Raw genomic sequence first — 72,089 nt, 5'->3', positions numbered from 1 at the left:
TGGCTTTTCCGCTTCAGATTTAGCTTTTCTTTTGACAAAGCATAATAACTCTAGTGTCAAACAGGAACCTGTTTGAAGAAATAAACACAGCTTCCATAATAGAAGCCCCTGGTAATTGCTGGATCTACCAGTCAGTCAGGGCACCAGGTTGGAACACCCATTTGCATAGTCATTAACTGTTTGAGATCACAGGCTGAGTTTGGGTTCCCTTCAACCATTCTTATCCTCCTTCCCCCTTCCAGATATTCCTCCTCTACCCTGAACTTACCTTCAAAGGGAACTGAGTGGAAATCAACTAGTAATTAACGTCTATTTGTTTATAGCCCTCTCCCTCCCCAACCCACCCACCCACCCACACATACATACGCAGTGTAGCCACCGGTGTGGTCTCCGACAAGGAACTAACGTTCCACTTCTCTCCCTCTGGGCTGGCTCATTCACCCCAACCTGACCTCACCCCAGCAGGTCTGGAGGTTTTCCCAGTGTAACAAGCGCCACAGCCATAAATGACACTGACTCTCTACTCTACTCTCAGGGTACAGGGGAAGGAGGAGGGGTAATCCTGGTTTGGGGGCTGGGGGGGAGGGGGGAGGGAGTGGAATAAACTACTACTTGCCCCGCTATCTCCTGAGCCACCTTTCCGATGTGCTTAACATAAAACGTGATAAAGCACAAGCAATTATAGAGATTTATTTAATTGAAAATCAGAGTATTTGCTTAATACAAGACCAGAGCAATGATCAAGATAATATAATAGTTCTCCAGTACACCTGGGTCACACTTTCTCACCATGCAAAGCATTTTCATGGAGAGGAGTGTGTCCGCACTTAGAAAAAAACTCTCAGACAAAGACAGGACACAGTCCTATGCCCAGGGGAACTCTCCACTCTGGACCGCAGGCTTTTATGTCCTTGGAACCTTTGGGTACACTGCACACTGCATGAACCCACATATCTGAGTCACAGTCAACCTCAACAGAACCCTGAAAAACTAATTTTAACAATCAGCTGCTCATCCTCTTATTTTTATTTATTTATTTATTTATTTGGTTAGGCAATGGGGTTAAGTGACTTGCCCAGGATCACACAGCTAGTAAGTTTTATGTGTCTGAGGCCGAATTTGAACTCATTTCCTCCTGACTCCAAGGCCTCCCTCAGCCTCTTTTTAAAACTCAGATCTTAGCAAAACTATGCAAAGACTCTTTCTCACCTGGTTGTTTTCCCTCCCTGAGGGCAACAGAGGCAACTGCCAAGAAGTTTCCCATTTTTCGTGCTGGAGATGGCCCCAGAGAGCAATCAGCTCGATAGCTCCCCAAATAAGCAGTAGGATTCAACTCTTAACCAATGAGCTTTCAGCAGCTGCTCCAGCCAATCAGCAAAGCCATGACTCTTTTCCAATCACAAGGTTCCCAGCATAGCTGATAAACCATGGATTCTCAACTTTTTGTTCTCTGGACCCCTTTAATAGTGTGGTGAAACCTATGAACCCCTCTTCATAACATTTTTAAATTCATAAAATAAAATAAAAGGATACAAAGAAAATTAGTTTGAAATACAGTTATTGAAATGTGATTTAAAAAAAAACACCTCAGACCTGAGGTTAAAAACCTTGAGCTAAAGGGTCTGCTAGTTGCTAATAGCCTCCTGTGATTCCTCTTCTGCACAGCTGAGTTCCTTATTCCATCTGTTTAATCCTATAACTTTTTCTCAAAACTTCTCCTTCTGCTGGCCTCCCAACTACTCTTCCAGTCTTTTGAAGAAGCTCCCTCTCCTGTTGGTTGTTTAACCAGCTTCAAATCAGAGCCTGTGGGGTGGTGAGGTGGAGGGGAGGATCTTTACCTTATGAGGCACAATTCAAGAAATTCATCTTTCTGTCAGGAATGAATGCCACAGTCCTTATGTAATCTTTCCATGGCCCCAAAACAATTATTTGACTAATAATTATATGAGTTGTAAACTTGGAAGCTTAAAAAAAAAAGTCCCATGCAAATGAACAGATGGACTGAAATGTCCTGCAGTTATCAACAGCTCGGTCACTGTCTCCAAACAGGTCCTCTCAGTACATCCATCAGAGGTGCTGTTCCCTACCCAGTAGTCAAGACTGTCTATGTCTCTCACAAGTGGATTTTGTCAAGTTTCCTTCCACAAATATTCCTTTTCTCTCTCAGCAGCGAAACAGTTAACAAAAGGGCAATTCTTTTCACAAATTATCTGCTGTGTGCTCTGTGCTGTACCATATGTATGAAGCATACAAAGATAATATTAAGACATAACCCCTACTTTCGAAAAGCTTCAAAGTCTAATTGACTTCGACGGTGGGGTAGGAGGAGTAAGATAGATGGACTTCGTGGAGGAAGTAGGATTTGATTTGAGTCAAATATCTTGTCGGCGCTGAGTTTCTCAAGACACTCTGTTCAGCTGTCAGGAATGCTCAGATATGACAACCCAGGAGACCTGCAGGAGAAAAGGTGTGCCAAAGATTTCTGGTGTAAGGTATTGATGACATAATTTTTTAAAAAAAATTTAAATTAATTAATTTATAGTTTTCAACATTCACTTCCATAAGCTTTTGAGTTTTAAATTTTTTTTCCACCTCCCTCCCTTCTCCCCTCCCCAAGATGGTGTGCAATCTGATATAGGCTCTACATATACAGTCTTATTAAACATACTTTCACATTAGTCATGTTGTAAAGAAGAATTAAAAAGAATGGGAGGAACCATGAAAAAGAAGAGAGAGAGAGAGAGAGAGAGCAAACAGTATGCTTTGATCTGCATTCAGACTCCATAGGTCTTTCTCTAGATGTAGATAGCATTTTCCATCATGAGACTTGCAGATGTCTTAAATCCTTGCATTGCCGAGAAGAGCTAAGACTATCAAAGTCAGTCATCACATAATGTGGCTGTTATTGTGTACAATGTTGTCCTGGTTCTGCTCACTTCACTCAACATCAGTTCATATAAGTCCCTCCAGGTTTGACATAAATTTTTGATGTGGTGAAAAGTGAAGTGGATTGAAAATCAAGGGGTCTGGTTTCAAATCACTGCTTTTCTACTTAAAATATGTTATCTTGGACAAATCACTTCATTTCTCTGGGACTCAGTTTCTTCATATATAAAATGAAAAGGTTGGTCCTTAAGGACCATAGCGCTCCAAAATTCTTTGGTCCTATGATTAGATAAATAGAAATACAGATGCGCGTGTTATATATATATACACACATATGTGTGTATGTATATACATAATATACATACATATATACATACCCAAGATTTATCTCTAAAGAAAAAAAGGAAAATTAAGGGGGAGTGTTACCCATCTCTCCTCAAATAACCACTTTTTACATAAAGTTGAATCTACATATCAATCTCTTCAGGACATACAAATGTCATAAATGTCCCTAACCTCTCCACTGGCATGAAGTGTCTAGCATCAAAGACTGGATCATCCTTCAGATTGAACTTAGCTGATCCAAGGCTTACCAGGGTCCTCTGCCCAAGAGACTGGATATGGCCACGGGCAGCATTGGCTGCTTGGTGGTCTAGAGTTTGAGACATGGGATGAGATAGTCCCTCTGTCCTTTGTACCGGTCAAACTATATCTGGGGTATGAATTCAGTTCTGAGTACCACAATTCAAAAGGATTGATTAGCTAGATCATGTCCAAATGAAGATTATGAGGGGATGGTGAGACGACTGAGGATTATAACATATAAAGATCAATTGAATGAATTGAGAATAGTCAGCCCCAAGAAGAGAAGACATAAATGACATAAATAAACAACTTTAATATTGTCTGCAAGTATTTGAAGGGCTATAATGTAGAAGAATGTTTAGGTATGTTTTGCTTGGACCCAGAGAGTAGAAATAAGAACAAAGGGTTGCAGAGGAAAGATTTTGGCTCCATGTAAGAAAAAGCTTCCTAAATATTAGAGGTATACATAAAAGAAATGGGTTGACTTGGGCATTAACGGGTTTCCCCCTCATTAGAGGTTTTCAAGAAAAGTCTAGATGATCTATTCTTGGCAATGTTCTACCGAAGATTACCATTCAAATATGGGTTGGATTAGATGATCTCTGGAGGGGTTTTTCCCTCTGATATACAAGCATTACTTTTATTTATTGTCCCTGGGCCTTTAAAGGTGATCACTTACCACCATGATCCGAGGTGGGATGCAACTAACAGCGTGGCTTCTATCTACTTCTGCTGTGTCAGCCATAACATGGAGCTACATCCTTCTAGACAGACGGCAAATGCCATAACTGCTCACTGGACACACACCATGTCAAAATCGTAACAGTGTTGAGCACAGGGATGATATTAAGAATCGGTTCAGTAGAGCAAAAGGAATTTCCCGTTAACCTAACTTGACTTTTATGAAAGTTTTCTCAGAGTAGGCCAAGCCAAGTTAACCTCTGCATTTCACTGGAAAGGTTTTGAGGGTTAGGCATTAAATTCAAAACCATGTACTCAAAGGCTACTGTAATCCTTGTGGGATGTTAGAGGGGATCTTTTTTTTCCAGCTTAGCATTTTGTAAAGTTCTTTGGTTTCATTTTCAAGAAAGAAGAAATAAATTGTTTTCGAGATTTCTAGGATTTCAGATGAACTTTCTCTGTTTTGTTAATATCATCACATAATATTTAGTGTTGCATACATCTTGCCAAGCCAATAAGAGCCTACTCTGGCAACCCATGGGGGAATTTTCAGTTGTCTCAAGTCGGGAGTTAGGAGGGTTGAATTTATTAATAAATTTATGAAATGACATTGATTTTTAACTCACTCTAACTTGCAAAGGAAATATATACCACATAGAAATTTTGGTTTGGGGAAAACTTATTGAAATTTTAAAATAGTGAAGGGAATACTTGTAAGAGGAAGGTCTCTAGTGGAGTTTGACAGGGGTCTGTTCTTGTCCTGTATCATTCAACCTTTGTATAAAGCCATAGCATGCTTGTCAAATTTGACATGAATCTGGGAAAGACAGCTAACACATCAGATGACAGAGAATCCCAAGAGATCTGTACAGGCTTGAATAATGTGCCAAATTGAATAAGATGAAATTTAATAGGGACAAATGTGAAGTTTTACACTTGAGTGAAAAAAATCATCTTCACTGTGGGAGGTATAGTTAGCAAGCAGGTCCTATGAAACCTGGAGATTTTTGTAGACAGCAGGCTCAGTATGAGTCATCTGTTACATGGCAGTCAGAAAAATTAACGTGACCCTAGGCTAAACAAAGTATCCACAGCAGAGAAAGCAGTACTACTGCAAGAGAGGCAATATGGTATAGTGGAAAGAGCATTGGACTTGGCTCAAATCCTTCTTCTAATACCTAGATGCTGTGTGACTCTGGACAAAACACTTAACCTGTCTAAGGACTCTGTCCCTGGGACCCTGGGCTCTAAGAGATGAGCTTTTTCATTTATCTTGCCCAAAATTAGGCCTCCATACCAGGTGTTAGCCATGTCCAAATCATATTGCTAGGTGCCCACCTTTTTGTGTTGGCTTTCTCTATTAGAAGGTAAGTTACTTGAAGGCAGGAACTATCTTGCTTGTATTTATATCTTCAGTGATAAGCATAGTGCCTAGCACATAGTAAGCATTTAGTAAATATGTTGTCATTTATTTATTCCATTTCTTATCTGTATAATAGAGACAATAGTAACTGCTTCACAAGGTTATTGGGAGGATCAAATTACACAATATATGTAAGGTACTTTGCAAACCTGAAAGTAATACCTAAATGTGAGCTATTATTATCATCATCACTACCTTACTCAGATGATATACTGAGTATTGTAATCAGTTCTGGGAGCAACATTTTAGGAAGACTTTGATCAGCAAGAAAGCAGCTAAAAGATGGGAACAAAGATGGTGCAGGGTAGCAGCACTTCTCCGTATAAGCATTATTTGAAGGAATTATGAGTATTTATCTCGGAAAAGAGACAATTGAAGTAGATCATTAGAGATGAAGAATGTCCTCAATTCAATTCAGTTCATTTCAACTAAATTCTACATTTATTAAGCACTTACAATGTCCCAGGCAGTACACTAGGCACTAGAACTACAAAGAAAAAAAAGAATGATCATCCCCTGCCCTCAAGGACCTTATGTTCTCAAGGGAGTAGGAGGATACAACACATACACAGATATGTAAATAGAAGGTAATTTAAGGAGTCAGGAAAATCTCCTTCTCACAAAAGATATCATCTGAGGGGAACCTTGAAGGAAATTAGGAGTCTAAAAGGTAGAGGTGAGGAGACATTTAAGGGATGAGGAATAAAGGCATGTAGAGAGGAGATGGAATATGGAGTTTGGGAAATAGCTAATATTGCAGTTTGGGTACAGCGTAGAGTATGTGAAAAGGAGTAATATAAAATAAGACTGGTAAGATAAGGACAAGCATCAATGTAGACTGCTTTAGATACCAGGGTGAGCTGTATTTTATTCCAAAGGTAACAATCATTGAAGATTTTTAAACAGACCTGTGTTTTAGGGATATTCATTTGGCGGCTGTGTGGAGAATGGATTAAAGAGGGAAAAGAGTGGATAGAGGGATAAAATAGTTCAGTGAAAGATGATGAGGACTTGGCCAAGGGAAGAGAGCTCTAGGAGTGGAGAGAAGATGAGAGATGCAAAAAATGTTGTGGAGGTAGATTTGGCAAGACTTTAGCATTGATCAGATGGTCACTTGTATTTTGAGAACCAGGGTGACTAGAAAATTTGAAGGAGGGTCACTTTAGGAGGGAAGCTAATGACTTCCACTTCAGACATGTTCAGATTGAGATGATATTGAAGCTTCCAGGTATAGATAACCAGGAAGCAACATGGCGATTCAGGACAGGAGTTCAAGAGAAAGATTGAGTCTGGGGGCACAGAGATGATCGTTAAATGGTTAAGAGTTAATGAAATCATCAGGATTTAGTGTAGAAAGAGAAAAGAAGAAATGAGAATGCAGGGACAGAATCTTGAGGGGCATCTATGCATGATGGGCAGAATACAGATGGCAAAGCGGCAAAGGGAGCTGAGGAAGAGTCGTTAGAGAGGTGAGAGGAGAACCAACAGAGAATAATGTCACAATACCAAGGGGATAGAATATAAAAGAGGAGGAGGTGGTCAACAATACAGAGGAATAAGCAGAATGTAGAGGTTACAGAATTTGCCATTAATTCTTGGTGGAGAGTAGAGGTTCCCAAACTTTTTCAGTCCCGAGTAACCCTTGGCTTTGAGACAACCCTTCTGTATATCTTATTCAAGATAAAAAGAAATTGTTGCTTGTCCTTCATTCTTGAAGAAGACCATTACATCAGGAAGATGATGCCATGACTTGCCAGTGAATTGGATTTAAGTGAAGGAGGGCTGTGCAAAGTGACCAGCCTCACTTTTTCCTCTGGAGCCATCTGGGGTTCAGTGGTAAGATATAGATCAGGACTACTGGAGATGGCCCTGGATGCAGTGGGACCTTAGCTTAAACAATGACCAAGCAGGGGTTGGCCTGGGACCTATTATTGGCCACCCAATGAGAGCCAGAGTGATTTGAGTTTAAGGCTTGGTCCTGAAGAAAAAATATTTCAGCGATCGAAATTTACATTCGCTTTGGGCAGAGCAAATGCCCGTAAGGGTATGATAGCCTGTGGGAAGGGGGGAGGGGAGGAAGGGAGGAATGACGGCTATGATGCCCAACTGGCCAGTTCCAGCTGGGTCCCCAGTGGGGCAGCTCCTTTGCTCTTTTTCTACTCACAGGGGTTGTTGCTTGTCCATTGTTCTCAAAGAGGACCACAACACGAGGGAGGTGATGCCATGACTAAGCCAAGGTCTCCCACTGTACAGTCCTACCTCACTTAAATCCAAATAAAAAGAAATAAATTAGGGAAGAGAGGTCAAACTCATGGCCTACTATGAGCAGTATGCACAATTCCCCAGTATGGCTGGAAATAGATTAAAATGTATTGGGAAATGTTTTACAAAATAAATAAGAATACAACAAATATAGATGTTAATTCGAGGTTTTATAAGTTATTATGCTGGACCACAGGAATTGTTTCTGTTTGAGTTTAACACCACTAAATGAGAAACTGTACCTTACATGTGCTCATAATAAATTAAAGAGGTTTATTTTTCACAAAGAAAACTTTATTTGGTACATAATTTTTTTACTAGCACTAATATTTGTTGAATATCTCAATAAGATAATATTAAAGTCCTGGACTTGGAGTTAGGAAAACCTGAGTTCAAATCCTGCTTCAGTCACTCACTAGCTATATGATCCTGGGCAAGTAACTAAACCTCTTCAACTTCAGTTTCATCACCTGTAAAATAGCACCTACCTCATGGGATGATGGTAAAGATCGAATGAAATAACATATGTAGCACACTCTGCAAAACTTAAGCATTACATAAATGTTAGCTATTATTCTTAAATAATAATTATTATGTATATGTTACATGTAATATTTCTGTATTAAATAATGCAATTATTAATTATTATTGTTAATTCCCCTTCATCAAGTTTCTCATACCTCTTGTGGGTATATATACCCCAGATCAGGAAGCAATGCTATAGAGAGCTGAGCAGGGAATCCTTGTCTACAGGATGAGGTTAAAGGGAGGAGGCTCTTAGTTGGAAGGGTTATCACTTCCTGGAGAAGGCTGAGAACATCTCTGCTCAGGTACCACCTCCTACAAAAAGCTTTTTCCTGATTGTCCCCAGCAGTTTGTGTCATGCAGTCAAAAAATTTATCTTCTAAATATTTCGTGTACACTTATTTGTGTGCATACTGCCTCTCCTGACAAAATGTAAGCTCCTTAAGGGCAGGGACTGTTAGATCTTTGTCTTTGTATGCCCAGGTCTAGCACAGAGACTGGTCTTAAATTGATTGATTTTTGTCCTGGGCCTAGGTACTTGTTGACCCATCTACATCTCATTAAGGATGAGTTACTAAGTCTAGGGAGGGGCTGAAAGGAGGGGCAGTGATTTGATTTGCCCCTCCTTTGTTCTGGGTCTATATAAGGCAATAGTCTCTGAACCTCAGACAGTTTGAGAGAATCACTAGAGAGCCCAAATTAGACCTAGATCTTGAGGAGCTGAACAGAGGAAAAGTAAGCTTTTGCATCCTCACAATCTCCCATCAAACCCAACGGCGGCCTCGAGGAGCCAGGGACAGAGGAGCATCATAGTTGCAAATGCTCAAAACCATGCGTCCAGAAAGGGGTCAGTGAGAAACAGTGAATGGGCCTCTCACCCGTGTGGTCCAGGGAAAGGATAGAGCGGACCATAAAGAGCAATCAAGCTCCCTGAAAAGAGGCAGGGGAATTTCTTGGACAGTACCAAGTTTTTGGAGAGTTCTGGGACCAAGTCTTTTAGAAAGATGATGGTGAATACTGGAGAGTCTAGCCTCTTGGAGAGAAAAGGATAAAGCATATGGCCCCAAAGAAATAGCAAGTAACTAAATTCCTCATCAGTAGAGACCTAAAAATGAGCTTATATACCGAGGTTCTAGGAGGAAACTCCATGTAGGGGCAAAACAAGTCACAGAAAGAGATCTTTGAGAAACCCTTCCAGATTGATCCTGGTCCATTGGTTACATTGATAACCTTGGAAGGAGAATTTTGGTGTCATAAGTCAGTTTTCAAGGGTTGAGAAGTGACTGGGAAGTGGAGGAAATGAAATCAACAGCACACATAGTTTCTTCTAGGATTTTGGCTGTGAAAGGGAGACAAGATATAGGATGATAGCAGAATCAAGTGAAGGTTTTTTTAAGGATGGAGGAAAGCTTCAGCAACAGGGAAAGAAGCCAGATGATAGGGAGAGGTAGAAGATGAATAAGAGAAAGGGAATGGTTGAGAGGACACGTTTCTAAAGGAGAAGGGAAGAGAAAGGATCAAGGCACAAGTAGAGAGTTGGGCTTGGCCAGGAGAAGGGTGACCTCTTAATTAGAGGTTGGATCAAAGAAAAGAATGGGGGGGAAATGGAAAGGGATTTTGAGGTGTGGTATAAGGGAGAAGAGGGAGCTCATGGTTCATGGTCTCTATTTTCTCTGCAAAGTAGGAGGTAAAGTCCTTTATTGGGGGGGGTAAGTCAGAGAAGGGGTATATCAGGCTTTAAGAGAGAAAGGGAGCCATTATGGAAAAGTGTGATAGTCCATCAGAGAAGAATGGAGATTGCTGTATAGCAGTGAGGTCCCAGATGAGATCAGGTAACAACTTTGTAGTTGGCCACATCAGGCATGTTTGTGTGAGCTTCTACAGCAGGTTTCAGCAGCATAGGAACTGAAACAGAAAGAGTCAATGGTTGGGGTAAGCCAGGGCAAGGCATAAGCAATATAGAACAAGGAGTCAAGGATTCAAGGGTAAAGGGTGCTGTATGTGTGAAGTGATCAGTCACAGATAGGGTCAAGACTGGAGGAAGGATAGATTAGGGGTGTGGGATTAAAAGCAGGAAGGTATGGAAGAACTGGGTGTCAAGGTCACTCAGTTTCCAAGCATTTGTTAAGTGCCTCAGGCACTGAGCTAAAGCCTGAGGGTACAGATAAAGGCAAAAAATAGTCCCTACTCTCAAGGAGCTCACAGTCTAATTGGGAAGACAACATGCAAGCAACGGTGTAAAATAAGATATACACAGCATAAAATGAGAGTAGTAGCTGTTTTACGTGATTGCATATGTTTGAACTATTTCAGATTGCTTACTACCTCAGAGAGGGTGGAAGGGAAGGAAGGAAGAATAGAATTTGGAACTCGGAACTTAAAAAAACGTGAATTGCTAAAAATTGTTTTTACATGTAATTGGGGAAAGAATAAAATATTGAAAATGAAAAATTGAAATAAAATAGGGATAGAGAGAAGGACCTAAAATTAAGGACTGGAAAAAGCTTTTGGCAGAAGGTAGGAACTTTAGCAAAGACTTGAAGGAAGTCAGGAGGCAGAGATGAGGGAGAGAATTCCAGGCACAAGGGACAGCCAGTGAAAACATTAGGAGTCAGGAGATGTAGATGATAAATAGGAAGGAGGCCAGTGTTACTGGTTCATAGAGTATACATGTGCGGAGAACAGTGTTAAAAGAATGAAAAGGTAGGAAGGGGTCATGGAAAGGTTTAAAAGCAATACACAGGATTTGAGTTTTAATACTGGAAGTAATAGGGAGCCCCTGGAGTTTGTTGGTTAGGTGAGGTAATAGATCAGACTTGCACTTTCAGAAAATCTGTTTGGCAGTTGAATTGGAGGATAGACTGGAGTGGGGAGAGACTGGAGGCAGGGAGACCAAGCAGGAGGTTATTGTAGTAGACCACATGTGAGGTGATGAAGGCCTGGACCACAGTAGCTGCAGTGTTAGAGGCAAGGGGAGCATATACAAGGGATATTAGGAAAGTAAGAGACCACAGAACTTGAGAACTGATTGACATGGTGGGGCAAGGTGGGGGGAGAGGGTAAGAGAATGAAGAGTTGAGGATGACATTAGGTTCTGAGACTGGGAGACTGCCCTCAACAGTACTAGGGAAATTAGGAAGAGATAATGGTTTAGGGAGAAAAACAATGAATTTGGCTTTGGACACATTCAATTTAAAATGTCTATCAGACATCTAGAACTCTTACCACAATGAGGAAGGAGCTATATGAGAAATGCCTCAAATCTCAGGACATAAGTCTCCGTGGGGTGTTGTTGTTGAATTGTTTCAGTTGTGTCCAACTCTTTGTGACTCCACTTGGGGTTTTCTTGGCAAAGATACTGGAGTGGTTTGTCATTTCCTTCTCCAGTTCATTTTACAGATGAGGAAAATGAGAAAGACCCATAGGCACAATCCAGTATAGGAGAGATAGAAACTTTGGGCTACTTCTGGTGAGGTTGCCCCTAGGGAAGAGCATAGAGCCAGCAGAAGGCTTCAAGGAGAGAAAACCACTTGTATCTGCCTCTTGAAGCAGCATAAATGCTATTGGCACCTCGGGAGAAAGATCCCATAAATCAACCCTAGTTATTGCACTGAGGCCAGGTGGTAGCAGATGATGAATAGGACAATTGGGACCTCAAAGTTGACTGAGCTCACGTGCAAAGACAGCTCTGAAGCCATATCCCAAGATATCAAGGGATGAAACACTGGGAACACTAGGCTGCCAATTTCATAACCCCAGGAAACAAAATCCTCTAGTCCCTTTGTGCCGTAAAGCTGGCAATACCTGATGGATGGAAGTCTTCTTCCATTCTGACATTGGACCCTCTGCCTCCCTGAGACTCTAGTTTTCTGAAAAACAGACCAGCATTGGGTGGTTTATAAACATGTCCCAGTGATGTCTTCCAATTGTAGAACCAAACTAACACGTGTAAATGTAGTTCCTTTGAAAATGGTTAGCTGTCTGAGCCTGGCTACATAAAAGGGGTTAGGTGAGTTTATTCCTACTCCTCAATTAGAGCAGAGCAGTAATGGAGCAGAGCTAGAAAGCTGAGCAGATGAACTCTCTCTAGGAGAGGCTGGTCTGCAGAGTACTGTTCCATGAAGAAGAAGAAGAAGAAGAAGAAGAAGAAGAAGAAGAAGAGAAGAAGAAGAAGAAGAAGAAGAAGAAGAAGAAGAAGAAGAAGAAGAAGAAGAAGAAGAAGAAGAAGAAGAAGAAGGAAGAAGAAGAAGAAGAAGAAGAAGAAGAAGAAGAAGAAGGAAGAAGAAGAAGAAGAAGAAGAAGAAGAAGAAGAAGAAGGATGAAGCTTGCTAGGCAAACACCTTTCTCATAAGTTTTGCTATGCTGAACACTGGCTCTGGTGCTACATAGGAACCATAGGGATTGGCTCAGTCTCCCTCTCTATCTATGTGTATCTCTCTATCTCCCTCTCTGTCTTTGCCTCTATTTGTAATTGTGTTAAACTCTATGTCTTTCTGTGTGTCCCTCTCTGAGTGTCTCTGTCTCTCTCCTTCTCTGTCTCTCACTGTCTCTAACTCTGTGTAATTCTCTGTGTCCCTTTCTGTATGTCTCTGTCTCCCTCCCCCTCTCTGTCTCTCACTTTCTATGTCTCTCTCTCTTTCCCCATCTCTGTCTTTCACTCTTTCTATGTCTCTCCAGGTGCCTCTGTCTGTCTGTCCCTCTCTGTCTCTCTCTAGTCTTTCTACCTCTGCTTCTGCCTCTGTGTGTGTGTGTCTGTCTGTCTGTCTCTGTCTCTGTCTCTCTGTCCCTGTCTCTGTCTCTCTCTCTCTCTCTGTCTCTGTCTGTCTCTGTCTCTGTGCCTCTGTCTCTGTCTGTCTCTGTCCCTGTCTCTGTCTGTCTCTGTCCCTGTCTCTGTCTCTCTCTGTCTCTCTGCATCTCTGTCTCTGTCTCTCTCTCTCTCTCTCTGTCTCTCTCTTTCTCTCCTACAATATCCAAACTCTCTAGAGCATTAGAACTCTTGACCTCGAAGCTACCCAAGAGGAATCTCTCAAAGTAATGTTGCTCAGGAAATCGACAGCGCTAGATGACATGATCATACCAACTAGGAAATTCAAACCTCCCCTTCCCCAACTCCAACACACTAGGAAACTAGGATCATATTCTTGACATCCTTCTTATGCCATATGTGAGCATGTCTCTCACTGCCATGTGCTTCTGCTATGTCATCATTCTTGCTCTTGCTGGGGGAAGGGGGAGAAGAGAGAAAGAGAGAAATCCCCTCTCACTCACACAGCTTGCTGCACTTTGGAGAAAGATGAAAGGGTGAAAAAGAGCTAGTCTTCAGGAGCTGAGGATTATGCCTGGTACTAACCAGAAATAACTCATGATTATGCATCTATTTACATCTGCATTTACACCCATTATGTCATTTGATGCTCCCAACAACACTGTGAAGTAGTATTCTTCCCACTTGAAGAATAAGTCTTAGAGATGCTAAATGTGACCAAGTGTGACAAAGTAACCAAGTGATGAGTGACCAAGCCAGCATTTTAATTTGTGTCTTTTTATTCCAGTCTGGTGCTCCTTCCACTGCCCAACACTGCTTCCAGGACTAGGGACTAACGCAGAATGGCAGCAGTGTAAAAGTAAACCAATCCCACTTCATCATTACCAGGATTGGAGACACTGAATAGCAAAGTGGTGATAGGGATTAGTGGCAGCGTCCACATTTATATTTATACAGCCCTTAAGTGCCTCACCTTTGTTTCATTTGGTCCCTGCAAAAACTAGGTGCTACTACTGCTATTATTATTATAGATAAGCAAACTGAGGCTGTGAGAGGTTGAGGGATTTACCGAGGATCACAAAGCTTGTGTGTGTCAAAGGCAGAATTCAAACCCAGGTCTTCCTGTCTTAGCTCAAAACGATGTCAATACAATGCTCTCTTCTGCCTCTCTTACATCCAGCAGGGCGTAAAGATCTGAATGACTTACTGTGGAGAACAGCTATGGAAGGAGTATAGTTCCCCCTTACTGAGTGAGTGGCCGGAGATAAGGCTAGTAATGAACTGCAGTCTGGGGTTGGGGGTGTTTCCTGGCTCAGTTTTTTCTTCCCAGACCTGGGGAGCTGGCAAAGGACTCATTTAGGGGAATAAATGTGCTCCTTGAAAGCTGGCTTTTATAACGGAGTGATAAAGAACCCCGAGGTAGTGGACTGGAGTGGCAGATGATCCTCAGAGCCCGAGGCTTCTGAGAACTAAGAAAAGAATCAAAATCTAAAGGCAAAAGGCATCCTAAAAGAGGATGAAAAACCATGTATCTTAGCAGGTAAAATTTACAGCCTCCGAGGTGTCAATGAAAAGTACTCCGGTAGCCCAACTTGTGTGGTTCGGCTCAATAAAAGAGACAGACAATTAAAGAGACAGAGACATTCCTGACTTCCATTAAAACTTTGCTGAGAATACCAGCTGCATTTAACGTGCCTGATGCACACACATGAAGAGAGATAATTGCCGGGTTGGGCATTGAAATAGCAGCGTGAGGGCCTGATTCGAGTGAATAGGCAGATGTACAGAGGAAACAAAGCAGCCGTGGGGAGAAGACAGCTCAAAGCTAAACGGCGTGAAAATTCTCTGGCAGGATTTACGCGAAGAGCAGAAAACTGCTAGGAAAGAGGAAAACACTCAGGCATAAAATGAAAAGCCCTATTTGCCCCCATTGGAATCTTGTGCTGGACAAGGGCAAGCTGTGGGAAAGCAGCAGAGGCCAATTGGGTTTCTAAAGGGTGAGTGGGGAGCAATATGAAGGACAGGGTGACAAGGGGGAAGGATGGGTTTGAAAAAGAGGAAGCAGGGATAAAGAAGGGAGGAGAGTGACAATACAGAGACAGAAGGGAGGCACAAACAATTCCTTTTTTCTTTTTTTTAAGCCAAATTCCCTTGGCTTGTGTTAGGTGGAAAGAGCTTGTCGGAGAGTAAAACCAATTATAATGAAAGTAATAGGTTTATCATTAGCACTTAACTAGATGGAGTAGGTCTGGGTGTGTGATAAAGGAAAGGACCAAAAGGCAGTTAGAATAGAAAATTAAGCCTTTGTCTAGGAAAGAAAGGAAAAAAAGGCATCCTTACCTTACGGCTACTTCATCCAGGGCAGAGGAACCAGCCAGAGGTTTGAGTTTCACCTGAAACATTCTGTCCCAGTTGGGGCCAGGATATCCTAACTGGATCCTGTAAAAAAAAAAAAAAGATTAACTTTTTAAAAAGTTGCTCTTCTTTGAAAATGGACCAAGACCTGAGGGAGGAAAGCAGCAATCTGAGCTATATCTTCTCTAACCAATCACCACCTTCTTCTTTCCTTTGAACCCCAACTTCTCCCCTTTCTGGATTGAATGGTTCTCATAGCTGCAGAAGTCATAACTTCTTCACATGACAATCCTAACATCTTCTAATTTTTTTTTCCTATTCCACCTCTCAGCTCCATGATGCAGGTACCCAGTAATTATGTCAATAACAATAAGAAATAACATTTATGTACCATTTTAACATTTGCAAAGTGTTTTATGTGGATCAGTGCCACCTGGTACACTGTCAAAGGTCCTTTCATCATGGATCCTTTTCTCTCCCTACTCTCTAGGTGACCTCATCAGCTCCCATGGATTCAGTTAACATGTCTACACCAATGATGCCATGATCTATATATCTAACCCTAATCTCTCTCCTAAGCTCCAGTCCCATGTCACCAACTGCCTTTTCAAGGATAGAATACTGGGCCTGGAGTCAGAAAGTCCTCTGGCCCCAGATACTTACTAGCTTTGTGGCCCTGGGCAAGTCACTTAACCTCTGTCTGCTCAGTTTTCTTAATTATAAAATAGGAGTAATAATAGCACCTACCTCCCACAGTCAAGGTGAGGATCAAATAAGGTAATATTTGTAAGGTGCTTAGCATAATGCTTGGCACATAGTAGGTGCTTAACAAGCGTGTGTTTATTTTTTAATTAGGCATTTCAAACTGGATATCCTCTGGCCAGTGGTGTCAAACTCAAATAGAAATGGAGCCTTCAAAGCCATATATAAGGATCCCTGTAGCCTCGTGTTGACTTAGAAAAGAACATATTAACTTTGCTTATGTTCTATAGCATTTTTATTTACTTAGTTAAATATTTCCCAATTGCATTTTGTCTCATTAGACAGCACTGGAGGCTGTTGAGGGCAGCAGCCATACCATGTATTTGATATCTCTACTCTAGGCATTGAAAATTCAACATTCCCCAAGCAGAACCCATTTCCACTTCCACCCTTCTCCCAAAATTTCCTGTTACTCCCAAGGGCTCCACCCTTCTTTATTCTTTCAAATCCAAAACCTTATAATGCCTCCTCCCTCTCCCTCACCCCACAACTGATTGGATAATCTGTTGACCAAGCTTGTCAATTCTACCTTCAGAACATCTCTCTTGTCTGCTGTCTACTCACACAGCCTGGACCTAGTCCAGATCTGCATCACCTCTGGCTTGGACTGCTGCAAAAGCCTCTTTCTTGATCTCCCTGCATCTGGTCTCTCCCCAAGCATCCTCGACAGAGTTGCCAAATTGATAGATCTAAAGCACGGATCTCACCATTTCATTCCCCTGTTCATAAGCCCCACTGGTTTCCTATTGTCCTTCCTCTGACACTCATTACCTTGTGACCTTTGGAAAGTCATGGAACCTGGAAATTGGGCATCAGTTTTCTAACCTGTAAAGTGAGAGAACTGAAATACATGATTTCTAGAGGCCCATTTTGACTCTGAATTCATGATTCTACAACTGGGATCAAATACAAACACTTCTGTTTGGCATTTAAAAGCCCTTTTTGCAACCTGGCTCCAAACTACCTTTCTAGACTAATACATTACTATCCTTTGAGAGAAATTAGTATTATACTATTCTATTAATAACTAATTATTAATTTGTGATCCATCCTTTTCCTCCTATTTCTGTTAAACCCTCACTCATGAAAAGGTCAGTCAGTCTATGAAGGCCATGACTGAGTGCTAAGATTACTCCTTGCCTCCAAGGCTCTATTAACTAAATTGGGACACCACCCAACTGGGAACCCTAATTTCTGTTTAGAATATAAACAGAATCCAGTCTGGCTGAGCACTTACCCTGGGGGAAGGAACCCCTGTCCTTGATCCCTTCCATTAAAGTTTAGGGCAACCCAGCTCATGAAGGAGAAAACTAGCCAGAGGGATCTGGATGGAAATGGCTTCCCCTGCCATTGCTGGAGGCAGCGAGTCTCATAATTAAGCCATTTTCTCTGAAGGAAGAACTGAAGACTTTTAGCCTACCTCCTCATTTAATGTCCACCAATCACAGTGAGTTTCACTTGTCAGAGGAGTTCCCTGTCAGAAGGTAAAGACCTGATTTAAGGTATTTCAGAGTCTCCCTTGGCATTTTTGGTTACTGAGAAACCACTGACCTTCAATATATTATCAGCTAGCCTGATTAGTAAATTGATTATTAATTACCTGGAAACTTTGTGGGGGGGGTGAGGAGGGTATTTGCAACACACATCTTTTCTTTTCTTTTTTTAGGCAATTGGGGTTAAGTGACTTGCCCAGGGTCACACAGCTAGTAAGTGTCAAGTGAGGCCGGATTTTGAACTCAAGTTCTCCTGACCTTAGGGCCAGTGCTCTATCCACTGAGCCGCCTAGCTGCCCCTGCAACACTCATCTTGACACATTATATGATCCAGCCAAAATGTTCTTCTTCTTGTTCCTCACACAACATTCCCTAACCCTTCTCTGTTTCTTCATCCAGGCTGTTCCCCCACGGCTGGGACACACTCCCTTATTGCCTTTGCCTCTTGGGTTCCTGAGTTTCTTTTAAAGCCCAGCTCAAACGTCATCTTCTACATGAGGCCGTCCCTGATTCCCTGCCCCAAGTTGTTTATGCTTCCCCTCGAAACTGCTTTACATATATTTTGTATATCATTGCCACATTATCTCTTCTGATAAAATGGCAGCATAGCATAATCGATCACAAGTTTGCCTTGGCATCAGGAAAACCTGAATTCAAGTTCTGCCTCCGACACTAACTGGGCAAATCATTTACTTCCTCAGTTCTCTGGGCAACTCTCTAAGACTGTAACCTACAGAGAAATAGCAATCTGCAGCAGTAAAGGGAGTTTCCTCATCTGGGAATTCCCTATATTAATGAAAGCACAAGACTAGTTCCTCTCCTTCTCTTGACAGAACAGTTCCTTGAGTTCAACAACTATTTCATTTTTTTCTTTATAGCTCCAAGGCTTTGTACGTGCCTGGCACACGGGGGTGCTTAATCTATGCTTGTTGATTGATCCATTGATTTCCAGCCTGATCTATCTCTTGCGATATCAAAATCTCTATTTCCTTCTCTTGAACAGAAAGTAGTATTTATATCGTTTTGTTTGTCCTAAAATAATTGCCTTCAGTTTTCCAAGACTGCTCCTTAGAGTTAATCTTCTAGGCTTTAGTGAGCAAAACCTCTCCATGCCCCCATCTGTAGCCTTCCTGACATCGTGAACTTGCCTTGTGTCTTCTCTTGTTTACTGTCCTTCCAGCCTGGAGCTCTCACCTTTGTAGTCTGTCCTTTACAGAAACTCAATCCCTTTGGTCATTTCATGTTCCATTCTCTAGACTTTCTCCAGCTTTATTCTCTGTTTCTTGTCACACTAAAAGGACCTTTAGAAATATTTTACATGCAGAAGACATATCATGGTTTTATATATGATAGAAAGAGGTCAGTTTGTTTTTTTATTGATGTCTTTTGTTTTAGACAGCACAATCGTATATATCTTCACACACACACACACACACACACACACACACACACACACACACACACATACCCCAGTGAGCCTTCCCTTGTAAACAAAGACAAAACCAATTAAGTAAAATAAACTGACAGCTCAACCTTAGCTGAGTGCATGCTACATAACACACTCTTAGTCACCCACCTCCCCAATAAAAGAGAGAAGCCAATTTCCTCATTTCTTCTGGGGTCAACATCAGGCATTATAGCTATGCAGAGGTTAGGTTCATTTTATTGTGTGTTTCATTTACATCGTTGTGGTTATTTTGTATCATTGGTTTCCTATTCATTTTCTTTTTGAAAAATTTTTTGACTACAGCTACATAGCAGCTGACCAGGCTGTAGTTTATGAAACTGCCTTTCAAAAGTACCCTGTTATGTTTTCAAATCATTCGTTAGATCTGGGGGTGGAAAGCAAAGCCTCTTGAAGAAATCTTAGAACCTAACAAGCACAGAAAGAAAAAGGAGAAAACAAAACTGGTTGGCCTAAGGTAGGGCTCAAAGGCTAAAGGGGAGGGGAGATAGGGGATGGAGTCCCACTGTAGAACATAGAAGGGTCTTCCATCAAAGGAGAAAGGAAGACGGATTTCTATGGGGGCTATATTTACCTGATCGGTTCGACATTTACTTAAGATTTATACCCTGCCTACTTTTAAAAGGACTCTAGGCACTTACAGATTAAAACACAGTGTGAAATGAGGCATTTAAGGTTAAAACAGAGCCAGATACTAACCCAAAAGGTGCTGAAGAAGAAAAAAAAAGCTAGAACATTATCATAGGGGAAACAGCCTCGGACCTAGAATCAGGAGACACCCCAGCTCCCATCTGACCTCAGGCACTAATTCTGTGACCATGAACAAGTGACTTGACTTCTCTGAGCCTCAGTTTCTCCATCTGGCTAATACCTGAATAGAATACTTTTGTACTGTTAGAAATGATAAAGGAAATGGTTTCAGAGAAAAATGTGTGAACTGAGCAGAATGAAGTGAGCAGAATCAAAACAGTTTATGCAGTAACAACAGCACTGCAAAGGGAAACAACTTTGACTTATGAAATCTGATCAGTGCGATGATCAACAGCAATTTCAGAGGATCGGTGAGGACACATGGTGCCTACTGCCAGACAGAGCCAATAGGCACACGGTTTTTCATATGGCCATATGAGAATTTGTTTTGCTCGACCATTCATATTTGTGACAAGGTCTTTGTTTTTCTTTTTCCTTTTTTTTCCAATGAGGGAGGGTAGAGAAAGAAAAATGCATGCTTGTTAATAATACCTGTAGCATCTACTTTACAAGTTTACTATAACAATCAAATGAATATTTGTTATATGTCAAGCATTTTGTAAACCACAAAGTGTCATACCATCAGGAGCCCGCTCTACGACAGATTGATCAATTTTCAATATGAGCATTTACACCTCAGATATCACGACTGCTACAAATCAGGTCTTGGTTAGTTGTTTGTTGATTGTCTAGCCTAGATTTAAGAAAGTTTTAATAACGTAGATTAAACTTAAAAGTGTGGGTACAATGCTTTTTTTTGGTAGCCCAGTTTTTAAACATTAACCAGCACAGCCCTGTATTGCTTTGTAAAGATTGCTTGAGCTCAGCAGGAGGGCCGTAAAAGGCTCAGGGAATGAAGTCATCATTAGACTAAAGGCTAATAATAATAATAATAATAACAATAACAACAACAACTGGCATTTATAGAGTGCCTTGAGGTTTACAAAGTGTTTTACCTCCATTATCTCATTTGAACCTCACAACAACTACTAGCTGTCATTGAAAACAAAAATAAAAATTTGAAGGAAACAAGAGTCCCAGTGGAGGCTATTATTTCCCTCCTAACCCTGCCTTTCCTCATTCCATCCAGAGTACCACTGTCCTCCCAGTTACCCAGGTCACAGTGCCAGATCTTCCCTAGAGCCCTCTATATCTGATTGCTTGCCAAATCCTATTGATTTTACCTTCATATCTCTCACTTTCATCTACTTCTCTTCATTTATAGGGTTTTTGTCAGGGCTCTGGCTCAGGTCCTGATTACCTCCCATATAAACTATTGCAATATCCTCTTAAATGATCCCCCTGCTTCCAATCTCTTCTCCACCACCCTAGCTAACAAAGTGACATACCTAAAGTACATGTACAACCATGTCATTCACTTGGTCTAAAAGCTTAAGTGGCTGCCCATTGCCTCTAAGATAAAATACAAATATAGTACATTCTCAGCATGGTATTTAAAGTTGTCTACAATCTGCCTCTGGGCAGCTGGATGGTACAATGGATAGAGAGTGCTAGGCCTGGAATCAGGAAGACTCACCTTTCTGAGTTCAAATCTGGCCTCAGACTAGATGTGTGACCCCGGGCAAGTCATTTAACCTTGTTTGCCTCAGTTTTCTCATCTGTAAAATGAGCTGGAGAACAAAATGGCAAACCACTCCAGTCTCTTTGTAAAGAAAACCCTGAAAGGGGTCACAAAGAGTCGGAAATAACTGAACAACAACAATAACAATAACAATCTGCCTCTATCCCACCTTTCTAGACTTCACAGAATTACAGAATTTGAAAGAAAGGGACTTCGAAGGAAAAGTCCACCCCCACACACAAAAAGAAGCCCCACTTTAACATTCCCTTCAAGAATACATGTAGTCTTAGCTTGAAGATTTATAAGGAAGGGGAACCCATCAGCTCTTCAGGACGTGCATTTTACTTTGAGACAGTTCCAATTGTCAGGAAGCTTTTTCTGACATCTCTCCATTAAACCTGTGCTTTTTCAGTCTCTACCCACTGCTCTTCTGTCCTCTGAAGCCAAATACACCAAATCTAACCACTCCCCCTTAGGACAGGCCTTCAAAGGCTTGAAAACTGCTGTCCTATCCCCCCAGGATCCTCTCTTCTCCAGACCAAATATGCCCTGATCATTCAATGGATCCTCACAGAATATGAGTTCAAGGCTTTTCAATGTCCTGAGTGCCCTGACTGGACTCACTCCAACTTCTCAATATCCTTCTTAAATTGGGGTGCCCAGAACTGGACACAATCCTTCAAATGAGAGCTGATGAGACAAGAATGTAGCAGGACCATGACTTCTCTCTTTCTGAAAGCTCTTCCTCTCCTAACACAGCCCAAGGTTCTTTAGCTTTCCTGACAGCCACATCACCCTGCTGACTCATAATGAATTTGCACTCCACTAAAACCTCCTGGCATTTTTTCAGAAAACTTTCCTTTCACATCTTCCCCCATTTTGTCCTAGCGACAATGATTTTTTGCACTCATGTGTAAGACTTATCCCTATATCACATTTATCACTATACTATTTCATCCTGTTAGATTCATTCTAATGCTGTAGCCCATCTTTTGGGATCCTCATTAATCAACCAGTGTGCAAATTATCTCCCCCCCCACCCCAGCTTTCTATCATCTGAAAATCTGAGTATGGCATCTATGTCTTTATCCAAGTTATTGATGAAAATGTGAATAGCACACACAGCACCCCTCAGTGGAGACATCCTGCCACGTTAACATGGAAGCACTAACAATTTCTCTTTAAACACACACTGGAATAGGATCCCTTTTTGCTCACTATCCCAGAGTCATGCCAGATACTCCCCCACTTCTCCCAGGTCCTAGGGGTACCACCACAGGAGTTCAGGTTATCTTCTCTAATAATATTCCAGTGTGTGTTTCTCTCCCTCCTCCCACCACTAGCAGCCACTGACTTATATCCCAGTGGTGCAGTGGATAGAGTGCCAGGTCTAGAGTCAGGAAGACTCATCTTCCTGAGTTCAAATCTGGCCTCAAAAAATTTATTAGCTACATGACCCTGGGCAAGTCATTTAACCCTCTTTGCCTCAGTTTCCTCATCTGTCAAATGAGCTGGAGAAGAAAATGGCAAATTACTCCAGTATCTTTGCAAAAAAAAAAGCCAACCCCAAATGGCATCACAAAATAGGAAAATGACTCAATAATGACCACAACCATTAAATCAATTAACCTTAATTAGCTTTTACAATAGAGTATTTGCTTAAAAAAATAACAAAAATAGAAGTACAAATTTTTCCCCAATACCTTGGAGGCACAATCTCCTTTATACCAAATTGAACCCTGGACTTAGATAATGAAATTTCTACATTCTAGGCAGCTCAGGGACCCAGTGGATAGATCACCTAACCCAGGGCTGAAAATCAGTCCTCAGACACTTACTTGCTGAATGACTCCAGGCAAATCACTTAACCTCTGTCTGCTTCAGTTTCTTCATCTATAATATGGGAACAACAGCATCTAGCCCTCAGGGTTGTTGTAAAGACAAAACTAGATAATATTTGTAAAGTGCTATGTAAATACTGGCTATTATATAAATACTAGCTATTACTCTGTATCTCCCTGACAAAATGTAAGCTACTTAAAATGTAAGGTAGAAATTATTCGGATTTTTGTCTTTAATTCCTAACACCTAACAGAGACATTTAATAACTCTTGAGAAGATGCTTTGGGTGACAACTTTGGTTTTAAATTTTCTGGTAGCTAATGCACAAAGCTACACATATAGGGTTACTTAGTTTTCTTTTCTTTTTTTGGCAACAGAAAACAGGGAAATTCATCTGCAGAACTAAATTTTCAAGGAACTGAAGCCAAGCAGGAATTTATTACGCAGATCCCATATAGAGAACATTGAGTGCCAAGGGGGATGATATCAGCAGTCACAGTTTCACAAAGGCTAGAGAAATACTGTTCCACTCAGATATTATATATGTATACCCTCGATTAAGGCAGAGGGCATCACATTAAATTATCACTCAGTGAAAGCATTTCTGGAAAGGGCCAAGATCATGTGATCCAGGTGAAAGCATACCTGTTCTCCCTCACCAGTCTCTCAATTCTTTCCTGCTTTTGTCTTTTTCCAGTCTATCAATTCTGAGCTCACTTCCATTCCTGCTCAGTCTTAGGTATGAAGACTACCCAACATAAGCATTTTACAAAACTTAAAGCACCATATAAATGCTGGTTATTATTAATGACTGATTCAGCTCCTTCAATAATGCCTTCCCTTCTACCCTTGAAGCCAGCAGTGTACTGGAAAATGTTTAACAACTGGTTCTTGGGGGATGGGGGGGAGTGCATTTCCAAGTTTAATCTGAATTATTAACATTTCCCCCACCATTTTATTAAGTCTAGACAAACACTACAAATCAAGCCTTGATTTGTAGCCTTTGCTGATTTCCAAATTATAAATGTTCATACTGAAAATTTAACAATCAGATCTCAAGAGCCCAGTTCATGCTGGCTCCAGAGTACTTCTACTTGAAGCCCTCATCCTATAATTGTAAGAGTGTTTTTGTGATGTCATTGGTATAGGAAACTGTCTCTACTGATACAGCTCATTATCTGCTCTAGGCAATGACAGTAACAGTAGCAATAAGGCAACAATTATAGTAGCTACTTGTAGTTACTTGACAAATTAAGATTTGCAAAGTGCTTCTCTTACAAGAACTATGAGAGGTAGGAAGTACAAATATTATTATTCCGGTTTAAAAATGAGAAAAATGAGGCTAAGAAGTTAAGGTTCCCTTTACCTGCCATTTCTGCTCGGCTAAATTTTAACCTTGAATAAATCCTACCATCCACCTTCTCTTCTCATACTTCCAAACTGCCAAAACCCATCAGAGGAGAAGAAAACTTGTATTTGATTCATATTGACTCTATTACAAGCAATTACTCAGCAAGTATTTATTAAGTGCCAACTATGTCCCAGGCTCTAGGCACTGGGGTGTGGACGAAGCTAGGTGGCAGCCAGGTGGCTCAATGGATACAGTCTACACCCTGGAGTCAAGAGTACCTGAGTTCAAATCCAGCCTCAGATACAGCTGTGTGACCCTGGGCAAGTCACTTAACCCTGCTTGCCTGCAAAAAAAGAAAAACCCTCATAATTTTCCCCAGAACTTGTGCCCTCATTCCTCTCTTTCAGTTCATGCCTCACTATCCTTCCCATCCCTGAGGCACTGAACTGGAGTCCCCTTCAGTTCTTCCCTTTTTTTTCCACCTCAACAATGTTGCTAAGTGCTCTCAATTCTACCCCCAATATGTCTTTCATCTTTTCCCTGCTGTCTACTCCTACCACAACTATTGGAGGTCAAGCTCTTATCTATTCTTCCCAAGACTATTGTCTAGTTGGTCTTTCTAATAATTCCAGTCTAACTCCTCTCTAATCCGCCCTCACCACCTATACTATAATAACCTCGTCATTGATAGTCCTTCCCAAATGCTCTATTTTCTTCTCTTTTCTCTCTGCATTCTTTTCCCTTGGTGATCTCATCCACTTCTATGACTTTCAATCTATCCTCCACATACTTGCCTAAGATTTTTTTTCCCTAAAATAGATTTGGGGGTGGAATCAAGAAGGCAGAGTAAGACAGAAACTCGCCCAAACTCTCCCAAATTCCCCTCCAAATAATTATAACATAACACCTCAAAGTGAATTCTAGAGTAGCAGAACCAACAAAAGGACAGAACGAAACAATTTTCCAGCCCAAGACAATTTGGAAGTTCACCAGGAACAGTCTATCTCACTCAGGTAAAAGGATAGCACAGTCCAGTGCAAGTAGTGTCTGAGCAAGCCAGTAGCAAGAGCCCAGCAGTGAGACCCCACACTCCTGATGCCGCAAGCCAGCGGCAAGGCCCCATGCCCCCAGAGCAAGATGCTTGGGCCAGTGCATCCTCCACTGCAGGAGGAGAGTCCAAGTTTAACATTAAAATTAAAAGTCACGAAATAGGCTGGAAAATGAACAAAAAAAGAAAGAACCTGATCATAGAAAGTTACTATGGTAACAGGGAATATCAAAACACAAACTCAGAATAAGACAGTCTACGTCCTCTGATCCTGTCCCGCTTATGTCTTCCCATGAATCCTCCATAGGTGATCTAGCTGACATGGTGGAGCCTTCCTCAAATTCTCTAATCACTGAATGGATTCCAGTGGAGCATGCAGGTCATCTATCTGTTCAATTCTTTATTTTTATCCCACAAACAGTCCATCTTCTCCAATCATTCATCAGTTTGGTAACCATTATGCCACTTCTTTTGTGAAGTTCTTGGTGAGTGACGTGTCCTAGCTCAATCAGGATCACCATGTACCTCTCCATTGCCCTATGAGTGACCCATTACTTTAATTCTTCAGAGACCATGGTACTCAATGATTTACAGCCATACAATATAATTGGAAGTTCATTATTGTTGGTTTTTTTAAGTGGCTCTTTGTTCCATAGAGAAGCTTAAGGTCAATGAAAACATAGCACACTTTCCCAAAGGTATTCCAAATTCCATCCTATTCAGTTCTGGGCCCAGCTAATTAATTGTCCATGTTCAGTATTCATCTGGGATATATGTACTAATGAACAAACTCTAAGGATTGTCCATCCAATTGCATGTTATAATCTTAACCTTTGACAGCCCTAATCCACTGGGTTTTTCCTATGGGTCACAACTCTTTTAAGTAACAATAGCTCTCATTTAGGAGGTCCTGCAGTGCTCTAGGGTTTTATGCAAACAGCACAATGTCATCCACAGAGAGTATTAGCTGAGGGAATCCACCACTTAAGGAATCCCTCTCTGCTGAATATCCACTATGATGACAAAGGCAAACGCTTATGTTGGCTATATTTCTCCTCATCTTAAGCTTGACTGTATACTAAAAAAATCAAAGGGTCATTACACAAAATTATCTCTGCTGACACATTTTGAAGTATCTTATATGATTTCGATATATGCATGAGGAATATCTTGTTTGAGTGAGGAAGGACCAGGGCATATTGGAGCAAGCTGGAAACAGCATGAACCCATTGTTAAATTTTCAGGAAGAGCATTCACACCTCAGAAGTCAGCAAGACAAATGCCACAAACCAGGCCTTCACTTACTGCTTGTTTAGATATTTACTGGGGTGTGGCCCCTGCATATGCTACAGCTTCTTGGAGCCAATGGTGAGAGCTGGGTGGTAGGTGGACACCAAAGATGGATGAGCAGCCCTGAAAAAGCCTCAGTAAGCCCTCAAACCAGAGTATTTTGATTATTTTGCTCTCCCAGGCTCCATATTGAATACCAAATAAAGTATAAACTCCTGGTCCCAACATTTAAGACATCTTATAAGTTTGTTCCAACCTAACTTTTCCAGCCCTAAATCATAATACTTTTCTTAACATGTTAGTCACTCCATAGAGGGATAAGTAAAATATGAGAGAAGTTCAAAGATGAGTGAGGTCACTTCTGACTGGGACAATGGAATGGGGGGGAAAAAAACATTGGATTTGAACTCAAAAGGAATTTAAGGTCCAAAGAAATTGGGATTGAATCTCATCTCTGGTACCTATTAGCTGTGAGACTTTGGGCACATCATCTAACCTTTCTGATACACAATGCCCTTCTCTGTAGAATAGGGGGAAGAATGTTGGAATGGATGACATTTAAAGCCCCTTCTCAACATCTTACGATCTTATAATCCTGTGAATTAAACAAAATTATATTGCATACCTCTCCTAATATAGGCACCTGGATCCAAGAACATACTACCCATATTTCAGTGAAACAACTATGGGGACAGAATAGAGGAAGAGCTGGTGGGGTTGGGAGGGGGATAGGGCAAGGGAGCTGCCCAGGAAGTCTCCAGCAGAGATCAGGTTGAAGATAGGGACCTTTCCAGGACGGCACAAGGAAAATCGAGTTGGAGCTAGAGCTAAGCTTGGCAGATGTCACACAGCTTAATATTCCTCCAGTTGGTGTAAGGAGGTTGTGGGATGATTTGGCCGTAATGTTTTTACCCAGTTAGTTGGAGCAGGACTGTGTGGAGTACACCAGCATGATACTTTTTTCATCAGTACAGTTTAAGGCATAGAACTTGGAGAAGTAAAATAAATGGATCATTAATGTATCCATGAGATCTCTCTTGAAACTCAGTGCCTCAAATGAGCTTTGAACAAGTGCTGGTTCTCATTTAGTTCACAATCCAGGCCTTTAAAGCATGCCTCAAGTGCAGATAGTCTATGTCATCACTGAATAAAGGGAGCTCTTGATAATAGAATTGACACTCTCTTGTGTTTGACTTTCTTTTCAACTGAACCATGAAGGAAAGAGGACACAGAGGAGCTTTTGCTCAAAGAACCTTCTCAGGGCTGGCAGTTGGGACTTAGAGGACTAGTCCTCACACCCAGAGGGGTTAGAGGGACATGTGCCACAGAACAGAGTCCAGTACCCTGGACTTGCAGTGAGGAAGGATCAGGGCATATTGGAGCAAGCTTGAAACAGCAGGACTCCATTGTTAAATTTTCATAGGGAGCATTCACATCTGAGAAATCAATAACGTAAATGCCAAAACTCAGGCCTACAAAAGAGGCTCATGGCCCCAATCAAATAATCAATAAGCATTTTTAAAATACCTACTAAGTATAAGGCATTTTGCTGGAGATACAAAAACAAGGAAAGAGTCTCTGCCTTCAAGAAGTTTACGTTCTATATCCCCTAAATACGTCCTATATATGTCCTCACTGTCATTCTATTGGGGAGTTTCCCACATGCCCACAAGATAAGCAAATATAGGATACATTAAAACACACACACACACACACACACACACACACACACACACAAAATGATTAGAAGAGATCAGGCTAACAAGTGAGGAATCAGGAAAACCCCTTGAGCCAAGCTTTGAAAAGAACTAAGGTTTCCAAAAGGCAGAGATGAAGAAGAGGGAGAACATTCCAGGCATGGGAGACAGCGTGTACAAAGTCATGGGGAAATGGAATGTTTTCTCTGGAGAATAGCGTATGTAAAAGCAAATTCTATATAATAATCTTGGAAAGGCAAGTTGGGAGCAGGCTAGAAAGGACCATAAATTACAGAGACATTTGTATTTGATCCTAAAAGTAGTAGGGAACTATTGACACTCCTTGAGCAGGAAAGTGACAGGATCAGGACTAGGCTTTAAGAACATCATTTTGAATGTCACTTCAGTGGCTATTTGGAGAATGGATTGGAGAGGGGAGACTGAATGCAAAAAAAAATTGTAATAGTCTACGATACAGATGATGAAAGTCACAAATTTGGGTGGTGGTTGAGTGGGGCTGAATGTGGGAATTGGCATGGAATGGACAGAAGTTGTGGCAACTGACTGGCCATAGAGGATCAGGAAAGGGAAGGGCTGAGGACCACTACGAGATTACAAACCTGAGCAGTTGGAAGGATAGTGGTATCTCCAAGAGAAACGGGGAAGGTAAATGAATGCGTTTGGGGGGGAAAAGATAATGAATCTGGTTGGGGACATCTTGAGTTTGTGATACCTGTAAACATCCAGGCAGAGATGTCTACTGGAAGTAGGAGATACAGGGCTAGAACTTAGGGGTAAAATAAGGACTGGATTGTAGATTTGCATGGAGATGATGATCACTTATGCCATAAGAACTAAGAAGATAACTGAGAATAGGGAAGGAGAGGAAAAAAGGGCCCAGGACAGGGTGTACCCATGCATAGGGAGTAAGATATTGATGGCAAGACTCTTCAAGGGAGACAGATAAACTGCCGATAAACAGGCAAGAAGAAATCCACAATAGCATCAAGGAAGCTTTTATATATATTTCTGTTAGTTTTTATGTACCTTGGATATCAGGCCAAATGTCTTGGCTATTTTTTTCCCCATTTAACTACTTTCTCATATTAGTTGAATTAATTTTAATTTTTCTTATAAGAAAAATTTTCAATCTCATGTATTCAAAATTATGTTTTATTTTGTTTAAGTTTTATCTTTTTAAATTGCATCTACCCCTTGTTTGGTTAAGAATTCATCCCCTTGGGGCATCTAGGTGGCACAGTGGATAGAGCACCAGCCCTGGATTCAGGAGGATATGAGTTCAAATCCGGCCTCAGACACATAACACTTACTAGCTGTGTGACTCTGGGCAAGTCACTTAACTCCATTGCCTAACCAAAGGAAAAAAAAAAAAAGAATTCATCCCATACCCATAACTATGTAATGTAGATGACCTGCTTCTCTTCTCATTTTTTTATGGTATGACCTTTAATTATTAACAAGTGACACAGTGGTTTTGGGCACTGAGAGCCTACCTCAAAGCCAAAAAAAAAAAAAACCAAACTGTGTTCAAATTCTGCTTCTGATATCTATTGGTTGTATGACCCTGAGCAAATCACCTAACCTTTCAGAGCACTAGACAAGTCTCTAAGTATAATAAGAAGGCACTGACCTGCATTGGTAAAGAGAGTTTTCCAACCTGGGAGTTCCCTGTACTAATGGATGCATCCATGCTTATCCCCTTCCTAAGATTTTAATATTCAGGTCACATATCCATTTTGAATTTATTGTGGAACATGAGTCTAGGGATACTTTTCAAAGATTGGAAGTTTCAGCATGGGCTTTGAACAATATTGGAGTAAACTAAGCAATGAGCCGTTTGCGCCTAGGTAGTAATATTTATTTTCTATCTTGCTTTATATTCAAATGTATTTTGTCTTAACATGGATAATATCATAACTTTGATTCCTCATAGGTTATGGTATCTGATGATTCAGAGCCATATAGATCATCCCAGGGAGTATATTTGTGTTTCATGAGTTTTTTGTTTCAAAGAAAAGATTGGAGTCATTGAAAGTACTACCCAGTTTCCCAAATGCAATCCAACCTGTACTTCTCAAGATTTTCGTTTTTCTTCCCAATTTTTCCCTCTACTTCTCTTACTTGATTTTCAAAATCCTTTTTGAGCACTTCCATGGCCTAAGACAAATTCTTATTTTTCTTGAAGGCTTTGGGTGTAGGAGTGTTGACATTGTTATCTTCTTCTGAATGTATGTTTTGATCTTCCTTGTCTCCATAGTAACTTTCTATGGTCAGAATTTTTTCTGTTGTTTGCTCATTTTCCCAGCTTATTTCTTGACTTTTAACTCTTGGTTAATGTAGAGCTCTGCTTCCAGGTTGGAGGGTGTACTGGCCCAAGTTTCAGGGGTTTTGTGCAGCTGTTTTCAGAGATACTTCTAGGGACCTGTAAGTTTTCAGTTCTTCCAAGGTGGTATGATCTAAGGAGAGGTGTGTTTACTACTCTCCTGACATGTGCTCTGGTCTGTGAGTGACCACAAGCACTCTTTTCTGTCTGTGATGAGGGTCTCTGCTCCTGCAGTTGCAAGCTGTGGTGTGCTAGTGCTCCTCCTTGCCCTGTCACTGCCACCCAGGACTGTGACCTAGATCCAAGCATGGGCAAAGCAACAGAGTCCTGCCCCCAGTGCCAGTGAAGAGACCTTTCTGACCAGTTGTTTGAGCCCCTTACCATGTGTGGGCTGAGAACTCTGGAAGCAGCAGCTGCTGCTGTCAAGGCCAGCTCCTGGCTTGCACGGTCTGGGTATGCACAAGTGTAGCCTGCACCGGACTGTGCTCCGCTCTCACTCAGGTATGACAGACCCTTCCTGTTGAATTTCTAAGTTGTTTTTGGCTGGAAAACTATTTCACCCCATCCTTTTGTGGGTTTTGCTGCTCCAGGAATTGTTTTATGGCATTATTTAAAGGTGTTTGGAGGGGTTTAGGGGAGAGCTCAGGCAAGTGGTTACCTTTTTCTCTGACATCTTGGCTCAGTGCCTCATCCCCCCCCCCAACCTGTGCTTCTTCTATTTAATTCTAGGCTCAGTTCATCATCTATCTACAGCACCTGTCCAAGATAAAAGTACTAATAAGCCAGCTCTACAGGCTGTCCATCCAGCTGTGGAGCCTAGTCACAGCAATAGATTTTTTACACATTTTATTTTTCCCATGTGGATTGTTAGGCTGAACTCTTCTCAGTGGTTGTGAACCACGCTAGGAGATTGTACAACGTTCCAAGGCTTTATGTAATCAGCACAGTGTCTTCTGCAAACAGGAGCAACTGGAGGACCTCACCATGTGTAAGGAATCCATCTGCCATCTGTACTTTGTGCTTGACCATGGCAAACATCCTTGAAGGGTATATCTCCTTGTTTTATGCCTTATTTGATATTTGTAATTAGATTATCACTAAACAAAGTTATTTTTATTGTTGCATTCTGAAGCATTTTATATTAGCATGAATGTCATTGTGGGAGAAGAGCTTTTAAAGGTGGGTTTTGCTTTGACAAACTAAAGGGTCACCCAAAAGGCTGTGGGAAGATGAATGGTAGCTGAAAATAAACTAACACATGTTACCAATGACGAATGACACACAAAAAGCAATGTCAAAAATACTGCCAAAGAGATACACAATTGGAAGAGGAAGTGGGCCAGTCACTGAGTGAGAGTGGAGGATAGCAGATGGACAGCTACCATACTGAACTGATACCCATGTGATGACAAGAAACCTTAAAGAATCCTCCCCTCTCAAATTTTGGGTAGACTCTCTGTAGAGGTCATCAACAAGAGTTGCTCAGAATTAGAAGTCTAGAGGTCACTGTCCAGAGGAGTACTGTCTAATAGATCCCTTGATATCTTCAGATATTAGTATGTAAACATGGGAAACAAATATAAAAATAATATTCATATCATTATTTGGGAATCAAAATATGAGAGTTGGAAAAGACTTTGGAGTTCATCTAGCCCAGACATTCTTATCCTTTTTTGGGTCATGGATGCCTTTGGATTCAGAAAAGCCTGTGGATCCCTGGTCAGAATGATATTTTAAATAATTTAAGGAAATGGTAACTTTTAGTGAGAGGTTGGTGAAAATAAAAATATAGGTTGTTTTTTTTTCTATCTAAGTTAATGGATTCTCTGAAATCTATCCATCCATGGACCCCAGGTAGAGAACCCCTAGAATCTAGTTCAGTCCTTTTATTATACAGATGAGGAAACTCCAGAAAAATGAGTGATTTACTCAAGGTCATGCAGTAAGTGGCAGAGCTATGATCCAAATCAAGCATCCCCACACTCTCTCCATTGCACCAAGCCAATGCCACTAATAAATAAATATGCTTGCATATATATGTATATGTATATGCACGTGTCTATTTTTAAAATGTTTATATATTTAGAAAAAGCATTTATTCATGGAGGGTTATGCTCCCCAGGGTGTCTCTCCCTTCCTCCTAGATTGTAGGAGTGACAGCAGTAAATAGAAGAGTATACCTTGAAAACCTGCATTATTGCTCACAACAATAAATACCATCCTACCTTACTGAGTCATGATAGTTCCCAGTCTATCATTTTGTAGATGCACTTCACCTTAAAAATACATTAAAACTCCATGCCCCTTCCTTTGCTATGTACTGTCCTTGTCCACTCTTCCCTCCACAATGTTTCTTTCCTCCCCACCCAGACCAAGCCTCAGCTTTCTACCAGCAATAAGCTCTTTAGTCAGCCCTAGATTTAAGCAAAATTGTAAAGACTGCAGACCTCATCCTCAGAGACCCCTTGCCCTCCAGTCTTCCTCCTCACCCCTATTTTTTAAAGGAAAAATTTCTGCTAGAGAGTTCCATATATCACTGCTGGCCTACCACACACGCACTCACACACATACCCTTCTCCTCTATATTTCTCTGTGTTCCCCATTCCACTCTCTTCCCTTGGCTCTTTCTCTATCCCCCTCCTTCTCCTTCTTCCTTAATCTTCCCCTTTCTCTCTCTCTGTGAACTCTTCCATTTCTCTTTCACCTGATGTGGGTAGAGACAGATAAGAGGCACACACAGAGAGAGATATATGAGGGGAGAGAGAGGTGAAGTACTATAAAGTCTTTCCCTGGGGATTCAATCAGTCCAGGACAATGGGTTCTGTTGAGTTCTTTTTTTCCAGCTCTAGGGAGAGGAGAGTTTCTCAGCCTTTCCTTTTTTAATGACCGTGCTCAGGAAAAAGAACAAGGTAATGTCAGAGGAGAGAGATCTGTCATGCTTGATAGGGTAATAAAGTCAGGGGGGAGGGTGGATAAGTGGAGGGGGGGTGAAAGGGGGACAGTTCTAAGCTTCTTGGTCTGGTATCTATGCAAGGGTCGCTCACTTTAGAGGCCATCCCAAGGTGGGAACTACAGAGCTGTATTTTGCCAGGTCCTGTCCAGGCCACATCCACAGGCCCAGCAGGGAAGCCTGTCAGAAATGGACAGCTAGGTGACCTGATAAGGGGAAATGCCTCAAGGTGCTAAGAAGAGGAAATACCAGACAGAGTCCTATAGCCTGATGAGGAAGCTTCCTAGGCAGAGAGAAAACCATGCTTTGGTTCAAAGAGCTCACCTGATTATCCAGGAGAGAGTGGTACTACCTATACCCTCCAGTTGTTCTGATATGTCACCTTCTCCCTTTAATATAAATGTTGCTGTTCAGTTCAACTCTTCATGATCCCATTTGGGATTTTCTTGGCAAAGATACTGGAGTGGTTTGCCATTTCCTTCTCCAGCTCATTTACAGATGAGGAAACTGAGACAAACAGGGTTAACTGACTTGTTGAGGGTCACACAGCTAATAAGTGTCTGAGGTCGGATTTGAACTCAGGTCTTTCTGACTCCAGGCCCAGCATACTAGACAATCTACAAAACAATACATCAAGCCGTGATTTGTAGACTTTGGCAACATCCAAAGTGTAAATGCCCACACTGTTTTCAGTAGCACTCAGTTCTGGCTCTAGCACACCCCTGGAGCAAATTCCCGAGTGGAGACTTCTCTAACATCTCCTGCAAGTGCTTACCTAGCCTTCCATCGATGGAAGCCCTTCAGAGATGAAGAATCCACTGGGGACAATTCTCATCATTCTGATTTTCTCTTTTGTTACATCAAGCCAAACTCTCCTCTCTATAGCTTCTCTCTACTGCTCCTGTAATTTCATGTGTAATCTCTATGTCATAGTATCTCAACAATCAACACATAATGCTGTCTTGCTTTTCAAAGAGCTGTCTAAATCATCTCCTCCTTGTTCACTTTATGAAAGGGAAAGTCATCCTTGCTCTAGTTGATAATGAAGACATTGAGGAGGAAGAGTGGTCCTCCTGGCCACAGCTCACATTTCTATAGCAATTCCTAGTTTGCAAAGCTCTTTTCTTCCCAACAACTCTGAGAAGGAGGTAGTGAGACTATTACTGTCTCCATTTTACAAAGAAGGAAACTGAGAATTAGAGAACTGATGCAACATGACATAGGTCATGAAGTGGTAGAGGTGAAACTAGAACCCACCACTTCTGACTGAGCACCCATAAGGATCAAAACTGTCAATAGAAAATAGAAATAAAAAAAATTAAAATTAAAAAATAAATTTTGAAAAACTGTCCATAGAGCCTGGTGTAGTCACTACCAAATGGCACATAAATGAGCATTGCAGTACAGTGGGTTTGCCAACTACAGGCATCCTGTAAACATGGACTGATTGACCCATTTGCCCACTGCCTCCATCCAGTGCCTGGGTTGGGGGGGCCCTCTAATAAAATCCCACATTCCTATCATGAGTTAAGATATACAAAGTGCTTTTTCTCATGGCAACACTGCAGGACAGACGATACAAGCATTATTATGCCCATTTTACAGATGAGAAAACTGAGGCTCAGATTAAGCATTTTTTTAACCAAGGTAACAAAATTTAGTTGAGTGTTAGTGTTGGGGCTGGAACTCAGGTTTACTCATTCCAAGCCTAACGCTCTTTCCACCACATGAAAATGGATGAAGTTGCCACTCATTACGTGGGTGACTTTGGGCAAGTCGCTTGACCTCCCAGAGCCTCAGTTTCTTCATCTGTAAAAGGAGATATAAAGGAGAGGGGTGGGCTCAGTGGTTTCTAAGCTCCCTTTACAGCTCTGGATCTTATGATCCCATAATCCTATGAACCTCATTGGGGGAGCAAGAGCCCTACTCGTGGGCTTCCATGGACCAAGGAAGATCAAAATATCTTGCAGAAGGAGATCCAAATCTTAATCTGACCTTCTGGGGGCAGCTGGCAATGACCCCTTCTTTGTTCTGTATGTGCAGCAGCATCTATCCAAATTCAAAAGCAAAAAGTTAAACTCGATGCTATGAGACCTAGGGCACCTGAAACCCCATAGAAATACCTGAAATGATCTAGAAAGTCAAAACAAACCTGAAAATAATCTCACCTCTTAGTCTGTTACTCTATTGTTCTTTTTCTTTGCTGCTAGGATACATTGTTTTGGCAGTTTAATTTCACACAAAAGGAAATTAATATAATATTTTATACCATTCAAAAAGCACAAATCCATAATCAGTTTCAGAAACTCATTTTCTGCAGGCTGATTTATATGTTATTAACTGGAGTATAATTCAGAGCCACTGTTCTCCAAATCACTCAAGCGTCTCCAAGTTCTCTCGCTCCCATAACTATAGTTGTCCTTCCCCAAACCAGCAAAGCAGGATGCTGTCTGGGGCTGGGAGGTAATACCTGGGGTCCTCACTCTCTGCTTTGCCCTGTGTCTTACTGCCCAGGATACAGAGACCTTATGATTCCTGTCTAGAGACACTAAAATTCCCGTGGCCAGTTTCATTTTCAATCAACCAACTAATCCATCAGTCTCCAAACGAGCATTTATTTACAGAACAACTTTCTTCTAAACAGGTGCTTTTCTCAAATGCTAATGGAAAAGAGAGAATATGCTCATTCACCATAATTCTTTCGGTTTCTTTGAGTATTTTTCAAAATGCAAAATGAAATCAGAGCTCTCTTCTCAGCATTTCTCTCCCAGTCCTGGGCCATCTCCAGTCATCCTGATCTATATCTTGCCATTGGACCCAGATGGCTCTGGAGGAGAAAGTGAGGTTGGTGACTTTGCACAGTCCTCCCTCCCTTAAATCCACTGAAATTTATCTCATCATGTTCCTGATGTTATGGTCCTCTTGGAGACCAAAGGACAAACCACACCACAACCACAACCCAGTCCCACCCATCCCCAATCCAGGATGGTGGAGGATGTGAATCATTTAATGACTTCATTGTTCCTTGCCCTGAGCTGTATTTTGGTGGTCCTCCCTCTCCTAGGAACACCAAGATTGATTCATGCATTCAGGCCTGATTGGTCCAGTGTTCACGGGCTTCCTCCTGTCTGCCGTCTCCTTTAGACTTTGTCACAGCTTCACAGATCTTAGAGCTGGAAAGAATTTCAGAAGCCATCTTCTCCAACTCCTGTTTTTCAGATTAAGAAACAGAGATACAGTGAGTAAGTCATTTGCCCATGACTACATAGGTAATAACCATCAGAGGGTGGATTTGAACCCAGGTCCTCTGACTCCAGAACTTATAGTCTTTCCACTGTACCATGCCAGCTCACTCCTTCCAGACAAACTAATTTTATGAAGATTTTTAAGAATCTTTTTTTGTTATTGTTTAGTCATTTTTCAGTTGTATATGACCTGACCTTTGTGACCCTATTTGGGGTTTTCTTGGCAGAGGTGCAGGAGTGGTTTGCCATTTCCTCTTCAGCTCATTTTACAGATGAAGAAACTGAGGTGAAGAGAGTTAAGTGACTTGCCCAGGGTCACACAGCTAGTACGTGTCTGAGGCTAGATTTGAACTCGGAAAGATGAGTCTTCCTGATTCCAGGCCCAGCGCTCTATCCATTGCACCACCTAGCTTGCTTAAGAATCCTTAGGAGAAGAAAAAGGATTGAGAGACTGAGAGGAAAATGGGGAGAGCACAGGGGGCAATGGAAGACCTTGATCACAAATCAGTTTACATAAATGAGACTACAGGGGCAGCTGGTGGCGCAGTAGATAGAGCACCAGCCCTGGAGTCAGGAGGACCTGAGTTCAAATGTGGCCTCAGAAACATAACTTACTAGCTGTGTGACCTTGGGCAAGTCACTTAACCCCATTGCCTAGCCAAAAGAAAAAAAAGAGAGAGAGAAATGAGACTACATTATTGGCAACTCCATGTTTCCAAAGCCAAAATCATGAATTTAAATGTCCTAATCCTTCCCAGATTTAGGACATGGTTTTTCCTTACAGATAGGTTTTTATTGCTACATTTTTGGGTTTTTTATATTATGATAATTTTACCTAGTATCCCTCCCCCTCACCTCCCAGAGAGTCATTCTGTATAACAAATAACATATTTTAAAGAAAAAAAAAAGGAAAATCATCGTAACTGATTGAAACATTGCAAGAGTATGAAAATATACGTAGCATAGTAGACCTCCCACATCTGCAAAGAAGTGGGGTGAGGAGGGCCTCTTCTCATGTCTTCTTTCCAGCCATGTTTGTTCTTTATCATTTTGCCACATTCACTTTGGATTTTTTTTTTTTTGCTGACTGTTCTTACCATTTAAATTACTGTAGTTACTGTGTATATTATTTTTTTGGCTCTGCTTACTTCACTCTGCATCACTCCTATTTGCTTAGATTTTTCCACATTTCTCTATATTTATCACATTCATGTCATATCGATTCACTTCATATCAATTTTGTAAGTAGTAATATCTCATGAGACCCTTCAGCCCTACATTTTTAGCTGAAGCAGAGGGTAGGGGAAGGAGTGCCAGGCATGGGCTCAGTGTGCCTGAGTTTGTATCCTAGCTCCACTAATTATTAGCTGGGCAGGTCATTTTACTTGGAGAGCTGCATGGAACAAGCAAAGAATGCTAGATCTGGGGAGTCTGAGTGATCCAGGATCTAATCCTGCTTTTACAATTTCCTACTTACATGAACTTAGGCAAATTGAACCCAGGTTTTTCTGGCTCTGAGGCAACCTCACCATTCCCTGTGCCATACTGCCTCCCCAAGAATGAACAATAATAATACTTGACATTGATATGGCCCTTTAAAAATGGCAAAGTACTTTAATTTCATGACTCTATTTCACTGTCCCAGCAATCCTGTGAGTTCGCTACCTACAGAGACTAATGCTCTTCATCCCAACGTGAGATTATTGGTACTTGGTGTAAGGCAAAGAGCAATGGACCAGGAGTCAGGAAAGCTGGGTTCTAGCCTTGGCTGTGTCACTCCCGATGATCAATGTGAGCTTGCTTAAGTCCCTCTGGGTCTTGACTTCACCAAATGTAAAATGTAAAATCATTTTTCAAAGGACTTAAAATTGGAAAGTGACCTTCCCCAAGAAAACTGAGTTGGGGAGCAGTGAGGTGGGTTATCAAAGGTTACCCAGATCATAAGCAGCATAAACAGGTTTGACTCCAGGTGTTTTGACTCCAAATCCAAGCTCTTTCCAATCTAAGCTTTCTTCTAGCTTGGAGTGTGTATGTGAAAAAGACAAATGGACTATGTATTTAAAATAACTCCTATTTCTATAGGCTTTAAGGTTTACAAAGCACTTTGCTGACAACCATTCTACAAAGTAGGTAGTACAAGTATTTTACAAGTGAAGAAATTCAAGTGGAGAAAGTTGTGTAGTTATGTAGTTGTGTGTGTGTATGGGGGGGTTTCCCTATAAACTGGATTGGTATTTCATTTGGTTGGCATTCCCTAGTGGAAACTTAGAAGACTCAAACTGACATAGAACCAACCTGGAACCGAACTCCAAAGCACAATCTGACCCGGGCTCTAGGAAGGCAGATTTGTAGTTGGAAGGTACTCCCTTGGTCATCTAGTGCAGTGTGCAGATAAGGAAACAGAAGCCTAGCCAAGCTCACACTGATCATCAGGAGTGACACAGCCGAGGCTAGAACCCAGCTTTCCTGACTCCTGGTCCATTGTTCTTTGCCTTACACCAAGAATCAATAATCTCACGTTGGGATGAAGAGCATTAGTCTCTGTAGGTAGCGAACTCACAGGATTGCTGGGACAATGAAATGAAGTCATGAAGTTAAAGTACTCTGCCATTTTTAAGGGGCCATATCAATACCAAGTATTATTATTGTTCATTCTTGGGGAGGCAGTGTGGCATAGGGGATGGTGAGCTAGCCTCAGAGCCAGAAAAACCTGGGTTCAAATCCCACTGCTAAAACATACTGATCTATTAATCCTAGACAAGTCACTTGCCCTCTGCCTCCAAGATTATAAGTTGTAGAATTATTGCTGGTCTACATTGGTAGAGGGAGTGTTCTCACCTGGAGTCTTAGTCCACACTAATGATATCCCAAGTCTGATCCACAAAACCAGTCTCCAAGGCAGGGGAGTGATAGTAAATGTTTAACAATGGACCTCCTCAAAGGTATGACACACTTTTAAATTTAATCTTCATTACTAATGTTTTCTCTATAACTTAAGTCTAGCCAGAGGCATCAAACTCAAATAAAAACAGTCTTGGGGAGCTCATATTAACTTAGAAAACCACATATTAACATGATCTATTTTGCATGGTATTTTTATTTATTTTGTTGAACATTTCCCAATGACATTTTAATCATCCTCCCAGCCCCTGAGGCTCACAGCCTAGGAGTCAGCCTGGATACTTCTCCATCTCTCATCCCCAATCTATTGCCAAGGCCTGTCGATTTCACCTTCACAACATCTTTGAATAAACTCCTTCTCTCACCTGACACTACCACCACCCTTGTGTAGGCCCTCACCACCTCCCATTGAGATTACTGCGGGTAGTTGGGAGGAGTCAACATACAGACAAATATATGCAAAGCAAGCTATATGCAGGATAAATAGGAAGTAATTAACAGAAAGAAGGCACTGAAATTATAGCAGCTAAGTGGTGCCATAGTGCATGAGCCTGGAGTCAGGAAGACTCATCCTCCTGGCCTCAGACACATACTAGCTATATGATCCCAAACAAGTCTCTCAGCCCTCTTTGCCTCAGTTTCTTCATCTGTAAAAATGACCTAGAGAAGGAAATGGCAAGCTGCTCCAGTATCTTTGCAAGAAAACCTTGAATGGGGTCAAGAAGAGTTGGATGTACTGAACAACAAACTTTTGTTTGCAAATTACTTTGGGGGCACTCGATCAGACTTCCAGGAGCCAAGATGGTCACTCTCATCTTCCCTTATTGACTTCTGAAAGCCCAGAAAATATCACCCCAGGAAAAACCCTGGAAAAGCTGAGCTAGCAGAAAGATGGGGGGGGGGCAGCAGTATTGTGGCCCAGGAACTTTGGAGGATTAATAGGAAAGGCCCCTCTTGGTCTGGGGAAAAGGGGGAGCAGTACAGGACAGGAGGCATCCCAGCAAGCCAGTGGCAAGCCCCACCTCAGCAAACCAAGGGGAGATCCTGAGCCCCAGGGTGGTAGAGCAGGCAAGCACCAACACCAGGACCCACTTCCCCCTACTTCCCCTCAGTACCTCAGCACAGGCACTGGTAAACACCGGCTTGGAAATCCACCACATGCACAGGGGTCTCCAGCAATCAAATCTCCCAGTGCTCCAGCACAACTCCAGGCTGGCAGACATCCTCCAGCAGCCAAACATTCACTGTTTTAAAGAAGCCCAAGTGAGCAGGCATCCCCCAGGGGCCAGACTCCCCACCCCCACCCTGAGAGCTCTAGTGCTGCTGACCCCAGCTCTGAACCAGGTAAGCTACCAGATCCCCTAGAGTCTCCAGCTGCCAGCACCAGAGGCCCCAGCACACAAAGCCAGTGACCAGGTCCCAGGCTCCCAGCACAAGAAATTTGGGTCAGTGCCCCCTGCACTCTAGAAGGAGAGTTTAACCTCAAAAGCCAGGAAATAGGCAAACACCATGAGCAGAAAGCAGAAATGGACAATGACCATAGAGTCTTATTACGGGGACAGGGAATATCAAGGCACAAATTCAGAAGAGGACAACATTGTCAATATACTCACATCTGAAACCTCAAAGGGGAATATGAACTGGTCTCAAGCCCAAAAAAATCTTCTTGGAAGAGCTCAAGAAGGATTTTAAAAGTCAAAAAAAGAGAAGTAGAAGAAAAATTGGGAAAGAAAATGAGAGGTATGAAAGAAAGAGTCAATAACTTGAAAAAGGAAGGACAAAAATTGACTGTAGAAAACAAGTCCTTAAAAAAATACAATTGGCTGAATGGGGAGAAAAAAATACAATGAAGAAATCAACTCCTTAAAAAGTAAAATGGGCCAAATGGAAAAGGAGGTACAAAATCTAATAGGAGGAAACAATTTGTTAAAAATTAGAATTGGGCAAGTGGAAACTAATGACTCTATGAGATATCAAGAATCAATCAAACAGAAACAAAAGAATGAAAAAATAGAAGAAAATGCAAAATACCTCACTGATAAAACAACTGACCTGGAAAATAGATCTAGGGCAGACAATTTAAAAAGTATTGGTTTACCTGAAAACCATGATGAAAAAAAAAAGCCTAGACATCATCTTTCAGGAAATCAAAGAAAACTGCCTTGCTGTCTTAGAACCAGATGATAAAATAGTCATCAAAAGAATCCATCAATCACTTCCTGAAAGAAATCCCAAATTGAAAATGCCAAGGAATGTTATAGCCAAATTCCAGAATTACCAGATCAAAGACAAAATATTGCAAGCAGCCAGAAAGAAACAGTTTAAATATCATAGAACCTGTCAGGATTATGCAGGAGCTTGCACCTTCTACAGTAAAAGACTGGAGGGCATGGAATACAATGTTCCATAAGGCAAATGAGCTTGGATTACAACCAAGAATCAACTACCCAGAAAAATTGAGCATAATCTTTCAAGAGAGGAGAAGGAAATTCAACAAAATAGGAGACTTCCAAACCTTCCTGATGAAAAGACCAGAGCTCAACAGGAAAATTTGATATTCAAATACAAGAGTCAAGAGAGGCATAAAAAGGTAAGTAGGAAAGAAAAAAACATGTTATTAATAACAGCAAACTTTACGGCCCTACAAGAGAAGATGACACTTGTAACTCTTGAGAACTGTATCATTATTATGACATTTAAAAGGAGTATACATAGACAGAGGTTGTGGGTATAAGTCGTCTTTGATGAGATGATAAAAAATCTAATTAAGTAGTGAAAATGGATTGTTCTGGGAGAAGAGGAAAGGAGGAGTCAGACAAGGGTAAATTACATCCATGAAAAGGCACAAAAACCTATTACAGTAGAGGGAAAGAAGGGAGGAGATGAGCATTGTTTGAACCTTACTCTCATCAGATTTGGCTCAAAGAGGGAATAACATAATCACTTAGGTATAGAAATCTAACTTACCCTATAGGAAGTAGGAAGGGAAAGGGAAAAGAAAAGGGATAGAACGAAGGGAAAAAGTAGTAAGGGTAAAGGGGAAGAAAAGGGAGGGGGCTGATAGAAGGAAGGGCAGACTGAAGGAAGCAATGGTCAAAAGCAAAACTCTAGTGAAGAGAAAGAGGGAGAAAGGAAAGAGAAAAGCATAAAAGGGGGCGGAGGATAGGATGGAGAGAAAGACACAGATAGTGATCATAACTGTGAATGTGAATGAGAAAGAACCATAATCCTACAATATGTTGCTTAAAAACCTGGAAAGACTTATATGAACTGATGCTGAGTGAAATGAGCAGAACCAGGAGAACACTGTACGCAGTAATAGCCACATTGTGTGATGACTGACTTCGGTAGATGTAGGTCTTCTCAGCAGTGAAAGGATCTTTCCAAAAGAAAGATTCCAAAAGAAAGGACAACTCCAAAAGACTCACGATGGAAAATGCTATTCACATCCAGAGAAACAACTTTGGAATCTGAATGCAGATCAAGCATACTATTTGCTCTCCTTTTCTTTTGTTGTTTTGTTTTGTTTCTTCTTTCTCATGGTTCTTCCCATTAGTTCTAATTCTTCTTTACATCACGAATGTGAAAATATGTTTAATATGAATGTATAAGTAGATCCTATTTCAGATCGCATGCTGTCTTGGGAGGGGGGAGGAGAGGGAGGGAGGGAAAATTTTAAACTCAAAATCTTATGGAAGTGAATGATGAAAACTAAAAACAAATTAATTTTTTTTAAAAGTAATTTTGATTTTTCAGGACTTTTCCACAGAAATCTGGACAAATGTTTTAGGAGCCCAGAATTTCAGAATCAAATATGCAGGAATGCCTGGGGCAGGGATTGAGGAGGTGTGAACAAGAGGCTGACAGTGTGGCCGGGAAGTCAATTAGCATTTCAGAAAGGTGTCAGAGTCACTGAGGAGGGGCTGGTGGGGTTGTTTTCATAATGTTCATCTGAAGGTTCCCCGGGCATGGAAGCCAATTTTGGTGGCAATTAGGAATTGGGGTCGGGGCAATCTGAGTTTTAGAGTTTCTGCAATCCAACAGAGCACTGAGTGATGCTCAGGGACTGGGGGGTGGAAATAAGGAAGTTTGCCTAGTAGCCTAGGGGTTTTTAGAGGATTTCTGCCCCCAGGTCCCAAAATGAATCTACAGATTAAAGAGCTGCCTCAAGAACTCTTTTTTTAAACAGCTGCTTTTTTTGTTTTGTTTTGTTTTTGTTCCAAATCGGTCTCAGCAACCCTACAAATGCAAAGATGCGCCACAATGCCCTCAGAAACAAAACTGAAGGAGTGCATCAATTTATCAACTTAATAGTGGCTTAAAGAAATCTATTTTTCCTCCTAAAACACCCACATGGTAAACTTAGAGACCAAAGTTCAGGATGTAACTGTTATTTTCTAAGCAAGCAGCAGTTTGGGCCTCCAAAAGCAGAGGGAGGAGAAGCCAGGTCACAGGCCTCAAAGAATGAACATTCCTGAGAAAGGATTCTGAGACTGTCTGCTCTCAGCAGGAGGTTTTCTTCTCCTAATTCTAGGAGTGAGTGAATGGGAGAATGGAGAGTCCAGAAAAAAAGTAGTTATGGTGATGCTGGTGGTGGTGGTGGTGGTGGTAGTAGTGGCGGCCATCGTGGTACAAGCAGGAATTTTGGCATTAAAAGAGTCACATGGAACAAGTATCACATCTGGGGTCAGAAAGCTTAAATTCAATCCCTTCTTGACATCTTAAAACTAGTGTGATTTTGGGTACATTTCTGTCAACCTCAGTTTCCTCATCTGTAAAATGGGCAGGCATAACAGTAACACCTACTCTGTACAGCCCCACAGGTTTCTTATGAGGCTCAAATGAAACAATACAGGTGAATCACTTTGCAAACCTCAAAGCAATTCTCTAAATGGCAGTTTATGATCTTATGTTGAGAAGGGTTTGGGATTAATTGATCACTATGGCTCCCTCCAGCTCTAAATGTTACAGGGATGACACCAGCACTGACCTGTTGAACATTTTCAAAAGCTTCAAGAATTTCAAGACTTTTCCGCAATACTAATGAGTCAATCAGGTCTTGATTTCCTACCTGTTGATTGTTTACTTGGCATCAAGACATGCTAGGAAGCAGCTGGAATGCTGGGAGAGGGTAATGACTCGTTATCTGAACAATGAGGGGGGGATACTTGTTTTTGAGACTGTGCTTCCTATCTCACCCAGGCTGGAGGTCTGTTGGCCAATCCCACTGCTGATCAGTGTGGGAGCTTGGACCTGCTCTGTTTCTGACCTGTGCCAGTCCAGCTCCCCTTAGACAGCCTGATGGGAGAAGGGGGTCACCATACTTGTACCAGACAGAGCAGACTTGCAATCACTTATCCCTACTACATACAGCTCAGAACTCCTGAGCTCAATTAATCTGCCTTGACTGAGCCTCTTCAGTAGCAGGGATTAGAAGTGTGTACCATCTTGCCAGGCAAGGTACAGTATATTCTTAAGGAATACAAGTACACTTGAATAGTAATGCAGTCATATATATTACCAACAAAACCCAGCAGGAAGAGAGAGAAAGAAGAATTCCATTTAAAATAACTGCAGACAGCATAAAATATTTGGAAGTCTACTTGACAAGACACTTACAGAAACTCACATGAACACAATTACAAAACACTCTTCATACAAATAAGGACAGATCTAAATAATTGGAGAAATATTGTTTGTGGGTGCTTTTTTCTTTTTTTTTTGTTTTTGTTTTTTTGGCTAGGCAGTGGGGTTAGGTGACTTGCCCAGGGTCACACAGCTAGTGAGTGTTATGTGTCTGAGGTCAGATTTGAACTCAGGTCCTCCTGAATCCAGGGCTGGTGCTCTATCCACTTCACCACCTAGCTGCCCCATATGGGTGCTTTTTTCCAGTCATGTCCAACTCTTCATGACCCCATTTCTTAGCAAAGATACTGGAGAGTTTTGCCATTTCCTTCTCCAGCTCATTTTGCAGATGAGGAAACTGAGGCAGAGGGTTACGTGACTAGCACACAGCTAGTGTCTGAGGCCAGATTTGAACTCAGGAAGAGGAGTCTTCTCGACTCTAGACTTGGTACTCTATCCTGCACCACCTAGCTACCCCTGTTCAGAGGTAGGCCTAGCCAATATAATGAAAATGATAATATTACCTAAATTAATTTATTCAATGCTATGCCAATCAAACTACCAACTACTTTTACTTTATTTCTCTTGCTTTTTTCCCCCCTGGAACATGGCTAATTGTTTTGCATGGCTACACATGTATAACGGATATTGTATTTCTTACCTGCTCAGTAGGTGAGGGAGGGGTGGAGGAAGGAAGAGAATTTGGAACTGAAAATAGAAATATTTTTTAAAATAATAGAAATAAATAGTAATGCAGGAAGCATTGCCTTGATGGATAACAAAGAAAAGTACAATTAGGCAGCTAATTCTTCCAGGAAGAAAGCATATGCATTTCAAAACCCAAAAGAAGTGACTTGAGAATTCAAACTCTTGGATCATCCACATACTGCTCAGTTTCTATTTATGCAGGCAATGGAGAGATGCGTTTAAAGGAGGTGGAGGATGGGAGAGCTGTTTTCCTGTTTTTGTGCTGTTCTTTTCTAGATTCAGAAAAGAATGTAAATCAATTCAATCACCATAAAATCCATCCCCTTTTCATTACTGAGAATATTCTCTGCGCGGGGAATGTAGAGGACAGGAATTATTTTCCTGTACTTAACAGATGAAAAATTGAGGTGCGGAGAGCTAAAATGACATACCCACTGGCTTATTAATCATATAAGCTAAAAGCAAACAAAAAATTATACTTTGAAATCTGTCTGGACGCTGGAAAATCCTAGGTGAGAATGGAAAGCAATTTAAAAGAAAACTAAAAGCTACCATTACGTCTGAAACAGCAAACGGGGGGACGCTTTCTCTTCTTTCCCATTGACATCCCGGAATTCGGTTTCCCTTCACAGTCAAGCTTTCTGAGAGCCGCTAAATGAGACCGGAATGCAGAGGGAAGTTCTAAAGACTCGAGGCTGAGGTCAGGTGTCTCCATAGCTTCTTAATCAGCCTGAGTTCAGTCAATTTGATTGTGGGGGAGGGGCGGGAGGAGAGAGGAGAAGTTGCTCCTTAGCAAACTGCACCACTGATTGGAGTGTCCGTCCATGCTGTGATCTGAATCCACCACAGTCCCAAGCGGCCAAATATGTCATCAAACAGACTTAGATCCATTGCTTTGGCCGTGGACACCAACTGGGCGGGGGCTGATTGGGTTCAGAGGAGAGCCAGGCCTGGAAAGTGACTAGTTCAGAACGAAAAGTCAGCTTAGCAGGGCCAGGCACTGTGACACCGACATTGCAGAAGGTTAAGGGGAAGACAAACCCAGACTAAAGGCCAAACATAAAGGAAAGCAGACAAATCAATAGCACGAAATGGCCCAAGGAAACCAGAAAATCAGAATTGCTTGGCGTTTGCTACAGTTCACTAAATCGGAAAGTTATCCATTTTGTACTGAGGGCCAGCACCGCTCAGGGCAACAGCAGCAGGGAGTGGAAAAAGTCATCTCAACAGCTGGCTGCCCAGGGACAGAGGGAGGGAGAAATTCGTCGCTGAACAGAAAGTCCCTTCTTCCTCGCCTAGTGTTTAACCCTTAAACCTTCCTTCCGAACGTCTACGGCGGGGCAGTGTTTCTCATTAGCAATGGTCTTTCCATCTTCAGGGTCAGCAGCCTCTAGCAAGGGGCGGGGGTAGAGGGTCCCAGGTGACACAGGAGTGATTTTGAGTGCCTGTTCGTCCTATTAACCTCTACCTCCAGGGTGAGTGCCCTTTTGATTTCTCTGGCCCCTAGCGTAATTTTGTTCTGGACCCGGCACCTGGAACCCCTGTTGGCTGCTTACAGCAACGGCTAATACACTAATTAGCATTTTAAAGGAAAAGTGGTAAGTGATGCTAACATGCACAACAGGGGGTAGGCGAAGTACTTTCTTTCCCTGATTAAAACCATTCTCTCTCTTCCTCTCCCTTCCCCCCTCTCACTTAAAATATATTTATAATTATGTTTTGTTAGCCCTAAAGGTAAGCAAACTGTTGTGTAATTTATAGTCTTAGAGAATTGATTGGGGACATTGAGAGGTTAAGCGAGTTGCATGGTGTCACACAACCAGTCTGTTAGAAACAGAATTTATAAGATCATAGAATTAGAACTGAAAAGTACTTTATAGGCCATCGAATTCAACTGCCTCATTTTACAGATGAGGAAACTGAGGCACCAAGAGGTGCTTTGCCCGGAGTCACAGAGTTAAGTGTCCAAAGTCAAGATTTGAACTTGGGTCTTCACAATTCCAAACCCAGTGGCCTATCCATTATACCACACTGCCAAGTCTTCCTGACCCAGAAGTCCATTTCTTCTCCACTATACCACACCATCTCTATAATTACAATTATTTAGTATATTTATTAGTTTAAGTTATAATTTCTGTTATTGAAAAGCAGACAACTTCAATCTTTCATACGTCTCTTTCCAAAAAAAGGCAGTTAGTAGATTTTTTAAAAATTATTTGGTCCTCAATTCATTATCTTATTTAAGTTGGTGTATGTCTAATAGGACAAGTCCTTGATCATGGAGTAGTGAGAATGTTCTAAAGGGGGAAAAAATATTGTTATCTTTTCCCAAGATGTCACACTGGAAAAAAAAAGTACACCTTTGCATTTAAAAAAGGCCCTTGGCATTTCTGTGAATCAATTATAGATATTCCTGCGAGCAGGATTATGAAAGCCCTCATAATAAATATGAGCAGTACAGGTCAGACTGAAAGATTAGGGTTAGGGGAAGCTGCTGATGTAAGAGTAGGAGTCTGACCTGCCTTTTCCTCACCAGTTGGTGATTGTCATACATAGGGAGGGGCCCCTCTGCCTTCTCCCCCATTCCCCATAAAACATAAGGCATGGGACTGTATGCACAGGCTTTGGGCTAGACCTTGAAAACTGGATTTACTCAAATATCAGCCACTGCAGTGGCACACCAGCTGCTAATTCAAATCACTAAATAAGCAAAATGTTTCCCTGGTCCTTTTCCCCATCTCCCTCCTCAACTAACCCTGATCACAAATTCTCAGCACCTCCAAGTCCCCAACTCAGTTCTCGTCTACCTTACCTTGAAGTGACCTATGATTAAAATTACCATCTCTCCCCAACATTTCAGAGTCACATTTTCAGGAAAAGGAGTTCTATGTTAAAAAAAAAAAAAGAATACAGAATGATGGAATTACAGAAACACAGAATTGGAAAGAGATGCAAAGTTCATTTAGCTCATCATAAAAATCTTTGCCAAACTTCCTTCTAGGAGCCATCTCCAGTCTTCCTGATCTATATCTTGCCACTGGACCCAGAGAAAGTGAGGCTGGTAACCTTGCACAGCCCTCCCTCACTTAAATCCAATTCACTTGCAAGTCATAGCATCATCTTCCCGATGTCATGGTCCTCTTAGAGAATGAAGGACAAACAACAATTTTCTTTGTTTATTATCCTCTTTCCATTTCCATCCTTAAACGCCCTTAAGATGACTTTGCTTAGCTCTGTCTCTCATGGAGATTTTTAAGTGGGTTTTTACCCTCTGTTTCTTTATTCTTGTGGCAGGGCTTGTAAACTCCCATAATCCTTCTCTGTAAGATTTTACAAATGAGTTGATATTCCAAACCAGTATTGCTCTTGGCTGATATATATCTTTGCTTGGCAAATAAATCAAGTGTTTGCTGACTAAGGGTCTTTTAAGGCTCTTTTGGTCTTCTTGTTTATAACAAATGGTTTATATCAGCTAAGCTTCTGCGTGAAATTACCACATTCTGTTCTTTCTTCCATCCAAATTACACATTTCATCATCAATAACTTCGAATAGGTCAGGACAGATTTGTTTCAGTTGCATGTCTTATCTTTTTCTCATGATTTACCCCTCTAGCTTTGTATTTATTTTAATCTTTGTTCTAACAAGTTGGTGGTCAAACTACACATGGACAGCTGATTCAGGAATGACTTCCACACCTGTAATTAGTCATTTCTTGTCTGTTCATTGAACGAGAAACTCTCTTTCTTGACTCTGGGCATTTTCACCTGCTGTTTCCCATTTCTGGAAAGCTCTCCCTCCTCATGTCCACCTGCTGGCTTCCCTGGCTTCCTTCAAGTCCAGGTTAAAATCCTACCTTCTACCAGAAGCCTTTCCTGATGCCTCTAACACTGATGCTTTACCTCTATCATTCCAGATATTCCAGAATTTAACCTGTATAGATCTTATTTGTGCATAGTTGTTTGCATGTTGCTCCCCACCTTAGACTGTGAGCTCCTTGAAAGAAAAGACTTTTTGCCTTTTCATTGCAAGTGCTTAGCACAGTGTCAAGCACGTAGTAGGTGCTTAATACATGTTTATTGACCATTAAAATATAAAGAATTCTTCACTTATTGACGAGTCTCTCCCCTCTTTGATAGGTTAGGCCCCAGAAAGCAGACTCAGTCTGTTGCCAAGACTGTACTTGAAGCTTTTCCAAAGTGGTCAGATTTGACAGAGGTTGTTCTCTGTTGGCATAAGGAAAGAATAAGCATTTACTAAGTGCCTACTATGTTCCAGGCATTGTACTAAACATTTTATAAATTTTACATCATTTGATCTTCACAACAACTCTTCAAGATAGGTGCTATTATTATCCCAATGTTATACCTGAAAATTGAGTCAGACAAAGAGAAATGTCAAGGTTTAGAGACTTGCCCAGAGTTACACAGTAAGTGAGTGTATGAAGCCAGATATGAACTCAGATCTTCCTAATTGCCTAACAAGCTGCATTGGTAGAAGTGTTTCTCATCTGATAATTCCTTATGCCAATGAAATCTCAAGTTCAATCCCTATCCCTATTAGGGAGATGTGGGCATAAAAGGGCAGGGTACTTTTGTTTGTTTTTGTTTTTGTTAGACAATGGGGTTAAGTGACCTGCCCAGGGTCACACGGCTAATAAATGTTATGTGTCTGAGGCCAAATTTGAACTCAGGTCCTGTAGAATACTTTTGTTTGAAAGGCAGCTAGGTGGCACAGTGGATAGAGTGCTGGCCCTGGAGTTAGGAGAACTGAGTTCAAATCTGACCTCTGACACTTACTAGTTTTGTGACCCTGGGCAAGTCACTTAATCCTGTTTGCTTCAGTTTCTTCATCTGCAAAATGAGCTGGAGAAGGAAGTAGCAAACTACTCCAAGAAAACCCCAAATGGGGTCACAAAGAGTCATACACAAAGATAGCAGAAAAAAGGCAGCGACTCATCTGAGCTCTCCCCCAAAACCCTCCAAACACCTTTACATAATGCCATAAACAATTCCTGGAGCAGCACAACCCACAAAGGGATGGGGTGAAATAATTTTCCAGCCAAAGACAACTTAGAAGGTCATCAGGAAAGGTATGTCATATTGGGATGAGAATGGAGCACAATCCAGCACAGGGCACACCTGCACGGACCCAGACCCAGCAAACCAGAAGCTGGCCTCAGCAGCCATTGAATCAGCAGCAACAGATGCTGCTTCCAGAGCTCTCAGCCCACACATGATAAGGGGCTCAAACAACTGGTCAGAAAGGTCTCTTCACTGGCACTGGGGGCAGGACTCTGTTGCTTTGCCCATGCTTGGATCCAGGTCACAGTCCTGGGTGGCAGTGACAGGGCAAGGAGGAGCACTAGCACACCACAGCTTGCAACTGCAGGAGCAGAGACCCTCATCACAGACAGAAAAGAGTGCTTGTGGTCACTCACAGACCAGAGCACATGTCAGGAGAGTAGTAAACACACCTCTCCTTAGATCATACCACCTTGGAAGAACTGAAAACTTACAGGTCCCTAGAAGTATCTCTGAAAACAGCTGCACAAAACCCCTGAAACTTGGGCCAGTACACCTCTCCAACCTGGAAGCAGAGCTCTACATTAAGCAAGAGTTAAAAGTCAAGAAATAGGCTGGGAAAATGAGCAAACAACAGAAAAAATTCTGACCATAGAAAGTTACTGTGGTGACAAGGAAGCTCAAAATACACACTCATAAGAAGATAACAAAGTCAAAGCTCCTACACCCAAAGCCTTCAGGAAAAATATGAATTGTCTCAGGTCATGAAAGAGCTCAAAAAGGATTTTGAAAATCAAGTAAGAGAGGTGGAGGAAAAAATGGGAAGAGAAATGGGAGTGATGCAAGAAATCAAGAAAACCAAGTCAACAGCTTGGTAAAGGAGCCATAAAAACACTGAAGAAAATAACACCTTAAAAAAACAGATGAGGCCAAACGGTAAAAAAAAGGTACAAAAAGCCAACGAGGAGAAGATGCCTTAAAAAGCAGAATTGGCCAAGTGGAAAAAGATATAAAAAAGCTCACTGAAGAAAATAATTACTTAAAAATTAGAATTGAGCAAATGGAAGATAATAACTTTATGAGGAATCAAGAAGCAACAAAATAAAACCAAAATAATGAAAAAGTAGAAGACAATGTGAAATATTTCATTGGAAAAACAATTGACCTGGAAAACAGATCCAGGAGAGAGAATTTTAAAATTATTGGACTATCTGAAAGCCATGATCACAAAAAGACCCAAGACATCATCTTTCAAGAAATTATTGAGGAAAACTGCCCTGATATTCTATAACCAGAGTAAGAAAGAATCCACCAATCATCTCCTGAAAGAGAACCCAAAATGAAATCTCCCAGGAATATTAGACAAATTCCAGAGCTCCCTGGTCAAGAAGAAAATATTGTATGCAGCCAGAAAGAAACAATTCAAGTACCATGGAGCCACAGTGAGGATGACAGCTTCTATATTAAAGGGTTGGAGGGTTTAGAATATATATATTCCAGAGGGCAAAGGAGCTAGGATTACAACCAAGAATCACCTACCCAGCAAAACTGAGTATAATCCTTTGAGGGGAGGGGAGGTGTCATTCAATGGAAATTCAATGAAATAGAGGACTTTCAAGCATTCTTAATGAAAAGACCAGAGCTGAATGGAAATTTTTACTTTCTAATACAAGACTCAAGAGAAGTATAAAAAGGTAAATAGGAAAGGGAAATCATAAGGGACATACTAATTATTAATAATTAATACATTCCTACATGGGAAGATGATACTTGTAACTTGTAAGAACTTTCTCATTATTAGGACAGTTAGAAGGAGTGTGTGAATTGAATATGAAGGGATAATATCTAAAAAATAAAATTAAGGGGTGAGAGAGGAATGTGCTGGGAGAAAGGGAAAGGGAGAGGTAGAATGGAGCAAATTATCTCACATAAAAGAGGCAAGAAAAAGCTTTTACAGTGGAGAGAAAGAGGGAGGAGGTGAAGGGGAGTGAGTGAACCTTACTCTCATCAGAATTGTCTCAAGAGGGAATAACATACAAACTCAATTGGGTATATAAATCTATCTTACCCTGCTGGAAAATAGAAGGGGAAGGGGATAAGAGAAGGGGGAGGGGGATGATAAGAGAGGGCAGATTAGGGGAGGGGGTACTCAAAGCAAAACACTTTTAAGGAAGGACAGGGTAAAAGGAGAGAGAAAATAGAATAAACAGGGGAAAATAGGATGGAGGGAAATAGCAATAGTAACTGTGAAAAATTTTTTGAAGCAAGTTTCTCTGATGAAGGCCCTATTTCTCAAACGTAGAGAGAACTGAGTCAAATTTATAAAAATAAGAGCCATTCCTCAATTGATAAATGATCAAAAAATTGCTCAAACTCACTATTTATTGGAGAAATGCAAATTAAAACAATTCTAAGGTACTATCTCATACCTATTAGATTGGCTAATAGGACAGAAAAGGAAAATGACGAATGTTGGAGAGGATGTGGGAAAAATGAGACATTGGTGTAGTTGTGAACTGATTCAACCATTATGTAGAGCAATTTGGAACTATGCCCAAAGGGCTATAAAACTGTGCATACCCTTTGACCTAGCAACACAACTGCTAGGTCTGTATCCTAAAAGAGATAAAAAACAAAAAGGAAAAGGACCTATATGTATAAAAATATTTATAGCAGCTCTTTTCTGGTGGCAAAGAATTGGAAATTGAGGGGATGCCCATCAATTGGGTAATGGCTGAACAAATTGTGGTATGTTATTATGATGGAATACTATTGTACTATAAGAAATGGTGAGCAGCATGCTCTCAGAAAAAAAAATGTGGAAAGACTTGCATGAGCTGATGCAAAGTAAAATGTACTATGTACAAAGTACTGTATTTCACCACATATATGCCAAAATTTTTGCAAAAAAAGTGGCACGCAACCATCATGTGAAGCTTTTTTAAAAATTTTGCTGGTATTACTTAAAAATCACTTATTACCAAACTGTCTTTGGTACAAGATTAGGATGCACAGAATACTCATGAATATACATTAAAATTGGGAAGATGCAAGTCTTACCATTTCATGTGACTTACTCATGGCAGCTTTGCCTGCTGGCTTGCTCCCTTTGTGCCTACAATTTTTCATTGGTTTGAGTGACAATACCATTAGTCCTATAGTGCTCTAAACAAACCACAGAAGTCGGCTTTTGGAAATATACTGATAATGTGAGTGCATGGAGAATTCTCACTCGTGGCTTGCAATGTGTGAGATAAATGCCTATCCATATGCCACTGAATACATTGCTCCTCTGTTTACCTTTTAAGCAGTGCAACAAATGGAATTATACCACATGACGATTATACAATGAAAGGTTATAAACCAATTTGGGGGCTGAAAAAACAAAGTGTGATGATTATGCAGTGGGGACCATTATGCGGTGAAATACAGTAACAGCAATATTGTTAAGATGATCAGCTGTGAATGACTTAGCTATTCTCAGCAATACAATGATCTAAGACAACTCTGAAAGACTTATGATGAAAAATGCTATCCATTCCCAGAGAAAGATGGTGTCAAAATGCAGATTGAAGGATTTTTTTAAACTTTATTTTTCTTGATTTCTTTTTGGTCTATATTTTCTTTCACAACATGGCTATTATGGAAGTGTTTTGCATGACTACACATGTATACCCTATAAAGAAATTGCTTGCTTTCTCAATGAGGGGGCAGGGAATGGGGAGGGAGGGAGGAAGAAAATTTGGAAGTCAAAGTTTTAAAAACAAATGTTAGAAATTGTTTTTAAATGCAACCGGGGGAAATAAAATGCTAAATAAATTTTTAAAAAAATAAAGAAGAGGGTGAAAAGAATCAGACACAACTGAACAACAGCAGTTTCCTAACCCCATGAACCACATAGCTGCCTACATAGTCCAAAGTCACCTCCATATCACAAAGCCCTGTTAAAAGAAGAAACAAGGTTGGTCTGATTTTACTTGTTTTTGATGAACTCATGAAGGTGCTCCTAGTGATCACCATTTCCCTTTCTAAATGCTCATAAGCTTTAATTATTTGTTCTAGAATATTGTCATGAACCAAAGCTACCTCAGCTACATTTTTGATAAAATCATCTTCCCTTTTCAAAAAATCAGGATAATACTTATCCATCTTCAGACCTGAGTGGCATAGTCTGTTCTTAATTTTTTTTTCTTTCACAAATCATCTTCAGCAGCAGAGCAATCATAATCATTCTCTTCAGTAGCCTGAAACATAGTTGGTCTAGACTTGGTACCTTGAATTCACTGGCCACCAGCTACACTCTTACCAGGTCCTCACTTAGCTTGGATCTTAACTCCCCGCTAATCATTTTTTGTTTTATTTTTTACAAGTTGAAGAAGATCATTCTCCTTGGTAAAGAGAACAGGAAAAAAAAATTAAATAGCTCTGCCTCCCCTCCCATCATTCATTATCATTGCTGACATCACCCTCCTAATGTCATTGATGAAAAACAACAATCATTGTCTTACCTATAGTACTGCAATCGGTGGACCTACTTCTTCTTAGGTCACCTGATTGCGCCCACCTTGTTTGTCATCTTTAGTACTCAATGGCAGCCATGTCTAGCTCACAGTTTTAGCATTTCTGGCACTTTCTGTTCTGGAAGGCAGGGGCTGTGGGAGTCACTGTACTGGTTTGCGAGAACTGATTGTGAGATTTTTAGGGTAAGCATTTATATCTAGGAAATGCTACAAATTAGGTCTTGATTTATTGGGTTGGTTTGTTTGTTTGTCAGGGCAGAAAACTATGGCTTCAGGCCAAATCCAGCCCCAATGCCAGTTTTTGGAAGGCCTGGAAGATAAGAATGTTTTTTGTGTTTAAATTCAATAAAATGTTATTTTGAAATGTAAAAACCATTCTTAGTTCTTGGTCAGTACAAAGCAGGCAGTAGTTGGATTGGAAGGGAAGGGGAATAGTTTGCTGACCCCTGGAGATTTAAGAAAGCAATGGAGAAAATTTTAATAATGTAGATTAAAGAGTGTCCAGCTTCCTTTTTTTTTTCCTGGAGAGCCAGTTGTTAAAGATTTACCAGCACACCTCAGATGGCAAGTCTCTGATTTTATACATATATATATATATTTTTTAATTTCTTCTCAGTTACTTTCCCATGCTCCTGTGTCTTTCAAAAATCTAAGTTGGTTGATGATTTCCCTGGGCATTCACATCTTGGTCTCTCTATGCCACTGACTCCTCTCATCCATCCTTACTGTAATTGTTTGTGTTATCAGAATATCATCCTTGAGTTTCCCATCTTTCTTGGCCTGAGTTCCCCCATACTCTTTCAGACCATAGGATTCCCATCTATCTTTTCTCTAAACCCTGAACTTCTTCTAGAGTGCATGTCAGACTATGCCTTCCTTTCATTATCTATTGACAAGTCTAAGATGGAATGGTCACTCCCTCCTGAGGTCTCTATCATTTCTATTTTGGCAACAAGTTCCTTTTAGTTGGCCAAAACCAGATGAAGAACAGCAGTTTTCCTTATCACTTCTTCCTTTTCCTCTTCATTTAATTCTTTTGCAAAATGAATATTATGAAGGACATGTATCAGGAATGGGCCAGCTGCCCTGCTATTGGCAGAGTTCCAGCAAATATACAGAAAGCATGTCACCACTAGATTATATCTCCATGACAGGTCTTTAGTCTGTTTCCTGAACTTTTCTGGCTAGTTGGTCTATAGCGACATCTAAGTGATGCAGTAGTGGATAGAGAGCTGGGCTTAAAGTTAGGAAGACTGGAGTTCAAATCAGCCCTCAGTCACTTAACTAACTGTGTGACCTTAGGCAAGTCAATTGATCTCTATTTACCTCGGTTTCCTTCACCATAAAATGAAGATAATGATAGCACCTACCTCCCAGGGTTGTTGTGAGGATCATATGAGGTGCTGTTTGTAAAATGCTTAGCACAGTACCTGGCACACAGTAGACGCTTAATAAATGCTTATTCCTTCCTTCTGTTGCATACTCCCTGAAAAATATCACTTTTGTTTCTTCCCCCACAAACCTTTATCCAAATCCCCATGCATCTCCCCACCATTTTGTAAAGTCTTCATTTGAGTATATTTTCCTAATATTGCTTAATTTCTTAATATTATTCCATTGCCTATTTAATCTCACCAGCTCTTTCTGAATAAGACATAACCTTCCTTACCCATATTCCAATCCTGAGTCACACCCTACCAAGTGACAGTAAGACCCATGAAGGCTATTTTAGCACCTTGAATTAAGCTCCCTAGCTCACTGTGTTCATCAGGTGATGCCTACCCGATTTCAGGTTCTGATCCTCAATACTCATGCTCCAAAATCAGTCCTTCCCTCAATCAAAATTCCCATTCATTGAAGAGGCTCTTGAATATTGATCCGATTATCTAATTAAAGCAATTAAAATTAAAGGGTAAATGCTGATCAGCTTAACCTTCCAAGGGGTATTTGTATTCCCAAAGAACATGTTAAATCAAATTAACTTCTAATTGGTGGACTGTGTAGGCGAATATATATTTGAGCTGAATATACCTTTTGGTGATCATACACACACACACACACACACACACACTCTTCTGACTTGTCCACTGGAAAATAAAATGAACAAATATTGTTTTGGAGAATGGAGCCCCATGCCACCCAGCCTTCTTCACCTTTGCAAGTGGCTCTATACCCTATGGGGCTTATTAAAAAGTAACAGTAATGCAGGCATACAATAAATATTTTAAATGAGAATGTGAGGCATGGGGAAATAACCTGTGTAGATAACATTGGTATTATATAGTGGAAAGAACACCTAACTAGGCATAGGAGATTCTGTATTTACTTATCTGTGTCTATGTTGAAGCTCCACCCCAATCTCCCTAGTAAAATGTAAGGCCTCCTGAGGGTAAGGACTGTTTATTTTTTTTGAAAAGCACATAGTATGCTCTCAGAAAAACCTGGAAAGACTCACATGAACTGATGCAAAGTGACGTGAGTAGAACCAGCACGTCGTACGCAGTAGCAACAACATTATAAGATGATCAGCTGTGAATGACTTAGCTATTCTCAGCAATAGTGATCCAAGGCAACTCGAAAGGACTTGTGATGAAAAACGCTATCCCTCCCCAGAGAAAGAACTGATGGAGTCTGAATACAGATAGAAACACAGTTTTTTTTAAACTTTCTTTATGTTTCTTGGGGTTTTTATTTTTGGTCTATGTTTTCTTTTACATGATGAACGTGGAAATATGTTTTGCCTGACTACACATATATAACCTATATAAAATTGCTTGCCTTCTCAATGGGGGGGGGGCGGGGAAGAAGGGAGAGAAAGAATTTGGAGCTCAATTTTTAAAACGAATGTTAAAAATTGTTTTTACATGAAATTGAGGAAAAATAAAATACTAAATAATTTTTAAGAGAAAAGCTCATGGTAAGTACTTAATATGTTTCTGTTGAATAAATTAATCAGAAGTCCAAGGTTTGGACACAACAATGCTAGGTTATGCTCAAACTTAGCAGGCTTCTGGAGTTCCCTGGAACACAGCAAAAACTCCTGCCTTTTGTCAAAGGTTATGAAGGCCAGACTTCCACTGGCAACAAGGTCAAGCTTCTGGTCACCTTTGGAACGTAGCAATATCTCTGACTGATGACTTGGCTTCCAGATCCCTGGGACACAGCAAAACATTGATTACTGACCTTTAGAGGCAGGGACTCGAGACAGTCTAGGACCTTCTAATCACCAGCCTTCACTGAAATTCCTTCCATTCATCGATATTCTCTGGGGATTCATTCCCCAGGGGTTAACATGTTATAACTCCCTGGTCCTCTCCCCATCTCAGTAATACTGCTGGAGATAAAACCCCCATTCCCAACTCCTGCTGGCCACTCCTTCATTTCAATCCACCTCATCACTACCTCCCCATGTCACACTCCGAGTCTGCTTACTCTTCCACTGTGCCCTCTAAAATGCCCTCTTTATAATTAACAAGCTTACTTTCATTTCAGACCTCTTCCTTTCTGCTTTGTTCATCTTCTGGCCCTTGCTGAGATCTCGATTCCCCCATGACACTGCATCCTTGGTCATTTTTCCCACAACTGATTATATCATCTTAAATAGTCCCTGACTTAGTGGTCCTTGCAGTAGAGTCAGAACACCCTTGCTCCCCATTGCCAATTCCAGACTCTCTCTCTCTACCCCTCTCATGTAGCAGCCTCTCATCCTTTAAGGTTCACTTTATCCAAATTCATGTCCTATTCCAGATCCTAGTGGCCATTATATACTGAATCTCAAGTTAGTTTTTCCTCCTTTCTCAATGAATTTAATGCCTAGGTCAGAGTCTCACTCTGACCTAATTTTTGTCCTCATACTAGAGGTGTGTTAAAATTTTACCTTGTTATAACGACACACCCCCCCAGTCAGTGTAAAAATAGCAATAGCAGGAAGTAAGATTGCAAAAGGGAAACCTAAAAGTCACGTACAGAATGTTCCAAAGATCAGAGGAGCAAAATTTGCAAACTGTGTTGTATATTAGCCAAAAATCACATCCTGAGAATAAATGCTAAATCAAGGGAAACCATCTAGACCTTGGTGTCAGGGCATTTTGGCCCTACGATATGTAAGCCTCAGATAAGTTTTAGACATCTGCAGTAAGATCCAAAGAACACCAAATGTTTCTGATAACTGTGAGATGAGGTAAACATGTTAACTTTAAAGTTGTACTGACAACTTGGTCCCACAAGCCAGCTCCAAGCTGATGGAACACAAGGCCTATGGTCCTTTCAAACTCACAGGGTCCCCTCAGGATACGTACTCATTCACCCAAAAGTCAGGAAAGAACAAACACAAAAGAGGGAACCTAAACCCAAGCTTGCCTCAACAAGACACACACTTTGGATGCCATGTGTCCTCGGCCTCATGGAGGCCTAGGTGAGAAATAAGGCCTGTTGCTTTTCCCACAATCCCCATCTTGGAAAGCAGCTCCAAATAATTCTGCCCAATTTGCATCCAAAAGAAGGAGAGGAACAGAAGGTCAGGTCACTCACTCTCTTTTGTATGGCCACCGAGTCATCAGCTCTTCCAGCCCCATGGCAGAGAAGACAACTCACTCTGTTATCTCAAAGTTCAAGCCCTTTAGTCCCCAGTCACACATGACTGGATGCAGGCCCTAAAGCTCCCACATGGTCTACTGCAACCAGAAATAGTAACTCTGAGCATGTTCCGTGGGTTGATTCCTCCAGGCCAATTCAACCTCCTGCATAGACATTTCACTTTTCCTCTGCCAATGACGTTACTGTTCTTCAAACACTCCATCTGCTGTTTATTTTCTCAAAATTAAAAGTGTTTTCTGCAATTTTTTGGTGTGTTCCCTGAAAACAGTAAAAACTCCCTGAAGCAGAAAAAAAGCTTCTGAAATGGGAATACCTCCTTCCCGAGATATGCCCCTTTGCCTTTCTACCCCCATATCCCCAAAACCTTTTTTTTTTTCCAGTGGAGAAATCACTTTTGGCTGGCAGCCGCCATCCTGACTCAGCTTGGGGACTTGGTTTTCATCAGGCAGCAGCCCCTTGATAATGAGCTGAGCGCCTAAGCATAGCAAGGTAATCACTGGGCCACCAGCCCAGCAAGCTTATTAGAGAAATTAAATAATTTGGAGGAAGAAAAATGGCTTTAAAATCACACCCACAGTACATTTTCCAGCTGCATCAAGAGGAGTTCTAAGGCAACTGGGTGCCTGGCTGATCACTGGGGAAGGCAGAATAGGGCCTGCCCCCATAGAGAAGGAAAGGAGAGGCTAAAAATAAAGCCTTCTGAATGCCCAGGCCTGTTTTCCTACCGATTTTGGGAGAGGCGAGTTTGGGGGATAAACTGCTCGGGACTCCCTGGCAACTTCAACAAAATTCTGTGCTGGAGATGCCTGAGAGCCCAAATAATAATAACAATCCATTTCTAGATGTGCTTCAAGGTTTTAAAAGTACTTCCTCCTTGACAACCCTGGGATGAAAATAGAGTAGATGAAGAAGTCAGTCAGAGAAGTTAAGTGAATTGACTAAGGTCACAGGGCCACTATGATGTTACAGCTATTCCCTTAAACGTAATAATGATACCTAGAATTCATAGAGTACTTCAAAGTTGGCAAAGCAAGTTACAAATATTTCATTTTAGTCTCACGGCAACTCGGGGAGGTAGGGGTTATTATTATCATCCCTGTTTTACAGATGAGGAAACTGAGGCAGACTGATTAAATGACTTGGCAAGGCTGGTATTTGAGGCTGTATTTGAACTCAAGTTTCATTGACTCCTGGTCAGGCATTTTTATCTACTGTACCACCTAGCCGCCTCCAGGCAAATTACTGGGCAAAGGGACTACAGTTAAGCATTTATCTCATTATTTTTTGTTTGTTTTTTATTTTGTTTTATTTTTTTGGTTGGGCAATAGGGGTTAAGTGACTTGCCCAGGGTCACACAGCTAGTAAGTGTTGTGTGTCTGAGGCCAGATTTGAACTCAGATCCTCCTAAATCCAGGGCCAGTGCTCTATCCACTGCGCCACCTAGCTGCCCCCATTTAGCTCATTATTAAGGGGCTAATGAAAACCAAATTCAGAGACTAAGGGAGAACAGTAGCTGCCTGCCTCTCCCCTATTTAAAGTTTACAGGGGATGGCGAGAAGAGGAGTCTCTCAACTCCAAGTTTAGATCTTTGTAGCGCACTATGCTGGTTCTCAAGGTCCTATCTCACATTTTTTTGAAGCCTTATTTAAAGGTATTTGGAGGGGTTTGGGGGGAGCTCAGGCAAGTCGTTGCCTTTTCTCCGCCATCTTGTCACATTTTTTGTAGACTTTGCTTCTCTCAGCTCAAGCCCCTACCCTAAAACCTGAGAAATACACCTTACCAGGCAGTTTACAGCCCCACTTGCAAGTATCCTCACTCCAGGCACAAGTAATTTTCAATCCCAGTGATTTTATACCACAGCTCACTGACTCTCATCCACAACTGGCCACCCCTCTTTTTTGTTGGATGGGCAAGTGAACAATCTGGCAAGCAAGGATTCTTGGATCCCAGATCAGTGTCTCAGCAAGTACCTGGGGGACAGGTCCCTCTTCTCAGCTGAGGTTTCCAGAACAGTCAGTTATCACCAGATAGGGCTTTCCAAATCACTTGCACAAATTCTATAGTCCCCGCCCCTCTATCATTTCCTTCTGGGTACCTTCTCTTGCCTTTGTACAGAATTGAAGATCTCTTCACATTCATCCGGAGTCATCTTCAGAAACTTATTGCGGAGAACCTTTGCACTCTACATTCTACCAAAGACATGTCCCATTGTACGGTCTGATGCTGAGTGAAATGAGCAGAACCACGAGAACATTGTACAAAATAACAGTTGTGTTGTGCAATGACTAATATTGATAAAATTAACCCTTACCAGCAACACAAGGATCTAAGACATCTCCACAGGCCTCGTGATGGAAAATGCTATCCACATCCAAAGAAAGAACTATGGAATTTGAATACAGATTGAAGCATACTATTTTCTATTTTCTTTTCTCTTCTGTTCAGTTTTGTTTCCTCTTTCTGGTGGTTGCTCTTATTGGTTCTAATTTTTACTTACAACATCACTAATCTGAAAATATGTTTAATAAGAATGTATATATATATATATAGCCTATATCAGATTGTGCACCGTCTTGGAGAGGGTGGTGGGGAGGAAGGGAGAGAAAAATTTTAAACTCAAAAGCATATGGAAGTGATTGTTGATAAATCAAAATAAATTAATTTTAAAAATAAAATTAAAATTAAACCAAAGACATGTCCCAGTCAGCGCCTGAAACAAAGTTTATTTGTTTGCAAAGTCCTCATCTCCTCTACTGAGGAATTCCTAAGACTCCCTGTGAAACACCATTGCCTTTCAGGAGAATGGAAGTTCCCTGGGGACAGAGACTGTTTGCTTTTTGTCTTTATATCCACAGTAATAATCTTAGTGGCAGGCACAAGGGATGTGGTTAATAAAAGCTTGTTGGATTGAATTCAGTGTCTGGTACTTGCCATTATTGCAACATCTTAATGGTATGCTCTAACCAGGGTTCAAGAGCTTCTGCCTTTGGTATATCGCCCTCTCCTTCCACTTCAAGAATAATCAGAACTGATTTGGGCTAATTTTTCAGGAGTGCTCTGTCCTTGCCCTGGGCCTGGGCCACACCTCTAGTGACATGACCTGGTTTCAGAATACCAAGTGACTACACCTAAGAAGAGTTTTTCCATCAAAGCATGGTTTAGTGGTATGGTGGGAGCAATATCCCAAGCCTATCTCCCTTACAAACCACATGCAAGTTAGGTTAGTTTTTCTTTAAAAGGTATTGAAACCATTTTCAAGACTAATTAGCTCAGGAGACTAAAGGCTTAGACTGTTATCACTTCCAGAGTACAAAATAGCTCTGTGGAGTTCTAGGCATTCTCTGATGCTTGGCTGGTGGACCACCACTGGCAAGTGAGCTTCATTCAACTGAGTCAGCTCACAGTGTCTTCAATGCATATTCTCATGGAATATTCTTTCTCTGTTATGTCTAAGTAAAACTTTTACTAATTGTCAAATGACCTATGAGTGTCTCATTTCATTCCACAGGGTTGTTGTGAGGAACAAATGTGATGATATTTTAAAAAATTCTATAGTACTCAATACACAGTAGACACCATGCAAATAAATGCTTGTCCCTTTCCCTCTTCTCCAGTTGCAAAAGACGCAGTAAGGTGGTGCTGTGGAAAAAGTACTAGGTCCCAAGTCCCTCTGGGACTTCAATTCCAGCCTACATACTTAGTAGCTATATTACCTTGGGCAAGTCACAACCTCAGTTTCCTCAACTGTAAAACGAGGACAATACAAGCACTTCCTGCATAGAGTTGTCATGAAGATAGAATGAGATAATATTTTACACAGTGTTTAGCACCAATAGGCTTCTAATAAATGCTTAGGTTTATTTTTTTATTCCAGTAACAGATTTTAACTACCAGGGGACTGGCCTGAGTGAGACCCATCCCAGAACAAGTACACAAAATACTCTGGTTCAAGTGTCTCAGCTTTCATCATTGTTAATAATATGAGCCTGTACAAATGATTTCCCCTCTCCGACTGTTTCCTTATCCATAAAATTGAACTAAAAATACACTCCCTCCTTCACAAATTTGTTGTGTATGTTATATATGTCACCAACCTCTCTGGGCCTCAGATGCTTCATCCATTAAATAAGGGGTTGGATTAGACAGCCTGTAATGTTTCTTCCAGTTATAAGATAGGTGGATTTATAATCCTACTTTCATTACTCATTGGTGCAATCTAAACCAAAGGTGTTTCTTGAGGGTATACTGTCCTTCTAACACTCAAGCCGATGTTGGGGTAAATTCTCCTGCCACCCAATAATCCAAACACCAAATTATGAGAGTCTAGCTCGTTAGGTACTCTGGCTTCAAAAGTCTGGGGCTCTGATTCCTGCATTGCCACTAACTAGCCATGTGACTTTGGGCTTCAACTCTTCAAAGCTCAGTTTCCTCAATTAGAGAATGAATGGAATGGACTATATTCTACTTACCAGAAGGTTTCTAAGGCATCACAGGGTTAATACTATGGTTCTACCAAAAAAGGGAAGGGGGAGGGGAGGGGACATTGTTTAAAATAGCAAAGCATTTAATTAAGACAAGACTATTAAGATAACTCACAGGAAAATATACAGGCAACAGAATCAGTTTCAGTACCTTTCCACTGCCTCCAAATCTCCATACACAAAATAAGTACAATGTCTTATAATTACCAGCGAGGATGCAGCAACTTGCAGGAATGGGAAAATTTCCTTTCACGTATGGGTGACTACATTGAGGAAAGCATTTATCATTGTCTCAGGAGCCAGCATGGGGATCTATGACCACTTCTCAGATGCAGAGATTTGGCCCAATGTGATCACTGGACTGCCAATGCCATTTGAATAATGTCAGTGTCCCGGGTTCCCTTCTTTTATTATGTCTGGAGCCCAACTGTGGCAAATAGGGCTTCAACACTCACATTTGGCCAGCAAAGCCTGCTCCATGACCTCAGGCAGGGAGAGACATCAGGCAACTCCAGTTCTCTGCCCCCATTATGACATGATGGATTTCAAGGAAAAGAAACCTCATAGATAAGAGGCAGAAGTCACACAGGGATGTGTTTCAGGATGTCAGAAAATAACAAAAATGAGTCTCCAATAAATTCTCCTCCAATGCCTCCCCTTGGTATGGAAGTGATCTTGGGTTCTCAGAAGCTTTGCAGTAGAATAAGCTCTGCTAAGTTCTATCAAGCTGATACTGGAGCAGGCAAGGGAGTCCGGAGGAGGCCTGTGGAGGAGCCTCAGAGGATGGGCCCAGTCTATGGAATGCCTCCTTCTTCTTCCTGCACCAAAGCTCATGGAAGCAGAAGCAGAGGGGAAATGAGTAGGAAGTAGAAGAGGGAGGAGACAGCCAGATGGCCTCAGTGGATAGAGCACCAGGCCTGGAGTCAGGAAGACCTCAGTTAAAAATCCAGCCTCAGACACTCACTAGCTATGTGATCCTGGGCAAGTCACCTAACCCCATTCCCCTTAATCTACTGGAGAAGGAACTGGCAAACCACTCCAGTATCTCTGCCAAAAAAAACCCCATCAAACCAAACCTCATGGCCAGTATTGGGGTTCTTTGGTCCATGAGGGTCATGAAGAGTCAGACATGACTGAAGAACAATAGCAGAGGGAAACAGGAATAGCAGTGAGAAGGAAGCAGGGGTAGCAGCAGTTGGACTGCAAAAACTGGGGTCCCCCATAAACTGGGAAAGCTGCCCATACCCCCAGAAAATTCCAGATCTGCACAGCCAAACCATGGTGAGAGGGCTGCTAGTGTAGCAAGATGGTTCTGGGCATGCCTGCCATATCCCATACAGACACCCCTGGGGCTGGTGGTAATTTCTCTGAGGGAGATAGAAAGATAATGTGGTTCTAACACATGTAATATGGGTCCTCTTCCCAACCATGCTGATAGCTATCTGTGGGATACTGAAGAAGTTACTTCATTTTCCTAGCCCTCAGTTTCCTCATCTATAAAATGAGGGGAATTAGGCTAGATGAGCTTTAACGTCCTGTCCAATAATGAGACTCTATAATTCTACGAATTTGCTCAGCAGGGTCAGAGAGGAGCCCTCCCCCTTGCTGGCAGCAGGGGAAGAGAAGGTAGTTGGTCATTTCTCAGAATCCCAGAGGATCTGGGGGATGTTTCCCTGAGGCCAGGCTCTGATATTTCACTTGTCAAAGTCTCCAGCTTCCAGGGAAGGATGTAGAAAGCCATGGTTCTCTGTGGCCTGAATGGGAAAAGGATAATAAGATGGGAGCTCTTCCACTGAAATTTGTTGTTCAGTTGTTTTTCAGTCATATCTGACTCTTCATGACCCCATTTTGGGGTTTTCTTGGCAAAGATACTAGAGTGGTTTGCCATTTCCTTCTCCAGCTCATTTTACAGATGAGGAAACGAAGGCAAACAGGGTTAAGTAACTTACCCAGGGCCACACAGCTAGTAAGTATCTGAGACCTGATTTGAACTCAGGAAGATGAGTCTTCCTGACTCCAAGCCTGGCCCTCTATCCACTGCACAATCTAGCTGCCTTTTCCTGAGACTACCATCTGAGATATATCCTGTATGTACCTTAAATGAACATAGTTGTTTGCATTAGCCTCCACATTAGAATGTGAGCTTCTTTAGGGCCACGACCATGTTCTTGCCTTTCTTTGTATCCCCAGTGCTTAGCACAATGCCTGGCTCATAGAAAGTGTTTAATAAAGGCTTATTGAGGGTATCATACTGTTTGCCTTCTCAATGAGCAAGAAAGGGTCTAGAGGGAGGAAAAGAATTTGGAGCTCAATTTAAAAACGAATGTTAAAAATAAATGCTTACTGACTTAACTATAAGTAATGAAAGATTGAACTAGAGTAGAGATAGTGGGAAGAATGAAGAGGGGGAGAGATGCTACAGATACTGCAAAGTCCGAATTGGCAGGACATGACCAGCAGAGTAGATTGTGGAGAGGGCACAAGAAAGATTGAGAGTCCTCTAAGTTGACTCCTGGGTTTCAAGCCTGGATGAATCATGATGTCACTGCCACAAATAAGGAGGTCAGAAGGAGGAACAGATTGTCAGGAGAGAGAAAAAAATAGTTTGGTTTTGGCCGTGTTGAGTTACAGACACTGGGAGTTACAGACGCTGGGCTGGAGCTCAGGAGAGAGGCTGGGACTAGAGACAAAGGTTTGGAAATCGTCCACATAAAGGTGATAATTGAAGCCACAGGAGTGTATGAGATCACTGTCAGAGAGTGTAGAAAACTCCTGGAAGAGAAGAGAAGAGAGAGGAGAGAGCCTCGGGGAACAGCTCCATTAAGGAGACAGGACAGAGGAGAAGCCAATGAAAGCTAGAGAGACAGGAGGAGACATATAAAGTGTACATTGTCAAAGCAACCAAAAGAGGAGAGAATCGTTTATTTATCTCGAGTATCCTGCCACCAAAGTGAGTTACTGCAGCAATTCAGATTAACAATCAATAAGCATTTATTAAGGGGCTTATTTATTAAGGGGCTTATCTCACCAGTCATCTTGACTTTTGTCTGGCCGCTGGACTTCAATGACTCTGGAGGAGAGAGTGTCGCTGATGACTCTGTGCAGATGTGCCTCACTTAAATCCAATTTTGAGAACAAAGGACCAACAACATTATATGCCAGGCACTGTATTAGGCCTTGGGGATAGGAAGACATAAATGGAATAGTCCCTGCCCTCAGGGAGTTTACATTCTATAGGGTAAAACCAAATTTAGCCCAGGATTATCTGTCACATATTCAAACAACTATCAGTCCCAGACACATGCAGAGACAATGTGCAGTAGTGAACAGAGGGTGGCTGCTAAGTCAAGACAATCTGAGTTTAAGTTATGCTTCTGGCTTAGTGACATGGACAACCCCCCAGAAGCCCCCAGCAACTGTCTAAGGTGAAAAGTACATCGTGATTGAAGACATGCATTGGTAGTGGAAGTTCTTCATCAGGAATTTCTACATCAAGAAATCAAAGGTCTGGGACAGCTAAGTGGCGAAGAGGATAGAGCACCAGCCCTGGAGTCAGGAGGACCCAAGTTCAAATCCAGCCTCAGACACTTACTAACTGTGTGACCCTGGGTAAGTCACTTAACTGTGATCACCTAAAAAAAAAATTCATAGTCTGGGCCAAAAAAAAAAAAAGGTCCTGTAGCCCATTGCTTTAAACTTGGGAATTCCAATGAACTGGTGATGGAAAGAGAGGGGCTTCCAAGGGAAAAGAAAGCAGGATTGCACAGACGAGGAAAAGTCAAGAGAGAAGAGAAAGATTAAAGAATGGATGAAGGGAACAGTCCCGAACAGCTCCCAGTTTATCTGGTGCAGACATTTTCCCACATTGGTTCAGGGAGAGATTGCCCACTGCCCAGCACTTGCTTCATCTTCCTATTTGGGGCCAGGCCACTGGGCTCTCCGACTCCTCTGAGCTCATTCCTGGGCCCATAATCAATTACAGTAGAGCACATTTTAATTGCCCATATTTTCTTAGGCAGAGAATGCCTAATGTGAATAGATCTTTAAAACTCACCCATACATAAGTGGAACGACTTCAATTAGGCATTTGGAATTAACAAACAAATAACCTTCCTCATTGCTTCAAGTCCCTCATAAACACCTGAATGAACATTTTACAAGTCTTTTTCTCTGCCACCAGCATAATATGAAGAGCTCTTGGCTCCCCTCTTGACTTGTAACAGAAAGCACCTTCTTTCTTAGCTGCCAAGAAAAAACCAGTTTTCCATCCTGGCTCTTTTCAGATTCAGACCTTGACAGCTCTAACACAAGCTACTCAGCTGTGCTGAAAAAAAAATTGAAGTATTCCTGGTTTTAAAACTACTAATTACAATTTACTATAATAATTCTTACTAGGAAACAGGTTCTTACTGTAATTAACTGCTGGGGGAGGGGGGAATTAATAGCTTATTTGGTTTCAATCTAATGGTTATCTAGCAAAGAATTTCTCAAACCCTAGAAATGGAACTCAGAATCAACATCCAGCTGAAAGCTTTGTTTTTATGTACTACAAATTCAATTCAATTCAACAAACATTTATCTATTGTTTAGTTGATTAGTTGTTAGCCCATTTGGAGTTTCCCTAGGCAAAAAAAAAACTGGGCTGGTTCGCCATTTCCTTCTCCAGTTCATTTTACAGGTGAGGAAATTGAGGCAAACAGGATTAAGTGACTTGCCTAGGGTCATACTGCTAGTAAAGTATCTAAGGTCAAATTTGAACTCAGATCCCCCTGATCCCAGTCCTAGTGCTCTATCCACTGTCCCTAATAGACATTTAGTGCAGGCTAACTTCAGGGCACTGTGTTGGGGGCTAGCTGGAGATTATGAAGATGAAATGGCACTGTCCTGATTTATCAGGAGGATGCTAAGATTTCATAAGCAGAAGTAAGACAGGAAACAGGCCATTCCAGAGACAGGAAGGGTTCAATATTTTCTGTCTATTTTTCCTCTTCTTAGGGATTCTCTTAGATTGTTTCATCTAAATATGATGCCTTGTGTCCAAGGGGACACAGGGAAAGCCTGTATTTTGTAATGCAAAGACTTCCCCTGCTTTGCACCTCCTAAAAGTTCATTGCCACTTTCACTGAAGTTGAAATACGGTCCTATTTGGCCTGGTTAATAGGTTTCAGACATCAGCATCGAGCCCCAATGTTGGATAATGAAAAAAGCACCTAGCTAGTGAAGCTATTGCTTCAGCCAAAGACTAAATGAAGACCCTTATCAGCAAAACAGGATCTGAATGCAAACTCTTCCTTTCAGCTTTTCAACAGGGCTAGTCACTTGCCAACAATCAGCGATCCGTTCTTTTGATGGTACTGCTTTCTTGGTTCATCACGGGAACAAGACCAGGCTGGCCTTAAAATGAACAGCAATGACCATCCTAACAGAATTGGTGAACAGGGCCAATTGTGATGATTGACAGCTTAGATAGGGTTTCAGTTCCCAGCTCCATCGTCTTCAGCCAGACTCCCAGCTCCCTCAACCACTAACACTCCATATTTCAATAATTCTTTGAGATCTAAATGAACCTGTAGAGTAGGTAATATCAGTATTATTCTTCACACTCTGCAGAAGGGCTAACTGGGGCTTGGAGAGGTGCAGTTATTTGCTTAAAATCATAAATCCAGTAAGCATCAGTGCTAGCATGTAAATTCTGGTTAAGGTCTGGTCTCCTGACTACAAGCTCAGCACTCTTTCTACTGAGCTATATTGCTTCTTACATCTTGGTCTGAGATATCTTACAGAATGTTGTGACAACCCAATCCAACCCAATAAACATTATTAAGCACCCATGATGTGCCAGGCACTGTGCTAAGTGCTAAGGATACAATTAATAAAGACAGTCCCTGCCCTCAGTGAGTTTACAATCTAAACGGGGAGACAACACACATAAGGAGGCAGGAAAGTGGAGGGGGGGGGGAGAGAAGGAACAGGACACCAGGAAGTACCCAGCAAGGGGTATCTTGTACCATGGAGTTGAAACCAGGCAGGGCAGCAGATGCAAAGAGTCCAGTTTCTGCCCTCTATAAAGGAAGGGATTGGGAGGAGTTTGGTACTCAGCCTTCTAATCAGAGAGAGAAGAGGCTGAGGAAGGTGGAGTCAATCAAAGCTTGTGTTTAACAGCATGGTGGTGAATGTAGAAATGATGAGCTTAACCTGGAAGGGGTATTTTGATCCTTGGAGCTGACACCAGTCAGGTCAACAGACACAAAATGGAGCAGACAATTGACAAGCTATCTGGATTTCCTGGGAAGAAAGTGACTTCATATTGCTACACTCTCTTATTATCATTAGGGTATCATTCCTAGAAAATGGACCCTTATGTCGGCATGGGGAGATTTAGTTCTTCTGAGACGTGGAGCTAATGTTAATGATAATGGCACCACTTAAGCACTTTGGAGAAACACTTCAAAAACACAGAGCTGGTCATTTTACTGGTCTTCTTAAATCCTCCCCAATATCATTTTATTCTGCTTGAAATCAATTAATAGAACTAACATTGCTGAGCCAGCTCCACTCCAAAGCCTATGCCCTTTCTTTGAAAGTGCCACGAATACCAAAAATTTATATGAATAAATGAATGAATATAGATAGCATTTATTAAGCACAGTGTCAGGCACTACAGATTCAAAAGTGAGATAGTCTCTACCCTCCAAAAGCTTGGGTTTTAATAGGGGAAGAAAACACAAGGAACGGTGGCCAGGGAAGAAAGTTCCAGTCAGGGGAATCAGAGTTGCTGAGTAGAACCTCAGGGCACTTTCTAGAAGCAAGGGTGGTATTGATTTTATTACTCTTCCCAGGGCAAAAACTGAAAAGCTCGGGGGAAGAGAAGGTGGAGAATACTGGGAAGGGAGGAGATTTATTATGGAGACAAGACAGACAGCATAAATCAAAAA

The 72,089-nt window shown here is 41.4% G+C and overlaps 1 long non-coding RNA gene across 1 annotated transcript; it reads right to left on the bottom strand.

Annotated features, from left to right (window-relative positions):
* Window positions 1-36,651: 36,651 nt before the first annotated feature.
* Window positions 36,652-47,696, bottom strand: LOC110208016 (uncharacterized). The gene is made up of 2 exons (XR_002324387.2): window positions 47,088-47,696; window positions 36,652-37,264 (listed from the first exon to the last, which is right to left on the bottom strand). It is a non-coding gene; the product is annotated as an uncharacterized LOC110208016 (long non-coding RNA).
* Between the last annotated feature and the right edge of the window lie 24,393 nt (window positions 47,697-72,089).

The sequence above is a fragment of the Phascolarctos cinereus genome, unplaced genomic scaffold, assembly GCF_003287225.1.
Source record: "Phascolarctos cinereus isolate Bilbo 61053 unplaced genomic scaffold, phaCin_HiC Scaffold_4;HRSCAF=312, whole genome shotgun sequence".
NCBI classification, from domain to species: domain Eukaryota; kingdom Metazoa; phylum Chordata; class Mammalia; order Diprotodontia; family Phascolarctidae; genus Phascolarctos; species Phascolarctos cinereus.
This window is presented reverse-complemented; position numbering and strand designations above follow the sequence as displayed.